The sequence below is a fragment of the Gossypium hirsutum genome, chromosome A12, assembly GCF_007990345.1.
Source record: "Gossypium hirsutum isolate 1008001.06 chromosome A12, Gossypium_hirsutum_v2.1, whole genome shotgun sequence".
In the NCBI taxonomy this organism is placed as follows: Eukaryota; Viridiplantae; Streptophyta; class Magnoliopsida; order Malvales; family Malvaceae; genus Gossypium; species Gossypium hirsutum.
In genome coordinates this window covers 107,671,239-107,732,186 of record NC_053435.1, presented here as the reverse complement: position 1 = coordinate 107,732,186, position 60,948 = coordinate 107,671,239, and the positions used below count along the sequence as shown (strand labels likewise).

Sequence of the window (60,948 nt, the reverse complement as noted above, 5' to 3'; positions counted from 1 at the left end):
GATGATTTATCCCTATCCTTAACCGTATAATAATATAGTTAATTAATTAAAATTAATATCTAATGCGAAATCCGAGATCACAATCCTTTATTCTCGAATCTCAAAAACACCTACTTTCAACATCCAATCAATTCCTCCCACGTCATGTTTTCTAAACGCGACTTACCCTATTCAACAAAAAAGCCTTACTCTACGTCAAACCACAGCAGATCATTTCCTGAAAGGTACTAACTTACTAGTTACCCAGAATAGCATCTTCCTCACGATCTATCAAACGAATTAGATTTTGCCACGTCAATCACAAGCTCGCATCGCCACTGCGAGATCTAACACCGACTCGTTGGTTGGACACGTGTCGGTAACTCAAACGACATATGAAGGTGACAAAGGGCAAAGTTACCGGTGCTACCGGTAATTCCGTCACGGTCGTTCCCGCTAGGTATATAAACAGCTTCCTTGAAATATTTCTCCTTCTCTATCTACCACTTTTTTTTTTTCAAATTAAGTGATAAAAATTAAAAAAAGTAAAGTTTCGCTTTTTTTTCCCCATTCCAGCTCGCGATTTGAGGTTAGTAGCTTCGTTTTGCTTAATTTTTTTTGGTTTAATCCGTTTGATTTAATTAAAGCTGTTTAATGATTTTATTAGTTCGATTCTGCTTCGATCGATCTCTAAAATAAGGAAAGTTTTGCTTTTTTTTTATTGCGAATTTTGTTTTATTTTGAAGTGATTTTTTGCTTGCTATTTATTGATCTTCTTGTTTAGCTTGCTATTAAGTCTTTAATTAAGGTCAATCTGGTTTTCTTTTTGGTCTCTCATTTTTCTAATTTGAGTTCGATAACACTATGGGATTTTGATGGTTTGTGATCAATTTGGGTAAACTTTTACTATCAGTTAAGTTCTATGTATTGAGTGATTTGATCGTTTATTTGTCCTTTTAAAGTGAAAGGATTTTAGGTTTCGAGTATTCTAGTTAGTGATTCTTGGTTTAGTGAGTTGGTTCCAAAATTAGGTTTTTTCTTAAAACATTTGCGGGGTTTAGTCTTCGAAATTTTTTGGGCCTTTTTTTTTTCAGTGTTTCTAGTCTTGATTGATTTATCTGAGTGGAATAGTGTTAGAAAAGTTGAAACTTTGTTCTCTTGAAGCACGTGCAATTCAAATTCTAATTTTTGTCATCTGTTTTTTTTTTCTTTCTATTATACATTGTTTTTAGATCTCTGCAACAAATTGTTGAGGGCGTATTTATTATTAGAAAGGCCTGGCTCTGGATAGCTATTTAGACACCGGCCACCAGGGGGCGGTGCCTCCAATGGCACCTTCTCGGGTGGCTGGGGGTTTAACCCAATCTTCCTCGAGTTCTGGAATTTTCTTCCAAGGAGATGGGCTGTCCCAGGCTGTAGTTAACTCTCGCTTGAGCTCACCTTATGAGAACTCATCTAATTCAATTCCTGGAACTTGGCGTCCTAATCTGGGTCCGGTTTCGGGGGATATCAACAGTGCGGTGTTGAACAGTGTGGCAAACTCAGGACCTAGTGTTGGGGCAAGTTCTTTGGTCACAGATGCAAATTCGGCATTGTCAGGAGGTCCCCACTTGCAGAGAAGTGCTAGCTTTAATACAGATTCATATATGCGATTACCAGCATCGCCCATGTCATTTTCTTCCAACAATATAAGCATGTCAGGTTCATCAGTTGTTGATGGATCTTCTGTAGGCCAGCAGGGCTCTCATCAAGACACAAGTGTCCAACAAATGCAGCAGAGTCAGCTGCTGCAGCAAGGGGCCTCTACTGCTACGTCTTTGCCTGCATCACAAACTGGGCAAGTTTCACTTCCCATGGGTCCACGAGTCCCAGGGTCCTTCATGCAAGATCCTAGTAATCTATCTCAGCTGCAGAAAAAACCCCGATTAGACATCAAGCAAGAAGACCTTCTGCAACAGCAGGTGTTGCAGCAGTTGCTGCAAAGACAGGATTCCATGCAGTTGCAAGGTCGAAACCCCCAGTTACAAGCTTTGCTCCAGCAACAGAGACTTAGGCAACAGCAACAGCAACAGCTTTTGCAGTCAATACCACCATTGCAGAGAGCACACTTGCAGCAGCAGCAACAACAGCAAATGCAGTTGAGGCAGCAATTGCAACAACAAGGAATGCAGCAAGCAGCTGCAATGAGGCGTCCCTTTGATGGTGGTGTATGTGCCCGCCGGCTAATGCAGTACCTATATCACCAACGGCAAAGGCCACCTGTGAGTTTATTTTTTTACTGCCTCTCGTAGAATTTTAATTGCTTTCATTTAACAGCTTCACTCCTCTTAAACCTGCATTTTTTTGGGGGAAAATATGTTCTGTGTTCTTATGCATGCTCAATTAACTTCCTGCCTTAATGAAGTTTTTACTTTTGTGTAAAAATCTACTATAAACTCTGATGCATACTTGGTTATCTTGTTGTTACTGACTTTACATCAACTATTTTCAACTTGATAATTTGAGGTTCAAAGTTTTGTTGAATCCTATTTTGTCTTCTTGATTTTGTAGGACAATACTTTTGCATACTGGAGGAAATTCGTTGCAGAGTATTATTCTCCTCGTGCAAAGAAGAGATGGTGTTTGTCACTGTATGATAATGTCGGGAGTCATGCACTTGGTGTTTTCCCTCAAGCTGCTATGGTTAGTCTTTGTGCTTCTTCCCTCTAGTTTGAAACACATGAAAATTGTCTTTCTATCTTGAAGTCTAAGCCTTTTGCTAAGTTGTTTGCACTGATTTGGTAAAATTGCATGCATTCTTCTGTATGAATAATATCATCCATCACTTGGCTTCGTAAATAATATGCTTGTCTTATAATAAGTAGTATTCTGACTTTCTTTATGTAAATTTCAGGATGCCTGGCATTGTGATATTTGTGGGTCTAAATCTGGAAGGGGGTTCGGTAAGAGATTTATGAGCATTTGCTTTGTTGTAAAGATCATTCTTTTAGTTGATTTTGGTAGGAAATACATTTTAGAAATATGGTATGAAAAAAAGATGGTCCCTATCTTGTGTTTTCTATAGAATGTTATCTGCAGTAAATTCATTACTTTATTTTCATTTTCATTTTTAACTCATTCACATTTCTGTGATTATAGAAGATCATTTTCTCTTTCTCTATGTATGGACATACTGGATAGATGAGAGAGATGGAATTTCTTTGAATTTTTAGGGTTATGGATTTTCTGATTCTTTTTTCCACCTTAAAACTTTTCTCAAATAAGCTCTCTCATTTTTTTTGTGTTCTCAATTAGACAATATATTGTATACCAATGACTTGAAGTTAATATGTATCGATTCATAACATCTCTGGATTTATGGACTCCATTGTTTATGCTTATTTTGTCTAATTAGTTAGAGGACGTGTGCCTATGCTTGCGGCTACTATATGTGTTTTTACTTTAGAAGTCACTCATAATCACTCTCGCTACTTGGCATCCTATCATTTGATTCTGACCTAAATAAATACTCTTATATTTACAGAAGCTACTTTTGAAGTACTTCCCAGACTTAATGAAATCAAATTTGGTAGTGGAGTAGTTGATGAGCTTCTGTTTTTGGACATGCCCCGTGAGATTAGATTCCCTTCTGGAATAATGATGTTGGAATATGGAAAAGCAGTTCAGGAGAGTGTATATGAGCAGCTTCGTGTTGTTCGTGAGGGGCAGCTTCGCATCATATTCACTCAGGATTTAAAGGTTAACTAATTTTTTTTTCACATTTTGCAGTTTTTATTGCTGTTATTTTAGGGAATAACCTATTGGCACTTTTCTTTTGCAGATATTATCTTGGGAGTTCTGCGCCCGTAGACATGAAGAACTCTTTCCTCGTCGTTTGGTTGCACCTCAGGTACTAAAACTTGCATCTTATTAGCTCTAACTTATTATTGATGATTCCTCTGCAAATACACAATTACTCCTTTGCTATTTCTCTTGCATTTGTAAGAAATCTAATTTTATTTCTATGTAACGATGCAAATTGTTTGGTTTACATTCCTTATGATGATTCTCTCCTTTTTTTTTTTTGTAGATATCAGACTCGTGTTAGTACTAGAGTTAATTATTGTTTTATATTAGTACACAGTTGTATTTGAGTTTTCAAAGAAAGAAGAGAAATTGTATGAGTAGGGCAACTGAAACTCAGTTACTATGGCTAACATCTTTACTTGAATAATCAGCAAGTGATGTCATTTTATTGCTGCCTTGTTTTCTTTATTTGGATTTGCCCAACACTGATGCCAAATTGAGTAGAAGAAGTAGAGATAGAATAGGCAGAAACAGTTAGGGAGGAACAAAGGAAATTGAGAGACGAAGAACTAGTGGAGGAAGCCTGAAAGATTTTATGGTAATTAAATCCTATGAAATGGAAATAGAGGAGTTAGAATTTTTTAGCAACGTGTTTGAGATCTGAAGGTAAAAGAGTAAATGAGGTGAAAAGTGAGAGGAGTATGGATAACAAGCCTTCTCTACCTTATTTGGGAATGGAGAGGAGAGTAGAGTAGTGAAAGCTAGAGGGTTTTACGTGCTATTATGTTGTATATAAACCGTCACGAAAATAAGTTTTCAAAGGATTGGGAGTACTCTAATACAAACCCTTCCGATTGAGGTAACTTCCAAAATGAGGTGGATTTAGTTCAAATAAGATAGGTTAGGGATAAAAGAATCCAAACAAGGTAGGTTAAACCCTTTACTCCATTCTGCTCTACTCTATTTTAGCCCCTTCACATCCAAATACGATGTTAATATTGCTCTGAATATGTTGATAATATTAGGATACTAACAAGAAAGCCCAAAATAATGTTATTGACTTGACGTTCACCTTTATCAGGACAAAGATTTACATTGTTTTTGCCGCTTTATTTTATTCCTCTAATCTCAAAAATTGCATTCGGTATGTGTACCAGGTTTATGTATTCTGCCTCTGTTCAGAAAACACTTCCTAAAATCTATATTGGCTTAACATATTTGATAATATGCTCATTTGTTTAAGTTCTTTAAGGACATCTGATGCAACTTGAACCTCATAAATTATGTAGGTAAACCAGTTACTTCAGGTTGCACAGAAATGCCAGAGCACAATATCTGAAGGTGGATCTGAGGGGGTTTCTCAGCAGGACTTGCAAACAAACAGCAATATGTGAGTTGATTTTTTACTAATATAAATTATTCTTTGTGATGAATAATGTCACATGGTCACTTACAGATTTCTTTCTGTTAGAGCCCTTGAGATTTCAAGAGATACTTTGCTCCAAAAACTGATTTTTTTTTTAAATTGTAGCCGTCCTTGAGTGCTATTTAGCCAGAGGCATCCAAAAAGTTATTTTGGACGGTCTTGAACCCCCCCTCCCTCTTTTTTTTTTGTTCTTTTTAACTCAGGTTTAAGTGAGTGCTTTTGCTATTACTTGGTCATTGCTCGTTAGAATTTTGCTGATTCAACATGATTACATGGCTACTTCTCTCAGGGTCCTGACGGCTGGACGGCAGCTTGTGAAGAGTTTGGAGTCACAGTCATTGAATGACTTGGGTTTTTCGAAAAGATATGTGAGATGTTTGCAGGTAAAGTTTTCGCCTTTTGCATTTATAATTCAGTAAATAAATATTCATTTTTGAGTTCCCTTACAGTTTGGCGTAATTTATTTATAGATCGCTGAGGTTGTAAGTAGCATGAAAGATCTAATAGATTTTTGTCGGGAACACAAGGTTGGGGCAATTGGTAAGTTGTGCATTTGCCTTACTGACCTCTTAACATTTTTTATAGTTTTATTTTGTACATCAATCCAACTTATTAAAATCATGGAATTGTACTTTATATGCGACTGTTTTAAACTCCAATTATAATGTGACATGTTTTCATTTTTTATTACTTTCAAGAATATAATAATTTCAAGCTTTCTTTTGTTGTTGATTGGGTGGTATTCAGTTAAGGCACATAATAATTTTGTTTGCTTAAAAACCATATTTGCAGATGGCTTGAAAAATTATCTTCGACATGCCAGTGCAGCCAAGCTCCAAATACAAAAAATGCAGGAAATGGAGCAGTTAGCAAACGTTCAGGGTCTGCCAACCGATAGGAATACGCTGAATAAGCTAGTGGCATTACATCCGGGAATGAACAACCCGTTAGGCAACAACCATCACATGGTCGGTAGAGGAACTTTAAGTGGTTCAGCACAAGCTGCTTTGGCACTTACTAACTACCAGAATCTGCTTAGTAGGCAGAACTCTATGAATTCAAACCCTAACTCACTTCATCAGGAAGCCTCTTCCTTCAATAGTTCTAACCAGAGTCCATCTTCAAACTTCCAAGGGCCTGCTGCCGTTTTACCGGGATCCATGCAGAGTCTGCCTGTTAGTGGCTTATCGAGTCCCCTGTTACCAACTCCACAGCAGCAGCAGCAGCAGCAGCAGCAACAGCTTAGTGGTAACTTAATGCAGAAGAACCATCCGCAGTCGCCTCAGGGTAACCAGGTTTTACAACAACAAATGATGCAACAGCTGTACCATGATATGTCTAATAACAATACCGCAGTTCAACAGCAACAGCAGTCTCTGAGTGGGCAGAATGGGAATGCTAGTGTGGGAAGAAATGGAATGGGCTACGGTAACAACACTGCTGCTCCAGCTGCAGCTACTTCTAATGCATCCGGAGGTGTAGCAGGGCCTGCTCCGAGTCGAAGCAACAGTTTTAAAGGTGCTTCGAACAGTGACTCCTCAGCAGCAGGTGGCAACACTGGATTCAACCAGAGAGCACCTGATTTGTCTCAGACTCTTCATTTGCAGGATGATATAGTTTCGGATATAGCGCAAGAGTTCCTCGACAATGGGTTTTTTAACAACGAACTCGACGATAATATTGGTTATGGCTGGAAAGCATGACTAACGTAATATGGCCCCAATTAATGGCTCTTCTGTTGGGTGAGTACTGGGCAAATCGATGTACAGAGCATTTGAAACAACGGCCCTTTTCTTCCCTATTGTTTTTTCTTTCCCTGCCTCTTCAATATGGCATTGTTGTGAAATCACTTTGTGCTTTAAGTAGGGATTTAGTGATCATTTTCTTTCTTTTCCCCCCTACTTTTTCAAGGTTTTCCAGTTTTCAAGTCTTGCAAGTGTAATCTATTGAACGAACTTGAGAACAGATTCTGTTTCTTATTAATCTGATGTTTTACATGTTTCACTGCCCACCTTTATGTTTCTTTGCAATCTCCGTTGTTAAATAGTTGTTAAATAGTTGTGATAGTATCATGGAGAACTTTATATATAATGATGCGCTAGATTATATTTTAGCTTTTTCTTTAAATAGGTAAATTAATCTCTTTTACGTTAAATAAAAGAATAAATTAATTTTTTTTCTTTATACTAATGAAAAATAGTATGACTGATAAAATAACTAGATAATAAATTTCATGCAACTATATAGTGATAAACTTTTAGTAGTAGAATGAATGAAAATTTTAATAGAAAATTTATGTTGCTTTTTGAGCTGAGATACAGAAATTAATTTAATACAATCTGATTGATTTTTAATACAGGAACTGGGCTGTAAGTAAATGATCATTAAATTTGCCCTCCATTTGATTCATGCATGGCTCATATTTTCCTCATCACAGCTCAACTACATCACTTTAGCAACAAAATGTATAAAAACTCTGATACAGGATTTCCAGTCAGTTTTTTCAGGTTCACTATCTTCTTATTTGCAGTAACAGAATCTGATGTCAGGGCAAGCAGAAATACAGAAACCAAACTGTAACTGTTATGAACAATTCTTAGGGTGAAGCAGGGGGTGGTTCATCATCTGCATCGTTAGCACGACCTGCCCTTGCCTGAAGTAATGTATTCAATAACATTTGTTCCCAACCTCTTGTGCCTCTCTGTAATAATCTTGCAGTGAATGTACGAAAACGAGAAGATGCACCATTTTCCCGTGTAAGTGGTCGTGAAGAAAGTGTACATTTCCCTGTTTCGGGCAAGTACTTCAAAGCACACCTCCCTGATGAATCAAGCATCTCTATATCAAACCTTGGAAAAAGCGGTCGTCCAACAGCTTGAACATGGGAGATACTGCACAAGGCTCGAATCAATTTTTATCATTCTAAATTTTGTTAAAGCCTAAATTAAAGCATGATTTACAATTTACATCTCAGTGATTGGGAAAAGTTAAAAGAGAGAGAGAGAGAGAGAGAACCATATATAATATAAACCATCCATTTCTTGTCTCTGAACTCTACCGAGTAACTCAACTTGCATATATCCTCCAATGCAAAGAACAGGCTCTGGTAGCTTGAATTTTTGTAAGCAATTTTCCTGGAAATACATTATTGGATCCGTTAAATGAAGCAGATAACTTTAAAACCAAAGCCTAATCCAGCTGGTCGACACGAAGCTTACCTGAACCATTGGAAATTCTGGTGAAGTATATGTCCAAATGAACTCGTCATCTGCCAATTTATTACTAGAAGTCAAACTATCCGTCATTTCGCTCTGCAATTTATGACCCATTCTAAATCTGACAGCCTTAGACGAGTATATTGGGAAGCCGTACTGAAAATAAGCTGATACACAAACATAATTCTGTCAATTCTAAGGCTTTCACTATAGGCAAGTTGGACACGCAAAAGACGAGCACGGCAATTTAGAGTTAAAACCTTGGAATGGCTGAACATGGATTTCTGTAACGATACACATCTTGGTCATCAACTTATAAAGTAAAGTCTCGGAGACGGCAGGATTGTTTTGCCCTTCACTCGACCAATACGATGCTCTGGTGTCTATTCTATCAAATGGCTCCAAAGTATTATTGATGCTTTCCTCTGGGTAATTATCTGTGCTCGATGCAATAATGGCATCCGATATACAATCTTTTCTTATGAAAGGGTTAAACGCTCGAGCCAACAAGGTATAGATTCTATGATTCTTCCTAAGACATTCCAACTCATCACAATCATCCTGTTTATGTCCAACGGTATCTATCAAGTTGTTCATCTCAATGGTATGAACAATACCGGAAATTTCAGGAAATAATTTCAGGCAAAGCTGTTTACCAAGACCATTTTCAATCACTGCAAGATGAATAAAACCGATCCTATCGAATTAATCAATGCTGATTCTTCGCTATATAATAGAACACAAAGCTAAATTCTACCAAAGACATTGGTTTGCTTACCAAATTGATGCCAAGAACTAGAAACCAAGCTAACCCTAATGAGATCAGAAGGGCTAACCAGATTCATGAGAATCTTCGTAGAAATATCAGGTCCAAGCAATTCTATAAAATCACCACAATAATCCATTTTTGGATCCTTTGTATAGCTTCAGCAATAACTGTAAAACATCAGAAACCCCAATTCACAATTGTCTATAAAAGCAACAAAAGATTAAAAAAGAGAACCTTTATTCTGGGTTTTCAATGAAGATCAATACAAAATTGTTACCCAAAGCTGAAATCATATTAAAACTAATCAAAAGGAAAATTAAACAGAACAAACAGGAAATACCCAAATCCTAAATTTCAGTAAAGGGTGAAGTTAAATGGAGAAGAATTGGTGGCAAGCGATAGATCCAAAGCCAAAAGCTAAAAAGGACAGAAAATTGAATTGAAGCCCTATTTTAATCAACCTTTCAAATAATTTTATTTTGGGACAAAAAAAGTTTCTATTTTTTATGTGGGATTTGTAAGTAATTGAACTTTATCTGTCTTTAAATATTTTAAAAAGCTAATCTTGGAAAGAAAGGAATTTTGAAATTAACCCAAAAATCAGACAAAGGACATTGTTTTAAGAAATAGATGAATCGGACAATTGAGAAAAGAATAATAAATATACAAATAAAACAAGGGTAAATTCTAAAAATGGTCACCCAACTATGCCAGCATTTCTGTTTTGGTCACCTAATTTTAAAAATTTTCAATTTAATCACTAACGTTTGAATTTGCTACTGTTTTGGTCACCCACCGTTAAATTGAGAATGAAAAGCCTTTTTGTGACTGGTAAAATAACACATTTAGCCATAACTACTTACATATTCTATCAATTTGATCTTAATTCTAAATAATTCAAGAATTTAAGCCTTCACATTTATAAATTCTATTAATTTAGTCCTCAAACACATTTTCATCATAAATAGAAATTATAAAAACAACAAAAATTTTAATAGGGTAAGGCCTCATTGTTTTTGGGTGAGGAATTGTTTTTTGTAATTCTTTTTCGAGTTGAGAAAATTGATAGTCTCCTTCCTGTTGAAGAGCATTGGGGATTTTTTTTCAATTGATTTGTTGTTATTATTATTATTATTATTATTACTGGAAATTCCTTTTCAAAATCAAAAGAGTGCACTTATAAGCTCTTTCGTGTTGTGCCTGATCAATATCATAACCAAAAAAGTGTATGAATAAAAGGAGAATGAAACAAAAATAAAAAATAATGAGCTCTATAGGCCATAACTGCACTGATGATAGAGCACTTCATTTGGGTCCTAATTTGAAATAAAAACTTGATCTGTCTCGATACCAATCCCAACTCCTTACACAACTGCAACTTTTGCTTCTCGTTTGGGTGTGGACATTCCTTGAACATCCTTCACATTTTTACTAACAAAAACAAAACCAATTCCTTAATAAAAAAACATAGAAGAAGAAAGAAAGGTCAACAATATTCTTATGATTCGAGCCTCTGAATATGGTGAGCAGTGTGGGATGGTAAGGATTTTTCTGTCGAGAAAGGTTAGAGCGACTTACTCCTCTACCACCACCTCAATCCACATATATGGACTTAATGTCTCTCCCTTCCAAAATTACCTTGAATGAATACCAAAAAAAAGGCCCTTTTATTCAACATCATCATCATCTGTCTTCTTGCTATAAAAAAAAAAAAAGAGCAATGAAAGAGTATTATCATTCTAATTTTTTTTAATGGAAAAATAAGCACAATGTTCTTTTTTGTACTTAATCAATCTTTTGGAACACCCATATTTTGTTCTTGATGTGCTTTGGTTGTTTCAAGTTCAGTTTCAATTTCAATTTGATGAAAAAAATATTTCCTCGACTTGCTTCAGCAGGAAGGAGATTACCAATTTCTCAGCTAAAAAAAATGAAAAAAAAATAAATTCCTCACCCAACAATGACACCTTACAAGCATTTTCCAATTAAACTTGTTCTCATTTTTATAATTTTGATTTATGATGAAGATGTGTTTAAGGAAAAAATTGATAGAACTTATTAAAGTGAAAGGTTAAATTTGTTGAATTATTTAGTATAAGGATCAAATTGATAAAACATATAAGTATTGAGAACTAAATGTGTTATTATACCATTTTAAAAAAGACTTTTCTTTATCTATTTAACTGTGGATGATCAAAATAGGAACAAATTCAATCTTTAGTGCCTAAATTAAAAATTTTTAAAATTAGATAACTAAAACAGAAACACAAACATAAATGGGTCACCATATAAATTTATATAGTTTACCCATAAAACAATGGAATTTGCTTCCTTTGCTTCCCCACCATAAATAATTATCAAATGAAAGAAACTTGGCACCAGCAAATATTTGACATTTTGAAGAGACAAGTGAGTTAGTCCATCTTTTGGATCATGAAATCATTGATGGGTTGTTTTAAAAAAACTTTAAAAAAGCATTACAAAAGATTGTTGTTTCTTTCATTGTAAAATTTTCATGGTTAAATTTTGTTGTTAATCCTTATACTTCTATAGAATTTGAGATTTAATCCTTAAACTTTAAATTTTAAAAATTTAACCTTCTTAATTATTATTGTTGCTGGCGGTTGATGTTAAAATTTGTCAACTTAACATGTTTATTTTTCGTTAATCATATGCCACGTCACATAAAGACAACCTAATTTAACATGCTAAATTGACAAATCTAAATTAAAAATACTTATGACTTTAATGAGTGGATTGAAAATTTTAAATAAAAAAAAGTAGGATGACTTAATTTTTAGTGTTTTAAAGTACATGGACTACATCTTAAATTTTATCAAAGTATAAGGACTAACGACGTATTTTAACCAATTTTTAACCTTTGATGAAAATCATCCAACACAAGTAAAAGGCTAAAATGTGCCATAAGTCCCTATACTCAATTTCAAATTTAGTCCTTATACTTTATTTCTAGGAATTTAATTTCGTACTTTTTTAGATTTCAAAATTCAGGTCAAATTGTTAACATTATAAATATTCTTTTATTCAGGTTCATTACAATGTAATTTTTTTAGTTACATTATTACTAAGTGAGTATTTTTTTTATTTCAAAATATTAAACCAACAAATTTAACCAAAAAATTTAACAGAGTTAATAATTGAACTTAAATTTTGAAATATGAAAAGTAGAGAAACTAACTTCTTAAGACTAAAAATATAGAATGAATTTTAAATTTATAAAGATTACATATACCTATCTCATATTTTAACCAAAGTAAAACTAGCTAACATGCAGCTCTGTAAATCAAAGAACAATTATGGGGTCGGGCCATTGGTGCTATAGATAAGAACGCCAACGTGGTTGAATTGTTCCTCACCACTCAATAATTGGGCCCAATTGGGTCCATTTCAAACCCAATTGTCTAAATTTATTCCAAGGAAAAGGTGAAATTATGATTTTGTCCCTCTACCATATTTAAATTGAGATTTAGTCCCTATATTTTAATTTCGCATAACATGATCTTTCTACTTTTATAATAAAATTAATTAGTTCAAATATTTAACACTAATAGTTATTTTAGTTAAAAATATTAACATGGAACACCCATTCCAACTTATCATGTTGACATGAATCTTTTTTTTTTCCTCCGAAAAAAGTAATGTCTCCAAAAATAAAAACGTATCAACATTTAAGCCGGAATAGTTAATTGTATTACCTAGTTTGACTAGTTAATTAAACTGTAAAATTAGTTAACCAAGTTATGCTAAATTAAACTATAATGACCAAATTCCAAATTTAACATATTAGAGCAAAAAAAAAATCATATAATCTAATCCTGTAATTCTTATGTTTATATTGTATTTATAAGATCAAAATATCTTTTAACACATTAATTAGGTTTATATAAATTTCAATATGTTTATGTTTATTCATATGGTTTGTTTAATTTGAAAAGATCCAATATTTAAGAATATAAGATCATATTTTTAATATAAATGAAAAAGATGGGTTAACCCACCAAACAAAACATAGTTAAATATTGTAAAATTAACTCATCTAAAATGAAATTTTTTGAAACATTAGAAACATGAAAAAAAAAATGCCCAAATTATATCCTTGTGGACAAAATATAAAGATGAGTAAAAAAAAAACCCATTTTGATTTAATTACTAATTAGTATAAAAACTTCTCTTTTATAATTTACTTAAATCTCATCTGCCTAAACTCACTAGGGTATATGAATATAGAATCTACACAAAGACCTCCTTTTGTATGTGTACAATCGATTTGCATCATCGAAAACTTGATTTTTGTTGTCGGATTCGAGTCGTCAATGACGAAATCACCCGCATGGTAATGAACCCAGTTTCCAGGTTCGTACAAATAACATTCAGACGAGATTTGGTGGCCGGTTGATGTTGAGAGTTGGAACCTTACAGGCTTCGTGTTCCAACCATGAACTTGATCTAAATTGCAAACTCGTCGGCCGAATCGTTTCGAGGGTTTGCCTAAGTGCAGCCTGAAGAACACACTGTATGATCCTGGTGGAAACTCGAACTCTAATTCCCCAACCACTTCGAACCACCAAATTTGTTGAAGATATGCCGCTGTCTCGAATCTATATATATACATATCAAATACATAATTAATATCTATGCGAACTATATATTTATTTATATGATACGTAAGGATTTAAACTAGTTGCCAATTAAAAATTGAAAGTGTAATTTTCATATACAATGGAGCTCGTAACTCTTGCTTCTAAAATTAGATAATGTTAGTTTTACAAGTTTCTAGGGATGTATAAAAATGTATATCCATAACTTTCATTAGGTAAGGCATCTACTTTGCAATATAATATAATATTTTTGGTTTTAGTCTCTTTTAGGGTCACAAGTGCAAGTTGCAAACATAAGTGTTTTCCCTCAAAAAGGAAAAGGTGATCAGAAAATCTAGAAGGTTTTTTCTTTGGGATAAAAGCCAACATTTAGTCTCAAAATTTGGTAAGTAAACCGTTTTTTTCATCAAACTTGATAGCTTTTCTCAAATTTGTCTTTAAATTTAGATTTCATTAATATATAATGATGTAATATTCAAAAATATGTCATCACTTAGAATTTTCTTTTAATAAATTATTATTTTTTAATTTCCAGTTGATGATACGACATAATCTTCAAATTCCACTTCATAAATCTAAGTTTAGGGAATAAATAAAAAAAATATAATATTTTAAAAGTAATGTAAACCAAAAAAAAGTTGAAAAAGATAAAATTAAGGAAACATTGCTTTTATTTCTTATTCTGTTTTAGAATCCCATCCAGAAAACTAGAAATGTTGTTATCTTTCTTCCCTTTTTATCACAATGGCATGGCAAAATATACAACACCCCTTGATGACGAACATATTCCTAAACAGAATTGCTTTAAAAAAATTTCTATACAATAGTTGGTTGTGGAAGGAGGTCAGTTTCGGATTAAGTGATTCACTAATATATATTATAAAAAGGTATGAGTTCGAATCCATCAAAATGAATTGTTCACATTTTTTTAGTGGTGAGACATTCCTCAAACTCTCCTTAAACTTTGTGAGTTCAAAAAAGAGATCAGAACTGAAATGAGAGTGAGTAGAATATTTTTATTTTGTTGGAGGGTCGAAAAACACACCTACCCTCAACAGATATAAAAAACAAAAGAAGGAAAAAGATAGAAATGATTATGGTATTATTACCTGGATTCTTCTGTGGGAATGTGATTCCAATATCTCCGATCATCAATCCCTGTTATTTTCATTGCTTTGGCCGATACTGACAAGCAAAGCTTACCGCTGTTTTTATCCAACCACACTTCCTAAGAATCGGAAACAAACACACACCAAAAAAAAAAAAAAAACAATACTCATTTTACATTTTTTTTATCGGTGATGGCATGAACAAGAAAGAGAATAAAAAAAGAAAGAAAAAGGACTACCTTGTTGCCACCATCGAAACGATTAGGGGTACAAAGTCTAGCAAAAGTCTCTTTTTTGCTCAAAGAATCTGGGTTTCGACCAAGAACTTTCTCAACCAGGTACCTGTAATTTGATGGCAGCTTGGTTTCCCATACGAAATCAGCCAACGAAGCTCCACGAAATGCTTTGTTAAGTCTCGCTAATTTGCATATCTCTGGAGGATCTAAGTATATGAATATAGATGATATGCAACTTTCAGGAACATCGTTAAGACCTGTTTTTAATTGAAAATTTGTAGTACCCTTTTGAGCATCAAGATCAGAAGAAACACCAGCCCCCATAAAAAAAAAAGGAAAAAGCTTTGAAGAAGATCAAACGGGAGATTTTTTTTTTTTTGGTATGGAGAAAGGGTTTTTAATTGTAGAGAAGAAGATGGTAAATGAAGCAGAGCTGAGGAGAGATGAAAGAAGAGGTCACCATCTTCTTCAGGGTTAAGGGAGAGAGAAAGAGAAGAAGAAGAAGAAGAAGAAGGGTTAATGGAGTCTTTGAGGAAAGAAAAAGGATAAAGTTGATTAATATTCTCCACTTGACAACGACGAAAAAGGGCACGTTTATATGAGTGTGCATGGAATATATACATTTATATATGTAGGATTATTATTCTCAGTGGAATTATATTTTTTTACCCACTCTAAGTTGATAGTTATATTTGTATTGGAGACGGGGGAAGGCAGAAAATTTCTTTAGAGGGTGAAAATTAAATTTTAATTTTTATAATAATAAAAATTTAATTTTATGATCAGAATAGTTTATATTTTTATAATTTTTAAAAAATTAAATTAAAATTTTATTATTTTTGAGAGGATAAAATGTAATTTTAACTTTTTTATTTTAAAATTTTAAAAAATTTAAAAATCCTAAATAAAAAAATTGCATAGGGGCCGGAAGCCAACCCGCTATTGGTTGGAGTAAAATAATAAAATAATTAAAAAAACATTTGGTGTGATTTTAAATATGTTTGTAAAGTTTTTTATTACTTTATTAATAATGGGTAGAATCATATATATATATTTGTATTTTGATAAAATTTGAGATTTATTCTTTGTATTTATTTATTTTTATTTAAAAATATCAGTTCAAATGTTAAAGTCATAATTTTTTTTAAAGAATTTATCAATTTAGAATTTTAATTTAGCTGTATAGATTAAAATTTTGAAATTAAAAAAATAAACAAATTTAATTTTTAACATTTAAAATACAAACACCAAGTCTCAAATTCTTTACTAATACAGGGATTAACAGTAGATCTTAACCTATATATGTTGTCTAGTGGAAATGGATTGGAAGAATATGTACATATACGTTATCCATACGCCAATTTTTGTGGCTTCAGGAGGAGAGAAAACTGGCTGATGCATTTAAATTCCAACCAATAATTAAATCGGTTCAAAGCTTAGAAATTATTTTTGGCTTATACTTGCATTTATAATTGTGTCCATTACATTTCGAAAAATAAAATTGATTCTCAATTTTTAAAAAAAAAATAATTGAATTATTATTTTTTATTAGAAATATTGACTAAAGCCTTAAATTATTAAACATGATAACTAGGGGCGAAGCTAAGAATTTTGTTTAGATGACCAAGATAAGATTATTAAATTTGGAGGGACCAAAGCTAAAAATTTTGTATTAAAATACTTAAATTAAATTATTAGTTTTCTAAAGTACTAAAGTTATAATTTTTCTATTTAATCAAAGGCTAAAAAGGATTAAATTGAATCTTGTAATTTTAGAGAGAGACTATAAATGCAATTCTCTCGTTAAGCTAAGGGGAGCCCAGACCCTTACCTGCCCTTTTTAGATACACTCCTGATGGTAGTCCATATGACAATCAATATATACTTCATGTTTTTCTTTTATTTTTTATGAATCATTTGTAATATGTTTTTGAATTATTTGTTGACATGACATATAAAAGAAATATAATGTCATGTCAGCATAAAGTATACATGGAATGCTATACAAATTTCCATGCCTACATTATTAAAAAAATTAATGTTTTAATCACTATCTCCGTTAAAAAAGTGATTTGACTCTTTTTGAAAAATTGAATAATAAATTTTAACTTAAGAAAAGAATAAGGACCAAATTGACAAAATGTAAATATTAAAAACTCCTATATATATAATTCAACAAATTCTATATTTAAATTACTAAAACACAAATCATAGAGTAAACTATATTATCGATTGATAAGGTGAATATATTTAATTCAGAACTTTATCAATATGACAAGTACATAGGGGACTGAATTGAAATGTTAAAAATATGAAATATTATATGTATGATTAATAAGTGAAATAAGAGGGATTGGCTGGCCATGGGGATGGCCGGTGAGTATTTTTCGGCAGGTAGGCAACCTTTCGGCATACCTTCCTAATTATTAATAGCAAAAGAAGGAGGCCCTACAAGATTTAATTTAGATATCATTGTGAAGGATGCAATTGAATTAACTAATAAAAAGACACAATCATAAAACAAAACCTTTCTTCCATCGAAATTAAAAGCATTAATTATTTGGCTCGACTTATGCACATGAATTCGCTGTTTAAATAACCCATGTGTTCACTTATTTTTTTAATGATGATACTTCCTTAAAAAAATGATAATAAATTGCTAATGGCATTATCTTGCTAAGGTTAAATTCTTAGGGTTTGGGTTTAAATATGATTATACTTAAGTATCATGAAAGGTTAGATTGTATTTTGTCCCTTCTATTATAAAAAATAGATAAATTAGTTTTTAAATGTTAGATTAAGAGTAAATTGATCTTTCTGTTAAAAATTTCATCCATTTCTACTGTTAAAAATTAGTCCCCATTCATTAGCATGAGGCATACATGATACGCCACTATCATTGTTTGATTATTTCGTCAAATTGGGATCCTATTTGATACTTTTTCATCTGCGACTTTTCAATAGAATAATCATCACCATTTAAATGCGTAGTATCCATCTATCAATTGTCAAAATCATGCTTGTAAATGGTGATTAAAGTTGTACCGGATAAAAATTAACAAAAAAAAAAGTAATAGAAGGGTGTCAAATCTCGTTCCATCGACCACGCCAGATTTTAACAATACAAATGAACGATATTTTATTTTAATATAAAAGATCAGTTTGCTCTTTGAATTAATTTACATGAATTAATTTGCCCATTTTTATATAGAAAAAATAAAATACAATTTAACTTCTAATATAAACACTTTTATTACATATTTTTTAAGAATGTGAGTGATGGTAAATTGGTAATTCCCTGTCCTTCTCATCAAAGCATATTTTAATCAATGGTGCAAAGTTGAAAGTCGAAAAACATTGATTCTATAAATAAACAAATAAACAAATTTCACATGGGTTGACAATTTGTCTAAGCTACAACTGCGTGTTAATCATTCTGTGTGTGTGTGTGAAAGGAATAGAAAAAAAGCTCATTTCCGCCATGGATGAATCAACGTAATTAGGTATCACGTTCTCATTTTCAGTCACCAAAAAGCAATAATGCAAAGCAGAATGTTTTTCTTTTGGACCAATCTGTTTCTATTATTGTTGGCCACTGCTTAAAATTAAATATTTAATTATTATTTTTTAAAATAGCAACAAATTTTATGTTCAAAATTAATCCTTTAGCATTCTCATATCACAATATTCTTTATTTAAAAAAACCCACCAAATTAGATTAAAGAAGGAAGAAAAGGACATGGGATGGTCCCTAACCAAGGCCTTCCCTACTCCTTGTTAATTTACAGTATTATCCACATAAACCACATTCTTCTAACACTAATATCTGACCTGGCTGACTCAGCAATGCTATCCAAGTCATTTTTAAAAAAAAATTAAATTCGGATTATATTGAATTTCGATTATATTCGAGATTATAAAAAATATATTGATTGATATATTTGATAACTTCGAATAAAGTTAGAATTTTTTTTTGAGGGGGAGATTGAGATTAAATTATTTATTTTTATGAGAGTTAAAATATAATTTTAAAATTTTAAAAATTTATATTTTTATAATTTTTTAAAAATTAAATTAAAATTTTATCATTTTTAAACATCAAAGTATAATTTTAGGGAAAAATGAAAAGAAACATTTCTTTTGTTGGAGAGAATCAAATTCATGCATTGTTGCTGTAGTTAGTCACTTCAATGTAAGATATTGAATCCTCCTTTTCTCTACCATTTCATTGTAGTGGATTCTTTTAGCCCCATGAACAAATTAATAAACATGCATGCATTTTGCATTTTGCATTTTGTCTCAACAAATTATTTGATTCACTTGCAGTTTATCATATTTTTTAATTAATATTTAAAAAAATAGACGAGACATAACAATTTTTAATTTCACTTCTAAAATTAATATATATATATTATATTTGGTACACTATTGGTGAAAATTTTAGATTTCACAAATAGAACTATGGATTGACAAGTGTCTCATAGGGTATAGTAAGTATTTAAAAAAAAAAAATACATGACAATTTTTTTAGACTATTTGTGGAATAAAAAAGGTACATTATCAATGTACCAAATACTAACTTTCTATATATAAACACATATTAGCAGTGTTGTTTGAACTAAATTGAATTAGTTGGTCAAATCGAGAATAAGTTGGGAAGCCGGTTTGAAAAGTGACTTTGAACTGGTTAGATTGGGAGACTATACGAACTGATTGAACCGACTAAAATATTAATTGAATTGGTTGTTGAATCGGAATTTTTATTTTTATTTTTAAATTTTTAATGATTTTTAATCAAATCGGAAAACCAATAGCTTGATTGATTCAACTACAACTATTTTAAAAAACATTGCAAATTAGATTATAACAATCGAATTGAATTGAATTTCCCCCGTTGATTCGAGAGCTTCAACTACAAGCATTAAATAACAATACTATAATAATTTTTTTTACGCTAACCTAATAACGAAAGTTTTGGAAGGAGATTAGAGCTGGTTACCATGAGACAAAAGATCTTCTTTTTAAATAGATTCAATTCGAAACTATTATATGTCTAAGGTCCAATATTGAAATAATTTCAAAGGTTTTAGGATCCAATTGTAAAATTATAAACAATGCAGTGAAAAACAACTTCCATAAAGGCAATAATGGCTTTGTAGAAAGAATTTAGGGCAGTTAGATTGTTAGTAATATTGTTAGAGGTAGTTAAAAGTAAATCTAATTAAACATGGTTGGGTTTGGGCTCGATCTAACCCGAAAAATGGGTTTAAAATTTTATCTAAACTCAGTCTAAATAAAAAATGTTAAATTCGAGCTCACTCGGCCTGCCCGTATTAATTTTTTATAGTATTTTTATATATAAAAATAAATTTAAAAAATATACTAAATCAAATACATTAAAAATATTAAAATAAATATTTCTCAACAAAACTGAAAATATATTAAAAAAATATTTATACTTAAATAATGTTAAGATAGTTGTAACTTAACAAGCAAATACTTCTAAAATAGTAACAGAATTAACAATAAAATAAGAATTATACAATATCTAAATAAAAATAACAAAATAATAGTAATATAATAGCAAAATATGCTCATGAAGTTGACAGGTCAAAGGATGACATTGTATCTTCTCAAAGAAAATATGTTCTTCAATTGATAGGGGATATTGGTTTAAGGAGGCCAAGGTGGTAGTTACCCCTTTGGAACACAATCAAATATTAACTTCTGTGAAATATGATGAGATGGTACAAGGTAATAAAGAGGATGAGAACATGACAGACATTTCTTTGTATCAATGGCTAATTGGGGGCTTTTATACTTCACACATACTCAGCCTGACATTATTTTCTCAATGCAACATCTTAGCCAGTTTATGCAAAGACCTAAAAGATCACATTATGGGGCTGCACTTTGAATAGTTAGATATGTTAAAACAAATCCAGGAAGAGGGTTGTTTTCTAACTGATCAACTGCATGCGATTGATGACTCATGTTGCGAGGCTGTCAGGACTTAATGATGATCATTCACTGACAATAGGAGATCACTTTGTGGGTGTTAATGGCGCTTATTACCTCTAACAATTCAAATTCCTCCGCTATGCTAGGTTGCCTGGCTTTTGTGGTGTCCTGCTCGGTTTCACCATCGAGTCTGATACCGACTGCGACTTGTATGTCTATCTTTTATGTCTTGAATAGTCATGGTTGGTTACCACTTTTTGACAATGACCGGTTGTAACGTATGCAACGTTCCGTGATGGTGAGTACTCAAACCGGTGGCAATGTGGCGTTGAAAGGAGAAGGTAATGAAATTTATGATTGCTTGATTATATTCATCAACACGTTACATGCGTTTATGTCCGAATTTCGGTTTATTTCATGCATCTGTTACAAGCTAGCTAGACATAGCATCATTGTTTCATAGTATGTTCTTCATAAATGTCTGGTCTTTTTTTATCCAGGTTTGCTCTAACCATTCAACAGCAACTTCATATGAACTTTTTGTTCAAGATTTGAACATGGAAACCGTCCGGAAACACCAGTCCCGGCTGTCTAACAGCCTTTCCTTCTTTTATCACTGTCCACCTAAATCACTTGTAATTTGTACTATATTATTACATGTTGAACCATTAATTTTAGAATGTTATGTTTTAAGTTACTCGTATTACCTGTAATTTGAGATCAAATGGTGAAGGAAAATAGAGATTTGCAGCTTCACAAATTCGGCACCAGCACAAAGTCTCACACCACTACCAAACCCCATAAAGAATTTAGAGCCTGCATTCAATTCTCTCCCCTGCTTGTTTGTTTTCATGCTAATTAGTTTCTAAATCCAATAATATTAGAACCAAATTGTGTTCAAATTAGCTTTGAATAATCAACTAAATCACCTTCCATCGCCATGGATTGAATGTAAGTGGATCCTCGTATTTCGTGGGGTTCAAATGAACTGCTGGTGTACACGTCAAAATGATCCAACCTGCAGGGATTTTATAATCTGTACCACCCACAATTCATACAAAATGAGCATAGATACATTAAACATAGATGAATTTGGTTTATTGGACTTAAACCCGCCTTTTATTTCTATATCTTTGACCACTTTCCTGAAAATTGCAGCAACAATATTTCCAAGCCTGATGGTTTCATTGATAACCTGATGAAAAGCCATTGATTTATATATTAAACCTCTTCGTGAAGAAACAGTAGTGAAATCTATATATTATAGTGTTAAACAAACTCACCATATGTGTGAAAGTCATTGATTTATATTCTTTCCAAGTGATTCCGGAATCCTTTGTTTATCTTTCCCTTAAAATTGTTTCATGTTCTTGCTGGTCGAAGAGACATGCATGTCAATTATTCAAAGAAAGTAAACAAATATAAGAATAGCAATCAAGACTTACTGTCAGTTCAACTAGGGCCAGAGGGTTGCTTTGAAGATACTGAAGAGCTCATACAACAGCAGAAGATGCAGATTCAAAAGCAGCAAAAGGAAGTGCAAACAACAAATCTAATGCTGTCTGTTCTGATAGGATGGTTCCAGCTTTGTTCATCTCTTCCAATACCACATCCAGAAAATCTGTCTTGTTTCTTTGTCTGTTCATTGTTTTGTTACGACCCTGCAAACATTTCTGTTGAAGTTAGTTCCCATGCAACACATGCAGCAACAAAGGTGGGCATGCAGCTCATGCAGATTCATGCACGTAAGAATTCATGCACATAAGTTGTCCGTATAAAATACGTGCAACTGAAGATGTTAATGCTACTGTTTTGTCTTAGTTTCATTTTGATACTTTTTTTAACAATGTTTTTATAATTTGGTTCATTTTGAATTATGTTTGGATGACAAGTTGATGTAACTTGATGGTCAAAGAGCTGGTTACCAGCTTTGTTCTAGTGTGCAAGCAAAATCATCTAGTCCCTATGTAACTAGTGGAGTTAGGTAGTATTTAGGTGATGCATTTGTTGATTTTTTGACTAGCCAATGTCTGGTATATGTAATGGCTTTGAGTCAAAGTTTCTTTTGAATGAAATCATCAGATTTTCTTTCCATATGCTCCATCTTTCTTTGCCTTCAAAGTTCTGTTCTCCATTCCTCGTAGAAGCTAAAAGCTTGAACTCCAAGTATTTTTCCTTCATTCTTTATCCGGGTATAATACACTGCGGTTAAAGTCCAGATTAAAGTTCTTACTTCATCTGGTTAAAGTGTGCCTAATCCCCAACAATTTCCATCCAAGAAAGCTGAATAGCTTCCTCACAGTAAAATCATATATCATCTGTAAGATTAGAGAAAACCTGTCATGAATCATGATTTTTAGCTAAATTTAATCAAATAATGTGTGTTGGAACTTGGGACCAAAGTTATAATACAGTTGATATAGCCTGTTTCAATTCCACTGAAGGTTGTTGACAAGACCATAACTGTAGATGTTTGCTTGTTAATTCCTCTATTTCGGAAACATGTTTTGATTTCAAGGATTCGGAGACAAACAGGTTCAAAATCAAATTCCTGAGATACTTGTGGAGAAATCCATGGCCGGATAAAACATTATCCTTGCCAATGATATCATCAAATTTTTCCATGTACCAGTTTTGCACCAGTTTCCCTTCTTGTTGGAAAATGAAATGGTTGACATCAGGATCAGTGGAAACAACAATCTGTCGACCAACCAAACTCGTTTTAAAACAATGAACCATACCTGAAAATATAGAACTTAAAACGATTAAGATGATGATAAACGAACCTCACATGGCATTATACATCATCAATTCTTGCATTATAACACGACCTGTTGATTCTCTTTTTGATGAATGGTGAAACATCGGTGGTGGTGTAAGGAGTAAAGTTTTAAATGTCCAGAAGATAGAACAAATAATGATGTAAAAGAAGTTTTTGCAAATTTAATAACAACTTGAAAACCTGACCTATGCTGGTTATTGTTTAGAGTTTTATAGATTCCTAATGAAGTCATTAAGATTCTGTTTTTGTTCCAATTAGTTCTTTGTTTTGTTCAACAAATATAAAATTAAGATTCCAACCCCCAAGTTCTTAAGATTCAAACACTAACTTCTTGAGCAAGTTACAAAATTGTTTGTAAATTATGACAAATCACTAATTTGTATTTATTTTAATCCATTTAATTCATTCAACAAATTTAAAATCAAAATTCTAAATTAAACCCCATATTTTTTAAAACAAAGTTATAACTTGTTGTAACTTGTTGCCATTAGTAAGGTGAAGATAAAATCATTATAATTTAGTTTTAATTCAATTAGTTTAATCTATTACCGATTCAAGTCACTATTGATACAATCGAATCAATCAATCAAACTTCAAAATTTGACATGGTCTCCTTGAAATAGTTGCATGAATCAATGAAGCTAAACTGATTTTTTAAGATACTTTTATTTCCAAGTACTAATTATAACTTTGATCTCCATTGCATTTGCTTTGTCACATATGATGTCACACATTCCAAAAGAAAAATAAAACTGCAGCCATATATATATATATATTCTACCAGCTTGCTTGCATGCATGCATATATGTCAGGTGGCACAATAGAGAGGTGGAAGATTGCATTGAGAAGGAAGTTGAGAAGCAATCCTGAGAGTGCTGCAGAGGCAATCATGTTGCACAGCTTGGAGTGCACCACAACACAGGGAATTAGGCTGGGTCTCGGTGGCACCAGGCACCATAAAGGGTGCGCACACATTCAGGTTGATGAGTTGGTTTGTGCAGCTCAGCTGTGCCTTACTCGTTCGGGTCTGCACTGAGGCTACAACCAGAAGCAGAAGCAAAACTGCAGCTTGTGAACTGTGACACACCAGGGATTTCACAACCGCCATGGCTGGTTTTTTTTTATCTAAATTTTGGTTAATTTTCTTGCTCAGTTTTGTCTCTTAATTGTTTGTTCATTTGGGATTTTTATACTGTTTTATAGATGGATTTGGAGGCTGACGGTCATCCATTGCATGAGTTACCTAAATAACTTTTAGCACATCACAGTTTTGTTGTATTCAGGATAGGTGAAGGCTTACATTTCTCGTTGCTTTGTGATTACATCACAGTAATCCATTGTACTGGTTAAACTACCAACGGTTTTGAATCGGGATAAAAAATGGTTGAACTGGATTTTATATTCTTTTAATATTTTTTTAATTTTTAATTTTTATAATTTTTAATAAGTTATTTAATTAAAATTGAATTAACAATTAAATTAATTAAACCGAAAATTAATAGTCTAGTCAATTCGACCATTGATTCGATTCTAAAAACCATGCTAAACAAAGCTTCGGTTGCTTCCGACACATAAATCAATTAGTCAATCAACAACTTAAAAATAACAATAATAATGAATAACATTTTTCAGTGCAGGATATGCAGATTATATATTGTAGTTGTGAGAATAAAATTAATGTTAAGATTATATGCTTCGATACAAGTGCAACAATAGCAATGAGCTAGTAGTTAATAAAATGATTATTTGATAGATTAATAATAGAATTTTTTAATTTCATAATTGGGTTTAAAAAATTATGTATCTTTAATTAATAATTATGAAATAAATAATAAATAAATTGAACACCTGATGGGTTTTTGGATTTTTAATTCTACGAGTTGAAAAACTCCATCACTTGTATATTAATTATTAATCCAAGCTAATATATTATAAGTTTTGGCAACAAGGCCACAAGAAAAAACTATAATATAAATAATAAATTATAAAATCAGACTTAATTTTTTAATGAGATTTTGACTCAATGGTAAAATTAAAACTCTAAAAATGTCAAGATCTCATATTTAAATCTTATTTTATGTAAATGTGTGAATTTTTTCTCACATTTATTGTAGTTGGTTGAGTTTTTTTTTTAAATACATTTCTTACTACAATTGGTATCCCTCAAAATCTTAAATTGGAAGATAAATATAATGTCTATTTAAGCGTACTCAAACATACGTCTTCTATTTATTACAACAGAAACAATACCAATTGAGCCTCAATTGGCTTTAAATTGAGTTATTTTTTAAAGTATTACAAGTATAGTATAATCAAAGTACAATACAAATATATATCAAATAATCACAAGTATCAAACTATTACAACATAAACAGATTACTCTAGTAATTACAAAGTAGAATTAAACTATTACAACATAAACAAATTAATAATTGGTACAGTCCAAACTAAACTTGACAAATTTAATTAGCTAAATTAAAAACCACACATAATGATTGCATATGATAAGACCTGAAGACTTATACATATAATTATACATGGTTGGTCTCAAATCTAAATATTTAATACCTAAAACATCTGCCTTTACCAACCATACCAAGGTCGCATTGGCTAAATTGAGTTGTTAAATGAGTTTTGGTGTTTTCATAATATAAAATCATTGTGACAACAAATTTCTACCAATAACAATGATTAAGTTCATTGCTACTGCACAAAAACCATAGTTTAAACCTTTATCATTATGTGCATATATAGTTCTCTGTATTTTTTTTTTAATGCATTTGGTTGGGCCATTAGATTATATTTCTAGTTTCTGTTGAAGTTCTGATAAATAAAGGAAAATTTTGAGAAGTGGGTTTTAAATATTTGTTCTTCAATTGTCTGCGAATTTCAAAATTTCTAGCTGGGTATGGGGATTTCTTTATGAACTTTTTCTAAGCAATCAAACAAAGGGAGATGCCTTTTGTCTTCTCTGCTTTGCTTTCGTCTTTAATGTCAATATTTCAGCCTTTTCTTTTTAGCTCAAAAACTGACTTTGGGTTGTTGAAATTGCTGCTACAGTTATGAGGATGAGCCACCAGAGCCTGAGATTGAAGTAAGGATTTATATATATATGAGAAAGAAATTACATATAATTGATAAAAGAGTTATTGTCTAAAAAATTATCTTTATGGTGTTCAGGAAGGAGCTGAGGAGGAGTTGGAAAACAATAACAATGATGTTGATCCTTTGGAACCTATTGAAACCGAGGAAAAAGAAGACCAGGATGCTAAAGACAAAACGACTCGCAAAACATCGAAGTATATGACCAAATACTAGCGTGCTAGGATCTTGGGCAGCCGCGCCCTGCAAATCAGGTTTACTTAATAAACTTTAGATTTTTGGGGGTATAGTGGCTCTTGTTATATTATATTTTTGAACATCTTTTTCCCATCAACAGTATGAATGCTCCAGTTATGGTTGAGTTGGAGGGTGAGACTGACCCACTCGAGGTAAAGATTAAATATGCTAATAACTATATTGTTGGGTTTTTTTATCACAAAAACAAGAGCAAAAGATCTAAAACTTTGTGTTGAAAGATGAAAATAGAAGCAAAGACAGATGTTGAAGGAGAAAACAAAAAACTTGACTTCTCTCTTACATTTTTGTTAAAGAAAAATGTACATATATAATAATATTACATTGAAAGAACAACAAATTTAACTTGTTTAAGTAAACAAACTCTAAAAACATTATAATGATAACCTAGGACCCGCCTAAAATGGGTAAGTACTTGACCAACTTTATCCAGTCAAAAAGTTTCTGTCAAATCATATATAGGTCGCTTGTTACAAAAGACATATTGCATCCGGACAACATACGATACATTTGTATGCTACTGTATTTCATCCGGGTAACATACATACTGCTGTTTGTTGCCATCTTTTAACATTCCTCCTTGGCTACTAGACAACAGAGTCCAATTTCCTTCTTCAAATACTCAAACCTTTTTTTTCAAAGTTTACTCGTAAACAGTCCTTGTACCATTACAACAAACTTCACTACATCGAAAAACAGGCCTACCTTCTCAATAATGGCTGCTACTCCATTTAATTTCACCTGCAATGGGGTCTCATTATCTCCCACTTTACTAAGTGTTGCCATTAATTTACCCCATTGTTTTCTCATCCCAACAGAAGTAACCATCATTTTATATGATCCATTTTGAAGCTTAGTGCCAGATAGCATAAAAGGATTGTCAGCATTCACCATGACCGGCTCACTCTTCCCTGTTAAACTTGACTCATCGATTAGTACAAAAAACCCCGAGACGAAAAGACCATCGACAGGGACTTGGTCACCAATATTGATATGTACAATATCGCCAGGAAGCAAATCATATATAGACATTTTCTGCCTACATGCATTTCTTGTTACCTGAATGGTGATTTTTTTTCTCTCATTGTCCAAATTCTTGAACTGTAATGATTGGCGATAATCACTAGTCGCTGTGACAATCACGACCAACAAGATACTTGCGACAATCCCAAGTCCATCATGAGTTCTCTTTGGCCATCCTTCCATTGTTATCCCAACTATCAATGACACCAAAGCACACACACCAAGGATCATGACAGTCATATCTTGAAGAGCTTCCCAAGCAAATACCAAGAACCCATTAGCTTCAACCACAACAAACTTATTGATTTCATACACATCTTTTCTTTTATTCAACAGGCTGGAATTGGAACTTTGCCCATCGGTGGTCGATGTGGAGAGCTTTTCAGCTATACCATCCACTCCATTATGAATCTTTTGTTTCTTTACATCCTGACCTTCCATAATGGATCCTAACTCCTTGTGCCATAAACTAACTGTGTCAGTAGCACTAGTATAGGCTTTCTTTTCCAACTGGTTCATGTTCAACACAAAACATCTTTTGGTCATAGCCATTATGACTAATTCTTGACCGAGTGGATCTTCAATAATGTAAGAGTTATTCTTAAAAATAAGTGAATAACCCTTTTCAATTAACTGGCCAACACTAAGCAGGTTTTGGTTTATGTTAGGCACAAAAAGTACATCTGAGATTACTTTGTTACCTGAACAAGTGTTGATCACCACATTTCCCTTGCCTCTGGCTTCAATCAAGTTCCCATTACCAATCCTGATATTTGAGGCAAAGCTTCTATCTAGGTCATTGAACAACTTTTCATCAGTCGCCATATGGTGTGTGTAGCCACTATCCACTAGCCAGTCCTTTTTGACTTTGTTTGAGGCTGCAAAGCATGAGGCAGTGAAGATATGCTCCTCCTGAGCTTGAAAGTCCTCAGCAGCCTAAGCTTGCATTTGCTGCTGAGCTTGTGCCTTCTCTTTGCTCTTACACACCTTTTCAATATGACCAAACTATTTGCAGCTTTTGCACTGGACATCTGGCCTATACCAACATACTTCACCCGGATGACTTACCCTTCTGCAGTGTGGGCAGGGTGGATATCTTTTTTTACCATCTGATTTAGGCTTGCTTAACCAAGATTCCTTTCCTTTGTATGCAGATGAGCTCGAGGCTAGTCTGCTTTTGGCTAGGAAGGCACCTTCTTGATGCTCTTCCTGCCTGTTGGCCCTCCTTTGCTCAAGTGCATACAAGGAGTTTACCAACTCAGACAATCAGATGGTTGATTAGTTCCTCTAGTCCTCAAGTGAGGAGATTTTTTACTCAAATTTTTCAGGGAGGGTTGTAATGACTTTTTCAACAACTCTACTCTCTCTAAAATCATCACCAAAGAGCCTAATGTTGTTGACTGTGGCCATTATCCTATCAGAGTACTGCTTGATGGTCTCTGAAACTGTGGCCATTATCCTATAAGAGTACTGCTTGATGGTCTCTGACTCCCTTATCTTCAAGTTTTCAAAATCTCTTTTGAGGTTGATCAACTGCTGCTGTCTTGCCTTGTCTGACCCCATGAACTCCTCCTTTAGCTTCTCCCATGCTTGCTTTGGTGAGTCACAAGTCATTATCCAAGTGAAAATCACATCAGATACTCTATTTTGCAAGTAAGCCATTGCTTTATGCTTCTTGGCGCACTCTTCACTGTGTTGCCTCATCTAAGCAATGGTTGGATTAGCCCTTAATGGAGGTGGTTCAGCATCATTCTTGATCACATTCCACAAATCATGTGCTTGAAGGTATGTATTCATCTTAATTACCCAAATGTGGTAGTTTTCTCCAGCAAACACAGGTGGTGGTGATGGTGGTGGTGTAAAGCTCATCCTTGCAGCAAACAAACAGAACAACAAAAAAACAACTTTTGTTTCTTTTCTCTCAAGCACAAGTCACTCACAAACAAAACACAACCAAGGTCCTCAAAGACTTAGGCTCTTAATACCGTTTGTTGGGTTTTTTTATCACAAAAACAAAAACAAAAGATCTAAAACTTTGTGTTGAAAGATGAAAACAGAAACAAAGACAGATGTTGTAGGAGAAAACAAAAAAATTGACTTCTCTCTTACATTTTTGTTAAAGAAAAATGTACATATATAATAATATTACATTGAAAGAGTAATAAATTTAACTTGTGCAAGTAAACAAACTTTAAAAACATTATAATGATAACCTAAGACCTGTCTAAAACTGGTAAGTACTTGACCAACTTTATCCAATCAAAAAGTTTCTGTCAAATCATATATAGGTCGCTTGTTACAAAAGACGTACTTCATTCGGACAACATACGGTACATTTGTATGCTACTGTATTTCATTTTTGGTAACATACATATTGCTGTTTGTTGCCATCTTTTAACATATATTTCTCATATTTTCTGCTCTTTTTGTTATATTGTTCCTTCTGGAAAATTGGTAAGGCTGTGCGTGAGCTTGATACTAAAGCGCTAGCGGTTTGAACACTTATATGAGATTGCCACACTCTATCACTATTGGTAATACATGTTATATGTATTGGTTTTATCTTGCTAAGGTTTATACAGGATCAACTTTAGTTTTATTCGGGTGTTTTCCCTTATCGTTCCTTGTTTGGCCTTTACTTGATTGTCACACAAGCTTTTATTTCTCTCCTTTACTTCATTTGCCAGCTTTCTTTCCAATTTCTTGTTCTTCACCTAGATGTTTTATATTCATAAATGTATATCCATGTTGTAGTGTTATATGCAAAGGTTGTGACATTCATATATCCTTGTCATGTTCTTGTTATTTCTTCTTTGTCTTGTTTTGGCTGATCTTGCATCAGCTATGCAATTTAATAGTTGTAAGCAAGGTTTTTTCTTTTGGTTATGTTCCTATATACCAAGCTGTATGATTCGTGAGAACGTTCCCTATATATCCTACAAACCAATATTACATTGCTTTTACTTCACTATAACTCTCTTTCTTTTGGCATTTATGATAGATTGCCATGAAAGAGTTTCGAGAGCGGAAAATACCCTTCACCATTCGGCGCTACTTGCCTGATGGAAGACGAGATTGATCAGCAGGCTTTGACTGATACCATTGCTTTCTACTTTAGGGTTTAGCATGACGGACTAACCTTTGGTATAACATTTCAGTTATGAAGATTGGGGAGTTGATGAACTGATTGTGGAAGGCTTCTGGAAGAGACAAGTCGGCGGTGATTGATTCTTTGTCATTTGTCAATGGAGGAACATGTATGTTTTGGTCTTACTTCTTGGATTAGGTGTGCCATAGTGTTGTATCTTAGATTTGGTCCTTAAATGTAAAGAAAAATGAAATGAATGCGTTTCAAACTACATATATTATCAGACTGGTTGAGATGCTTGTTCTGCCTTTGGCCTAATACATCTATTTTTGATGTTAAATGTTAATTTTTAATTGATGTATAAGTGTTACATTAATTAATAATTAATCTAAAATAATAAATAGAAATTCATATGAATAGAAAATCTTTTCCAATATTACTATGACTTTTTCTTTTTAAGTGTGGTAAGACACGAATCTTGATACTTAAGGACCTAGGGTTTCTGTTTTAACTAGACTTGTTTATAGGTCGAGTTATCTGCTCAAGTTTGAAAGCTCATTCAAAAAATAGGAAAGTTTAGACAAAATATGAGGCCTAAAAAAAATAGGCTTTAGTAAAATTTAAAATCTGTTTTTATATGGGTTAGGTTTTGGGCAAGATTTTTTTGGCTCAAGCTTGGTCTAACCTGAATATATTATGTTATAAAAAATTATATTAATTATATATGTTAAATAATAATTATATATTTATGTTTGTATTAAATCACTAACCCATTAACAATTAAATTTATTACTTAAAACCTAAAAAAAAACTTAATAACTCAACCCAAAATATAAAATTCTAAAATAAAATATTTATTATATTTATTTGTGTTTTTTAAATATAATAAAACATTTATTATATTTATGGTAGTGTTTTTTAATATAAATATTTTTAATGTATTTTTAATGTGCTAGAAAACTTTTATTTTAATATTTTTAGTGCATTTAGTGTATTATATTTAAAAACTATTTTTAAATAAAATTTAATCTAAAAAAAATTAAATATGGGTAAGTTGAGTCGAATGCAAGTTTACTTTTCTTAAATTGGGATGAGCTTGGGAAACAGAGTAGGCCTGTTTTTCGGACCAATCTAGATATGGGTTTGAAAAATAAGTTTAGATATCTAGTATGGTTCAATCTGAACTTAGCGTTACCCATGGGCACACTAGTCTTAACCAACAAACCAAGTTTTTGCTAGCCAATATTACTATGAGTTTATCTAATTTAATCATTTTCCTAATTAGTATTAAGATAAACTATAAAAATAATCACTTATGTATGGTATGAAATACGTTTTGGTCATAGAACTTTAATTTATCATGATAAAGATTATTAATGTTATTGATTTGTAGCATTTTAATCGTTATTTCAAATGAAAAATCTAACTCAAACTAATCCCTAAACTTTTTAAACTAATCCCTAAACTTTTTAAGCATTTTTTTATTTTCTTTTTTTTTATTTCTTTATTTCCTTTTTTTTAATGTTTACAGAATGGTATGTATCTTTGAGTCAACAGTGCAGAATAATACAATCTTTGGTAGTTTAGGTTGGTTTAAAGATCTAAAATTAGTAAACGTTGTTGTTCCAATAGGGTCGGAAGCGTGTAAATTATTGTACTAAAAAAATCACACAAAGTTCAATTCCCAGGGAAGAGAGGTGGATCACATGGATCTCTTAAATACCAAGTCTTTCCTTAGACAGAATATCCCTTCTATAGTAATTTAATAGCACAATTAAATACTACTATTATACCCTCAAATATTGAAAGAAAAATAGGACAAGAAAGAATACAAGAGATTTAACGAGGTTCGGTAAATTATACCTACGTCCTCGGGCACTAACACCAGATGATAACTTTACTATCTCCAAAGTATTACAAACAAATAGAATTCCTTAAGAATTCTCAAATGGGAGAAGAGAGAAAACTAAGAGAGAAAGATTGGTTGGGATGGTTGAAATGAGAAATGGTTAGGCCTATTTATAGTTGAAGTTCAGGGACTAACTTGCAAATGGCCTAAAAAATTAGGGACCAAAATTGCAATTATCCCTTTCAACTTTAAACAACTTGCCAACTATTTTTTTTCTTTCGGTGCCAATTGCACCTCCCACCATTTTTGACTTTTCAACCCCTTTTTAATTTAACTTATCAACAAACGTGATTCTAATAAGCTAGCTTGGATAGTCAAGGAGAAACCAGTCCAGTGAAAAGGAATATTCACCCAATATTTCATCTCACCATGGGTAAAATCCAATTCAAAGAGAGCCTAAATTTGCAGAAGAATGAACTGTAGCCGCCGGTGACAATCGAGATTCAAAAGACGGTAAATATGAAATCTACTTTCAAAACCATCCAATGAGACAATAATGAATGCCGTCAGCCCCCATTTCAGACTAAGATTATGTTATAACAATTGTATTTAAAACTTGGTCACAATGCAATGCTATTTATACAGTTGTACCTCTTCTTTACCTCCATTGAAACCCAAAATGTTGTATCCCCTGCTTTGCTTGATAGTCTTGTTTTTAAGCATTGTGCTATGGATATACCACTGGAAGAACCCAAGGTGCAATGGCAAGCTCTCACCAGGTTCCATGGGTTTACCGGTTGTGGGTGAGTCATTTCAGCTATTTACTCTTCAGTATCTCCGATGTTTCACCATTCATCAAAAAGAGAACCAACAGGTTGTGTATATAATGCATGAATTGGTAATGTAATTTATGTAATGATACGTGAGGTTCGTTTATCATTGTCTTAATCGTTTTAAATTATATATTTTCAGGTACGGTTCGTTGTTTAAATCTAGTTTGGTTGATCGACAGATTGTTGTTTCCACTGATACTGATGTTAACCGTTTCATTTTCCAACAAAAAGGGAAACTGGTTCAAAGTTGGTATATGGACAGCTTTGATGATATTGTCAGCAAGGAAAATATTTTATCCAGTCATGGTTTTCTCCACAAGTGCCTTAGAAACTTGATTTTGAACCTGTTTGGCTCTGAATCCTTAAAAGAAAAACATGTTTCTGAAATGGAGGAATTAACAAGCAAACATGTAGGGTTATGGTCTTGTCAACAACCTTCAGTGGAATTGAAACGGGCTATATCAACTCTATTATAACTTTGGTTCCAAGTTCCAACACACTTTATTTGATTAAATTTAGCTAAAAATCATGATTCATGACAGGTTTTCTCTTTTCTTACAGATGATATATGATTTTACTGTGAGGAAGCTATTTGGTTGTAATAATGAGAAGCTAAGAGGATGCAATTCAGCTTTCTTGGATGGTTTAATTTCTTTTCCTCTAAACATTCCGGGAACTGCTTACTGGAAATGTTTACAGAGTTGTAACAAAGTAATGAGGGTAATCAAAATCATGTCGGAGGAGAGGCGTGGGACGTTAACAAAGAAACAAGACAAAGATTTTCTGGATGTGGTATTGGAAGAGATGAACAAAGCTGGAACCATCCTATCAGAACAGACAGCATTAGATTTGTTGTTTGCACTTCCTTTTGCCGCTTTTGAATCTGCATCTTCTGCTGTTGTATTAGCTCTTCAGTATCTTCAAAGCAACCCTTTGGCCCTAGCTGAACAGACAGTAAATCTTAATTGCTCTTAATTGCTATTCTTATACTAGTTGACTTGCTTTGAATAATTGAATTTTAAGGGAAAGAGAAACAAAGGGTTCCGGGATCACTTGGAAAGAATATAAATCAATGACTTTGACACATATGGTGAGTTTGTTTAACACTATATATATATTTCCCTACTGTTTCTTCACACAGAGGTTTAATATATAAATCAATGGCTTTTCATCAGGTTATCAATGAAACCATGTTAAAGTTAGTTCCCATGCAACATATGCAGCAACAAAGGAGGACATGCAGCTCATGCAGATTCATGCACGTAAGAATGCATGCACATAAATTGTCCGAGTAAAGTACGTGCAATTGAAGATGTTAATGCTACTGTTTTGTCTCAGTTTCATTTTGTTACTTTTTTTAACAATGTTTTTTGTAATTTAGTTCATTTTGAATGACAAATTGATGTAACTTGATGGTTAAAGAGCTGGTTACCAGCTTTGTTTAAGTGTGCAAGTAATATCACCTAGTTCCAATGTAATAAGTGGAGTTAGGTAGTGTTTAGGTTGATTTTTTTGACCAGCCAATGACTGGTATATGTAATGGCTTTGAGCTAAAGTTTCTTTTGAATGAAATCATCAGATTTTACTTCCATATGCTCTACTTTTCTTTGTCTTCTAAATTATGTTCTCTATTCCTGAAAGAAGCTCAAAGCTTGAATCTCAAGCATTTTTCCTTCATTCTTTATCCGGGTATAATACATTGCTGTTAAAGTCTAGGTTGAAGTTCTTACTTCATCCGGTTAAAGAGTGTCAAGTCTCTAACAATTGGTATCAAGAGCTCATTTCTTAGTGGACCTGTTCAAGCATACTTTCAAAACGATGGCTTTATCAGGGTTCTCACCAGCTGCACCACCAGTCTTTAATGGTGCAGGGTTCTACATATGGCAGGTCAAGATGAGGACTTACCTGCAAGCCTTTGATCTGTGGGAAGTTGTCAACACAGATGCTGAGCCAGCTCCACTCAGAGCCAACGCCACATTCGCTCAAATTAGACAGCACACAGATGAGAGGACTAAAAGACACAAGGCCATGTCATGCATTCAGAATTGTGTTTCTGATGTCATCTTTACCAGGATCGTGGCTTGTGAGACTCCCAAGCAGGCCTGGGACAAGCTTAAGGAGGAGTTCCAAGGCACTGAAAGAACAAGGCAGCAGCAGTTACTAAGCTTGAGAAGAGACTTTGAAAATCTCAAGATGAAGGAAGAAGAGATAGTGAAGCAATACTCTGACAGGATAATGGCTGTGGTCAACAGCATAAGATTGCTAGGAGAACAGTTCAGTGAGGCAAGGATTATGGAGAAGGTGCTCTCAACATTGCCTGAAAGATATGAGGTAAAAATCTCATCCCTAGAGGATTCGAGAGACCTGGCAACTATTTCCTTAACTAAGCTTATTAATGCCCTCTATGCTCAGGAACAAAGGAGAGCCAGTGGAATGGAGGAGCACCAGGAGGGTGCTTTCCAAGCTAAGGCCAATGCAGCCTCGAGCACCTCAGCCTATAAAGGCAAGAAGAATTGGAAAAATAGGCCTAAGCCTGATGCTGCAAGAGGAGGAGATCGACTCTGCAGATTTTGCAAAAGACCTGGTCATCCAGAGGCCAGATGCTGGTTTAGTCCAGATGCTGTATGTCAACACTGCAAAAAGAAGGGCCATGTTGAAAGGGTCTACAAAGAAAAAGGCAGACCTGGCCAAAACCAACTACAACACAAGAATGAAGAAGCTCGAGTGGCTGAAGACAGTAGTGACCATGAAGAGCAAGTCTTTGCTGTTTCTTGCTCAACTGGCCAGAAGAAAAGTACAAAAGGCTGGTTGTTGGACAATGGCTACACTAACCACATGTCACCTGATGCAACCATCTTTAAGACCTTGGATAGAAGCTGCAAGACCAAAGTGAAAGTTGGGAATGGATAGTTCATAAAAGTTGAAGGAAAAGGGGATGTGCTGATATACACTCCTACAGGCAATAAAGTCATTCCAAATATGCTGCTAGTGCCTGAGATTAACAGAAACCTTCTCAGCATTGCTCAATTGCTTGAGAAAGGTTATTCTGTTGTGTTCAAAGGTGAAGAATGCCAGATAATTGATCCAAATGGATCAAGCTTCATGACAGTCACCATGAGTGACAAATGCTTTGAAGTCAACTGGTCAGGTGACTCACACTCAGCCCATGTTGCTTCAACAGAAGACACCAAGCTTTGGCATCAAAGACTTGGTCATGCCAACTTCAAATCTATGGCTCGGATGGTCAGCAAGGAAATGGTTGAAAACTTCACCAAAACAATTCAGATTAAAGATGTTTGTGAGGTCTGTCAGATGGGAAAACAAGACAGGCTTCCATTTCCTACAAACACCACCTGGAGAGCATCAAACAAATTGGAATTGGTGCATACTGATGTTTATGGCCCCATGAGGACTGAATCACGAAGTGGCAATAGGTACTTTATTCTCTTCATTGATGACTGTACCAGATATTGCTGGATTTATTTCTTGAAGCATAAGTCTGAGGTTATTCAAGTGTTTATGAAGTTTAAAGCTGCAGTGGAAACAGAAACAGGCTGCAAGATAAAGACCATTAGGTCTGATAATGGAACAGAGTATACTTCATCCGGGTTTAATACCTTCTGTGATGATGCTGGCATCAAACACCAGCTAACGAATGATTACACACCCCAACAAAATGGGGTTAGTGAAAGGAAGAATAGGAGCTTGATGGATATGGCCAGATGCTTATTGTTTAAGAAAAATTTACCCAAGACCATGTGGGCTGAAGCTGTCAATATTGTTGTCTACATTTAGAATAGGCTTCCAACCAAAGCACTTGCTCACAAGACATCTTTTGAGCCTTGGTTTGAGTTCAAGCCATCATTGGCTCATATAAAAGTCTTTGGTGGCCTATGTTATAGCCAAGTACCAGCTGTAAAGAGGGATAAGTTGTCCAAAAGAACTATTCCTGGTATTTTAGCCAGGTATAGTACAGTCAAAAAGGGTTATAGGATTCTGGATCCTTTAACCAACAAAGTCCAAGTAAGCAGAGATGTGGTGTTTGATGAGAAGGCTTATTGCAATTGGGAAAGAAATGAACCTGAAGTCATTTCTGAAGAACTTATGACAGATCAGTTTGAATCTGATCAAAATGATCCAGAAATGGATGTTGATGATGAACCAGTTAGGGGTACAAGGACTTTGGCTGATGTTTATGAGAGGGCTCATGTTGCACAAGAAGAACCATGCAGTTTTGAAGAAGCTGAAGCTGATGAAGGGTGGAAACAGGCTATGGCTGATGAAATTGTCATGATCGAGAAGAACCAGACATGGGAATTGGTTCCTAGACCAGTCAAGAGGAAGGTTATTGGAGTAAAGTAGGTCTATCGAGCCAAACAAAATGCTGATAAGAGCTTGAACAAACTGAAGGCCAGGCTTGTAGTCAAAGGATTCAGCCAGAAATATGGCCTGGACTACCTGGAAACATTTGCACCAGTGGCCAGGTTAGATACCATCAGGTTACTAGTTGCCTTGGCATCTAAGATGCAGTGGAAAATCCACCAGCTTGATGTGAAGTCTGCATTCCTAAATGGCTTCCTTGAAGAAGAGGTCTACATTGATCAGCCTCAAGGCTTTGTTGTGTCTGGTAAATAACAAATGGTGTACAGGCTTAAGAGGCATTATATGGCCTGAAACAGGCTCCTAGAGCCTGGTATGCTTGAATTGACAGGTACTTGGTTAGTTTGGGATTTCAAATAAGCCTCAGTGAGCCAACATTGTATGTTAAGAAGAAAGGAGTTGAAACATGGCTCATTGTGTCTCTCTATGTTGATGATCTTTTGGTCACAGAAGGAGACCAAGCAATGTTGGCTGATTTTAAAGCCAAAATGGAGCAGGAGTTTGAAATGTTTGATTTAGGAAGGATGATTTATTTCCTTGGCATGGAAGTGACTCAAGCTCAAGGAGGAATCTTTCTAAGTCAGAGAACATTTGCCTTGAAGGTTTTGTCCAAGTTCTCAATAGAGAATTGTAAGCCAACAAGCACTCCGATTGTTGTTGGAATGAAGCTATCAAACCAAGGAGATTATGAACCAGTCGATGAGTCTACCTACAGGAGCCTAGTTGGTTGTTTGCTATATTTAACTGCTACTAGGCCAGGCATTATGTTTGCTGTCAGTTTGCTTTCAAGATTCATGGATTGTTGCAATGAGAAGCACTTTCAAGCTGCCAAACGAGTGCTTAGATATGTTAAGGGTACTTTAAGCCATGGGATGCTATTTAACATGGCTGAAAGTTTGAAGCTTGTTGGATACATAGATAGTGACTGGGTTGGTTCAAGTGATGATATGAAAAACACCTCTGGATATGCTTTTACCCTTGGCTCAACCATGTTTTGTTGGAGCTCAAGGAAACAATCAATAGTGGCTCAATCAACAGCAGAAGCTGAATATGTTGCAGCTGCCAATGCTATAAATCAAGCCATTTGGCTAAGAAAAATTCTAGCTGATCTTAACCTACATCAAAGGGAAGCAACAGAGATCTTTTGTGATAACAAGTCTGCTGTTGCAATTGCAAAGAATCCTGTCTTCCATGGTAGAACGAAGCACTCCAGCATCAAATTACATGTGATAAGGGAGATGGAACAAGCTCGAGAGGTGGAGCTGATTCATTGCAATTCAGAAGAACAGGTTGCTGATATCTTCACAAAGGCCTTTGGTGTGTCAAGATTTATAAAACTGAGAAAGCAGCTAGGTGTTATAAGCATGGAAACTAAGGAGGAGTGTTGAAGTTAGTTCCCATGCAACATATGCAGCAACAAAGATGGACATGCAGCTCATGCAGATTCATGCACGTAAGAATGCATGCACATAAATTGTCCGAGTAAAGTACGTGCAATTGAAGATGTTAATGCTACTGTTTTGTCTCAGTTTCATTTTGTTACTTTTTTTAACAATGTTTTTTGTAATTTAGTTCATTTTGAATGACAAATTGATGTAACTTGATGATCAAAGAGCTGGTTACTAGCTTTGTTTAAGTGTGCAAGTAATATCACCTAGTTCCAATGTAATAAGTGGAGTTAGGTAGTGTTTAGGTTGATTTTTTTGACCAGCCAATGACTGGTATATGTAATGGCTTTGAGCCAAAGTTTCTTTTGAATGAAATCATCAGATTTTACTTCCATATGTTCCACTTTTTTTTGTCTTCTAAATTCTGTTCTCTATTCCTGAAAGAAGCTCAAAGCTTGAATCTCAAGCATTTTTCCTTCATTCTTTATCCGGGTATAATACATTGTTGTTAAAGTCCAGGTTGAAGTTCTTACTTCATCCAGTTAAAGAATGTCAAATCTCCAACAAACCATCAGGCTTGGAAATATTGTTACTGCAATTTTCAGGAAAGTGGTCAAAGATATAGAAATAAAGGGCAGGTTTAAGTCCAATAAACCAAATTCACTATGTTTAATGTATATATGCTCATTTTGTATGAATTGTGGGTGGTACAGATTATAAAATCCCTGCAGGTTGGATCATTTTGGCTTGTACACCAGCAGTTCATTTGAACCCCACGAAATACGAGGATCCACTTACATTCAATCCATGGTGATGGAAGGTGATTTAGTTGATTATTCCAAAGCTAATTTGAACACAATTTGGTTCTAATATTATTGGATTTAGAAACTAATTAGCATGAAAACAAACAAGCAGGGGAGAGAATTGAATGCAGGTTCTAAATTCTTTATGGGGTTTGGTAGTGGTGTGAGACTTTGTGCTGGTGCCGAATTTGTGAAGCTGCAAATCTCTATTTTCCTTCACCATTTTTGCACAAATTACAGGTAATACGAGTAAGTTAAAACATAAAATTCTATAATTAATGGTTCAACATGTAATAATATAGTACAAATTACAAGTGATTTAGGTGGACAGTGATGAAAGAAGGAAAGGCTGTTCGACAGCCGGGACTGGTGTTTTCGGACGGTTTCCATGTTCAAATCTTGAACAAAAAATTCATATGAAGTTGCTGTTGAATGGTTAGAGCAAACCTGGATAAAAAAAACCAGACATTGATCAAGAACGTACTATGAAACAATGATGCTATGTCTAGCCTGCAACAGATGCATGAAATAAACCGAAATTCGGACATAAACGCATGTAACGTGTTTGAATATAATCAAGCAATCATAAATTTCATTACCTTCTCCTTTCAACGCCACATTGCCACCACTTTGTGTACTCATCGTCACGGAACGCTGCATACATTACAATTGGTCATTGTCAACAACTGGTAACCAACAGCGACTATTCAAGACATAAAAGATATACATACAAGTCGCAGTCGGTATCAGGGTCGATGGTGAAACCGAGCGGGACACCACAAAAGCCAGGCAATGTAGCGATAGCGGTGGAATTAGAATTGTTAGCAGTAACAAGCCCCATTAAGCATCCACAAAGTGATCTCCTATTGTCAGTGGAATGAGTCATCGTGTAGAGGTTCGTGACAGCCTCGCAACATGGTGTACCAGGGTAAGGATCTGGTGAACCGTTGCTGATAAAGGTGGCACAGAACGAGATTAGTTCTGTTACGGTGGTGCACTCGACTGCTGAACCACCTATTGAGGTAGCCCATGAAAGCAACATCAGTACTCTTATCATTGTTCTATGAGCCCCCATTCATATCTGTTTTTGGACCTGTTCCCTGCCAGTCTTTCCAGGTGAGTGAGTATATATCCTTGATTTAAATTTGGGTTGGTGTGCAATGACAAACTTGTGAGGTTACATGAAGGTTGAATGAGTATCTTACTTTTTTTTTTAAGTCATAAAAGATATAATCGAGTTAAGTCCGGTTCAATCAATACAATAAAAGTTCAAACTTAAACTACTGTTTGAAACTATGGGATGAGAATAGGGATTGTATGTATATATGTATTCTTGCTTGCATCAACATTACCAACTCCAACCAGTATGTATCAAACCATTAAGTAGATTTGTGACAAAAGATGTATTTAAATATATAGAGTGATCGCTCCATTTAGATTGCCATTGTCTCTTTGCAACCAAACTTTTTTTGGCATAAAAATAATATGGGGGAATGAGATATTTTGCGCACACATATATATTGGTAAAAAGACTTTTCTGGTCTTTTTTTCATTTCCGAAAGTAAATTAGTTTGTTCAAATTAATTTAATTTATGTCAATTTTGAAAGTGAGCAATTAAGTTAATATCTTTCATCAATTAAACATAATTTTAATTGGTATAATAACAAATTTAGCCTTTAATGTTTACATATTTTGTTAATTTGATCTTGATTCTAAAAAACTTAACAAGTTTAATCTCAACATTGACACATTTACAAAAATATTGTAAGCTAAATTTATTTCATGAGAAAATTGATAGAATTTGTAAATTATTAAAGCTAAATTTGTTATTATATCAATCAAATTATGTAAAATTAATGAAAAATATAAAGTTCGTAATTAACAGAGATTAAATTGCTTCGATTTTTTTGAGAGAAACTAAATTACTGAATCAAAATTGGTTGGGATTATATTTATACACAAATAATAAATGTAGTGTTTTGATTTTTAAAGTAACCAAAAGACAAAAAAATAACACAGCACTCAAAATCACTCGCTCACATTCCCCTATAAGCTCTTTAACACTGAAATGATAAATTGCATTTACACAAAAGAGATCAAAAACAGAAAATAGCCAATGCTAGTTGTTTTGATTGCAATCCCATCTAGAGGTTGGGACACAGCTGAGGTAGTCACACCATGTGCAATATTCGTTACCGTCTTCTTCCCGAAACAACACTACCAATGCTACGGCGAGTCTGCAAATTTTAGCAACTATGTCAACAACCCAAACCAATTCAACTCGTCCCTATGTATGAATGGTGGGTTACTTACCCTACAACCAACAGCACAATGGAAGCTACCCACAAGACATATTGGTGAGGCTTGTACTTCGATTTCAAACCAGTCCTGACCGGGATGTTCCCGTGTTCCAACCACCCTAATTGAGGCCGAGGTAGTAGAATAAACCCAAGTAAAAATCCGGTTAAAAACCCGCCGATATGCGTGAAATTATCGACGTGTGGCAAAATCCCTATTGCTAGGTTAATCACAATGATGACCACAAGGGTTAGCAAAGCTGAAGCCTGTGGGATATAATAAGACCATTAATAACACTAGCAGTCTAGCATGCGATTCAATGATCACTGAAAGCAGAACAGTTAAATAATGTTAGACCTTGTTTGTGTATATGGTCCAGTTTGTTATAAGTTCGGAAAGCATTGCGCCTAGAAGCCCGAAAAGAGCACCGGGGGCACCGACGGAGATGTTGTTACGGATAAATAGAGATGATAACACGCTTCCGCCGAATCCCGATACAAGATAGAGGATTCCAATCCGTACTGTGAAGTTGTAACAACAAAATATCACATGATCTGCCATCGAAACTTAGTTCAATGTGTTAGAATATGATACGTACAGAAACCGAACTGCTGTTCAAGGCGTATTCCGATAAAGATGAGGCTTAGCATGTTGGCTAGAAGATGAAAAACACCGGCATGTAACCAAATACATGTTATAAGCCTCCATCCTTGATGGTTAATTACAACTTTGGTCCATTCAAGAGCTCCTAATTTTTTCAATCTATAAAAACAATGAAATTAAATATTCAAGCGATAAAAGTAACACGAAAGCCCTTATATTAAAAGTCGGATTATATTTTACCTCATTTACTCAAAAAATAGATAAATTAATATATTAGATGAAAAGAATTTTATCAATTTTTATTGTTAAAAACTAGTTCTGGAAGTTAGAACGAGGTAAATACAATCCGACTCCTAAAATTAGCACTTCCATTATATTTTTACCAATATTTAAGCTAATGAAATTGCTAGGATAGCCATCAATATCAGGAAAGAACATGATCAAACTAACAAATTCCATGAACATTAATTTCAAGTTTCAACTTCAAGCAATTAAAAGTTAAAATAAATCAGCAAAATCAACATAACCCAGAGTCCAAGCACATCTAGAAAACATTTTCCAACAATTAAATCCTACAAAAATCAAAGCAAAAAGAAAGGGAATAAGTGAATTTACGTGGAAGAAGAGGGACCGAACAGGGGATTCTCTCTCAAAGGCTCCAAAGAAAAACGACCAAGAAACCTGGCAACGCACTTGCCTACAAGCTTGTGCCTAGGACAATTATTGACATACATAACAACTACAAAGAAAGCAACGTTAGCCACCACGAAGACAGGCACCAACCATGATGTCCATTGAGGTTCTGTATCGTCTATCATGTAAGTAGATGATGATATGTAACTGCCGCCGCTGCTATCATTAATGCTATTGCTGTATCTCTTTGCCCCTCCTCCTCTGTTTTCTATATCACCCCCTGCCATTTTTACTCTGTTTCCCCAAACCAAAAAGGAGTCCTTTTTTTTTTTCGGATTTGGCTTCTTCTATGTATCCTGAAAGCCTGAAACTTTAACTTGATTATTTTTTTTTCTTTTGAAAAGATTTGATTTTAAATGATGGAGTTGGTGAGAGGGGGTTTAATTAGAGAGTTATGGAGGAAGATAGTGAAGGGAGTGGGACACTGTTTTTTGTTTTTTTCTTTTTTGTGTCTTTGCTTTGTTTTTCAGGTTCTTCTAACTTCACAGTGGGAAATCTTGATCTTTTTACGAGAAGATAATATATTTTAATGCATTTAAATCTCCATCTTTTAACAACTAACGACTCAATTGGTATAAGTGTTTAAGTATTGAAATTTAATAGGTGAGTTATGTTCGTATTTTCCATGAAAGGTAACTAAGCACCTACTTAAACATTATGTCTAATTAATGTTTTGTACCAACTACTGCAACATAACTATCTAATATCCCATTCATCTTTTGTTTGTTAATCATCCTAATTAAATTGAAAATAAAATTGATTTTATATATAATCCAACCACTGCAACATAACTATCCAATATCCCATTCATCTATAAAGTAAATTTCTCTTTTGGAAATCGAGAAAATGGTAATTCACAGAATATATTCTATTAAAAAGTAAAAAAAAAAAGAAAGGAATAATTTTTCAGTTCATTTCAAACCTTCAAACCTTCAAACCCTCGTAACCCTCCACTGTAATTTATTTATATATATTATGATATCATTTTTTGAAGAATATGATGCTCTTAGTTGTTTGGCATTAGATATTTCTCCGACTTATATAATTTCAACTCAATTTTTACACATCAAAATTCGATCAAGAAAATTCACCAGCTCAACTGTATGAGTTTCTTCAACCAACTTATGATCGACAATCTATAAGTACAACTTTCCGTTATACATATTTTCCTAACTATTGCTTGCGACAGTAGCCATCGACATGGAAGTAGTTGAGAAGAAAATATCAAGAAAGAACCAGCATGGCCTACATGTTAGAACCATAGTCTAAATCTCGAATGGAGGAGAGAAACTGAGAGCCTACTTTACTGCCACTTCTATTCCCAACAGTATACGCAAAGCATACATTGAAAACGAAACCCCAGTTAAAAAATATTCAGGCGGTTAAATTTAATATACATATTTGGTAGGAATTCATTATATCATAAAAATTAATCCTTTCACAAAAATGAACACTCAATCAATATATATAGCTTCTGACCTTTGACTCTGCAGCAGATCCCAACATTTTAAAGAAAAATATAAAGAGAAAATGTAAGTGTTCAACTAGGCTTCTTATATCTTTCACTTCCTCATATTACAGTAATTTTGCTATTCCATCCATGTCTTTTGAGGTGGTGCATCGTTTCTTTTCATGCTACCTTTGCAGGCCATCAACGCAAAACGAAGAACATGATGCTGCGCATTGCTAGTGTACGCAACCGTCAACATATCATCATCAATGAGTCTACTGATCAAAGGCGGTGATTCACCATACGTGTCACTCTTAAAACAGTGGGAACCATTTGAAACTGTTAACCCCTGCACCATTCAGAAAAACAAAGCTGCCCTTATAACATGGCTGTAGCAACTCACTAGTAAGGTACCTTCATAGTCAAGTTACACATATATATATATATGATGGACCAGCTACATCTTTCCAGTGTATGCATCTGTCTTGAATGTTAGATCAACTGTTTTGTTGAATTTAGAGTTATTCTAGGCTGGTCTGTACTGTGCAGATAACGTATATTTGCTTAAGTGCTTTTCTAATTATTTTTGGCTAAACTACATTCAAGGTCACTAAACTATTAGTAAATTTACGTTCTGATCACTTAACTTCAAAAACTTATAAAATGGTCATTGAACTATTTGAAAGTTTTCATTTACATTGCTAAACTATTTGAAAGTTTTTATTTAAGTCACTAGGTTGTTAAGTTTTTTTTAATAAAAAAATTTTGGCTACTAAGCTCCAAGTAGAACATACCTTAGATCTAAGTTAATCTGACAATTAGTGTCGAAGATCGAAGAAGAAAGTTATTTGGATTTTAATTTGTAGATTCATGACGTTCAAAGTTATTTCACAAAAAAAGTTTGAACTATAAAAGAAAAGGATAAAGAGAACTTTCAATTCGTATAAGTGGTGTAAATAGAGAAGGTCATATAATAAAAATTTTAACAACCTAGTAACTTAAATGAAAACTTTCAAATAATATAATGACTATTTGTAATTTTTTAAAGTTGAGTAACCAAAACTTAAATTTACTAATAATTCCGTGATCTTGAATGTAATTTATCCTAAATTTTTAATGCTTTTGCAAAACCATTCCCAATAATAATTTAAAGGAAAAAAACTTAAATTTTTTAAAAGATTATGCTAAACTTGCCGTGGCAGTATTTAAACCGAGTTAAATATTATCCAATCCATCAACTTATTAAAGAAAAACAGTGAGAATCAAGTGTGCCTGATCAAATGTGACATTGCCTTATAATGTAGGAGACATTTTTTGTTGTTGTTGTGTTATGGGAGAGACAGGTATTAGTCAACCCACCTAGCTTGCCCTAAAGCTCGTATTATTATTTAAAAAATATTTTTATTTAAACCTAATCATGAAAATATATCAATATTAATATAACTTTATTTCTATATGTTTTATGATTTATAAATAGTAAAATGAGTCAAAATCAAGATTGAAAAATATAAACACAGGTCCAATTCTAAGCGGGTCAAGCCTATTCAGCCATTGGATCACTAATTTTTTCAATAAAAAAATCAAAATGCAAACATGGTACTCTTACATGAGTCTAACAAGGGTTGCTCCCAAATGTATCATTTCCCCACTTGTGACCACTGCAAACAACAAATACTAATTTCAATACGGCTGGATTTGGAATTTTACAACTTTTTAATTCGGACTATCTTTCTTTTTTTTTTAACATAAAAAGGTTAATTTTTTTTGAATATTTTTATCAAACAAATTAATTTAGCGTTTTTAAAATAAAATAAATGATCTAACTGTAAAAAAATTTAAAAAATTACACTATTTAAAATTAAAATTTTCAATATGCAAAAAAGAATAACTAACACTATACTAAAATTTTCATAAAAATCATTATAATTCCAATATACAAAAAAAAGTGAAAAATATTTTGTCAATATAACGTATAACTTTATGACTTAAGGGAGCGAATTATATGAAATACAATTTGGCTAAGGGAGACTAATATTATACAATGTGGACATCAAATCTAAGATACATTATAATTTATATATAAAATTCAAAAATCTCACCACTGGATTCATCTCTGAATTTCAATATACCCCCTTCATCTTTATTCAACTTTTGATTTGGTTTAGAATAAACGATAAACTAACATTTAGTCTTTGAATTTTATAATTTTTCTCAATTAATTTCCTGATTTGTTATTTACATTAGTTTCAAAATTTGATACAAATTTTGAATTTAATCCTTAGATTTCATTAAAGTGTAATGACTTGATATCCAAATTTTTTCAATATTAAAATATCACATCATTATATATCTTCAACCGAATTAAAATTCAAGGATGAATTTAAAATAAAAATCAATTTTCGACTAATATGGACAAAAGATTTTAGAAACCAATGTAGCAAAATGTTGGTTTATCCTAAGGAAATCAGAAATATTAAATTGATAAATCTTTGGGGTCAACAGTTGAATCCCACAGACTCTAAGCCAGAAATCCAGGTAATAGAAGAAGCTTCATAGGGTCTGTTTTTCTTTTAAGTACAGCAAATGTTTCTTGGCAGCTTGTGATTTTTTTGGTTAAAAGAAACATTTGGACGGCCAAAGCTTTTTTTGCTTTACAATTGTGTCACGCAAGGTATATATCTCCATACTTCATACATTCCACTGCTCAAGGTCACTAATTTTTGGTTACCAAACCTTTGTCTTTATATATTTTTCCATATGAAAATGATTCTAAACTAATTCTATCAATCAATTTTATACTTCATAAAAAAAGAAAGATATATTCCTTCGAAAACTAAAAGAGGTTAGAACGGATAACAAAACCAACACTATTGCAACCGGACAAGGCTCGGCGAAGATCAATTGGGTTGGTCTGTCCAAAGCTTGAAATGAGAGGAATCAACCTTGCTATCAATGATGTTTGAATTGGATTGAGTCGGCCGATCAAACTAATTTAAAGAATTGTTTTGAGCCGATTAAATCTAGAATCGATACAGACTAATCGAATCAGTGATTGAATTTTTTTTTAAACTTTTAAATGATTTCTTAGCCAAACTAATTGGATTGACAAAATAAATCAGTGACTTGAATAATTCGGCCAACGATCCAATTCTAAAAACATTGCTTATTGTGTCAAGGAAACGAGGAACCGAAAAAGATAGGAAAAAGAATTACAATGAGATTTGGGAAGAGAGTGACCGAGGACAAGTAAGGGTCTTGACCCTTCCCTTGAAAAATAGCAAATCTCTCATTTGGTTCATTCAAAATTTGTGAAATCGTAAATTAGTATAATGATAAAATTACACTTTATTCTATAAAATTTATAATTTATTTTTAATTTTTAAAAATAATTTTTTGACTTTACCCAAGTTACACACAGAAAACAAAAAAACTGTAATTATGTAATGATATTAAAATATATATATATTTTAATATACCCAACACATTCTTTTATCCTTAAATTCTATATATATATATATATATATAAAAAGAGATTAATATTAATTTGGCAATGTTATTATAATGATGTTGAACCTTTAAATTATTGGTTAAAATACTGTTTTTCTATTATCTTTAATAATGGAGTTAAAAGTTATTGGATGCTTGTAGTTTGATCAAAATCATTGATGAAGCACATGTTATCATGATTTAATATTATTTTAGGAGTGAAACAATATTAATAATTCCCACTAAGTTTTGATTTTAACATGTAGGGACATTGCTTGAATAAATTGCATGATTCATCTTAAAACTTAATCTTTCTTCATAAATTAATTAAATTATTTTAATTTACAACCCTACCAACTGCTCATTTTGTCTCTCTTTAGTATTTGCTGATTTGTCTTTTATATATTAAATAATGATTAAAATATGCCTAAAGTTCTTATATTAAAATTTATTTAAGTAAATATGTTGATATAATATTTTAAAATTAAAAAAATCATTCAATAAATATGTAATATTAAAATGAATTTAAATTTAAATTTTAAAAATTTTAACGATAATAACAATTAAATTTTTTATTTTTAAATTAAAAAATAGAAGAATTAGATTTATTAAAATGAAATAGATGAATTGAATTTTAAATATATTTTAACTTTTTATCATATTCAGAATTATAAGAATATATCAATGGCCCACGTTGCCCACCAAACATACCTAATCCGTTAGATAAAATTGTATGAGACTAATCTTACTGGTCTGTTCACAGTTTCTCAAGTGAAACCATTCATCCATTTCCACCTGCTCGTCTGATCATCATCTAACGGTTTGAGCTTCAAAGATCGAACTCAGTTTGATTTTAAATCGTAATATTTATTATGTAATTTATATTACATAAAAAATAAACAGAAAAATACATTAACTTGTAGTTAGAATTTTGATAAAAAAAAAAGTTAAATAATTATTTCGACTTGAATTTGGTGACAATTTTTATAATGAAGTCTGATTCTTTTTATCCAATTTAATCTTTAAATTTAGTAATTATTCTCGGATTTAAATTAAGCATTTGTTCTTACGTTGGTTTTGAAATTTGTTTTTTGTCTAAATTGATCCCTGAACTTGACAATTGTTCCCATATTGAGGCCTAAGCTTTAAAATTTGCAAGGAAATATTAGGGACTAACTTAAACAAAAAAAAATTTAAGCCCCAACGTACGAATATTTACAAGTTCAAATTCCAAAAAGTGATTTAACTGAAGGAAAAAATAATAGCAAAAGGAATGCATATATTCATATTTGGTATTATCTATATCCGTTTTAAAATTTATACTCGAGATTCATGATTGCTTCTCTTAACAATATTATATCTAAAATTCCAACATGCATCTTACTTATAAAATTGAAACTTTTAAGCAAATTGTAATATTGACATTAATTAATAATGTATTTTATAGTTACTCCTAAAAGCAAGTAAACAAAAAGAGAGGAGTACTAAATTTAATTTCTGCATTAGTCAAAGTAGTCGGTCACATATATTGATTATTATCATTATTGAGTAGAGAAAATTGTGTACTGATAAACTAAATATTATAATATAATTAAATTTTAATAATAAGATATGGTTATTATTTATGGAGTTGAAAATTTGCCAACAATGATACTACATACTAACCAGCAAATTTATAATTGAATAACTAAAATTTTCTAACCGAAATTGATGTCACTAAAATTTTTAATACTTTTACAAGACACGCTTTTATTTTAAAAATTCACCAAAATTATCCACTTGGACTAAAAAATATTTATATAAAAAATTTGAAGTATAGAAATTAATTATTAAAATGAAATCAGCAATACCCAGTTTTTCCTTTTTTTCTTTTCACTCTGCAATTTAAAGTATTAAAGTGAAAAAAATCTAGATAATTTTTATTTTTAGATTTAATTTATTTTTTCAATCGAGAAAAGTTAATACCTAACACACAAATTGATTAATATTAATATCTTATTTTTCATTATAATTTTTTCTCAAAAAAAGAAATTAAATTTAAAAGTAAAGATTATATAAATTATTTTCACCTTAAAATTTTAATTACACTAGAAGAAAAGAAAGATTGAGTGATGCTATTTTTATTTTAATACGGTAAAATAACTATAAAATTTATAACTATTTATTTTGATCTAAATGACTAAAAGTATGATTTTCATTTTAAAAGTTGTATAGTTACCACCATTATATATATTTATTTTGAAAATATATTTTTTGTTTTTACAATTTAATTACATTTGAAGTGTGATGTTGGATTAGGATAACAATTCTGGAGTGAAGTGTGAAACTGCCATCTGTCATTCAATTATTGTTAAAAGAAAAAGAAAAAACAAAACAAAATTGGCAACCGAACGAGACGAATAAACCAAACCAAAACAAACCTTAGGTTAGACCGAACTAGAAAGAGAATTTGGGGATTAATTTCACTTCATATCCTTGAACTATAACCTATATTTTAAATTTCTTTTGAACTTTAAAATTTTTTAATTAAATCCTCAAATTAATAGTCTTATATCAATCAACACTTTCTACAGCTTAACCATTAACTTGGGCGTAAAGTACCAACTCAAATATATTTAAAATACATAGATTAAATTACAAATACGTATGTATATATTACACGGATATTTTGATATGATAGATTAAAAGAGAGAAAACAATGCTCTTAAAATTTTATTAATACTATTTGGATTTTTTTTTGAACAAGTTCATTCTAGTTGTTCATGTAATAGATACATTCATGTTCTAAATACTCCTCAAGTCAGACTCAAGCTAACATTTAATATTTAAATTGACGACTAAGATGATAAAAGAAACTGACCTATACACTTATTTGTAAACCACAATAAGTAGTGTGGTGGTAGCTCACCTTGTTACTTAACCATAGGTTCGATCCTCGTTTACGAGAATGAAACATATTTCATGGTAATTCGTTTACCTCTTCAGAGATCTCCTATAACGAGGGGAGTCACTATTGCCAGTGTTGGATGCCCTGGTTTCAACCAAAAAAGAGCTACACACGTTTTAAAGTGTAAGGATCAATTTAAAATATATACAATAGTTGTAGAGTTTTGTTGCAATCAACCCAATAAATAAAAGAAAGGTTAAAAAAAAGTTAGACCGTAGGTTGCAAACAATAATTTTCCTGTTTCTTCTCCATTTTGCTCCCCCCAAAAAAAAACTATAAGAAATAAACAAACAAAAAGAAAAGAAAATCCCCTCTGCAACCATTTTTATTTACATAATTAATTTTTTTATTTGAATTATGTTCTACGACAGTTGACCTAATTTGAATCCCCATACTGAAGAAGAAGAAGAAGAAAGAACACCAAAAAGAAAAAAAAAACTTCAGTAAATCGTAAAAACAGATACTTTAGAGAAGAGGGAGAGGCAAAGAGGTGCATCAAAATGGGGAATTCATTTGGGTGCTCAGCTTCAGGGGAGAGATTAGTGTCGGCGGCGAGAGATGGGGATTTAGAAGAAGCTAAGATGCTTTTGAATTGCAATCCATGTCTCGCTAAATATTCCACTTTCGGTGGCCTTAATTCTCCTCTTCATTTCGCTGCTGCTAAAGGCCACAATGAGGTTTCTTTGTTTTTCCCCTTTGGATCATACAATGTTCTGTCAGTGTTTGCTGTTTTAATGATATTTTGATTTCCTGTTTTATTTATTTTCTGGGTTTCTTTTTTCTTAGATTGTTGCTTTATTGCTCGAGAATGGAGCTGATGTTAACTCCAGGAATTACTGTGGACAGGTAACTGATATTACATTTTTCTTATCTGGGTTTCTTATTTTATTCTTAAATTTCACGTTGTGTTGGGAAAATTTGGTATTTGATTACATGGATTTGGGATTTTGGAGTTATTTGATGACATATTTTGAAAGAAAATTCCTCTGGTCGGCTAATATTTCTAAAAGAATGGACTATTTTGGGTTTTTGAGAGTTCATTGAAACATGATTTTAGATTCCAAATCTGATTCTGTAGAAACCCAAAGCTGGCTTCAAAGTATCCATTACTTGAAATTTTACTCCTTGTTAAACAACAAACGGACCCTATATCTGCCTTATAACTAACTTTTATGTCTTTCTTTATGTTTGAATCGAAAGACGGCATTGATGCAAGCATGTAGATACGGGCGCTGGGAAGTTGTACAAACCCTTCTGCTTTTCAGATGCAATGTGAGAGCATCATTTGGTTTTTAATGAAATTTCCTTTTCCTAATTTTGTTAAAGACTTATAAAGGAAGCTTTTTCAAATGTTTGTTAATTTAGTTAATGGCAATTGTTATATTATTACTTCTGTTTTAGGTTACGAGAGCAGATTATCTAAGTGGGAGAACGGCTCTACATTTTGCTGCCGTAAATGGACATGTAAGATGCATAAGACTAGTTGTTGCTGATTTTGTTCCTAGTGCTTCTTTTGAAGCTATAAACACCCAAATAGAATGTGAAAGAGGGGATTCTGGTGTGAAGAACAAAAGTGATCAGAGGTGTGTGTTCTGTTACTTCACTTAATCAGCATGTGCATCTTTGATTTAAATGAGAATTTGGTCCTGGATTCATTGCATGTTGTATTGTGAAAAAGGTTAATCAAAAAGGATATTTTCATTCTCATCATTTAAAGCCAAAAGTGATGGATGTTGTTGCTTTTGTGCTAATCATGTTACTTTTCACGATGCAGTGCATTGTCAAGGTTTGTGGATAAGGCAGCCGATGGTGGGATTACTGCTCTTCATATGGCTGCATTAAATGGATATTTTGATTGTGTACAACTTTTATTAGACCTTCAAGCCAATGTCTCTGCGGTCACATTTCATTTTGGAACATCAGTGGATTTGATAGGTATCATTTTCGTTTTCTTATTATCTTCGTGGATGATTGCCTTTTGAGTTGATCTTCCGGGTGATATGGTTTTTGTTTTTATGCACAGGAGCTGGAAGCACTCCTTTGCATTATGCTGCTTGTGGGGGAAACTTGAAATGCTGCCAGGCAAGGCTTATAAACAACATTTTTGGATCCATACATAATATATCTTGAATAGTGTAATAACGTTCTTCTTTTGTCTGCAGATCCTTCTAGCAAGAGGAGCCAGTAGAACGACTTTAAATTGCAACGGGTAAACTGCCCTACTGATCTTGTTTTTTGCTCTTGTTTGTTTTGATCTTCTAGTATGGTTTTGATTTCGGTTCTGAACAGATCATGGCTAACAGAGCGTTTTCTGTATTTTCTCAGGTGGCTGCCGCTTGATGTTGCCAGGATGTGGGGTCGTCATTGGCTTGAGCCCTTGTTGGCACCTAATTCCGACTCAACTATACCAAGATTTCCTTCTTCCAACTACTTGTCCTTGCCTCTTTTGAGTGTACTTAACATAGCAAGGTAATAATATAACTACCATGGTCACAATTGACACGGCCTAAATTACATTAAACTACTATCGGTATGCTTGAAGTTTCACAAGTTTTTGCTATCATTCCTTCTTTTACTATTTTTCCCTTGATGCATTGTTGGCGTTAATGACTTACCTACGGAAGATGGACTATGGAAAAGTTTAGAAAATAAGACTTGAAATTTGTTTGCAGTTTTCTAAATTTAAAATGGTTGGAGTACTTACTAGCTAAAGCTATAGTATTTCATGTCTTATTTGCCATAATATTGCAGGCAATTATGTTCAAAGGCAATACGAGTCTTAATCCAGCAAATCTGTAACCTTAGTGCTAAAAATCTTAGTTGACTTTCAGTTTAGTACGTAAATAGTTGGATGCTTATGGTTTATCAATTGGTGTGCATAGCGTTCATTTTGACTATTGTTTGCAGAGAATGTGGGTTGCAGTCCTCAACAACCTCCTCGGATGATGTCGACACTTGTGCCGTCTGCCTTGAGAGAGCATGTAGTGTTGCTGCTGAAGGTATGTCTTCAACTTACTGTTTTCGTGATTTGGGTTTTGTATTCCAGTTAGCAACTGTAAGGTTTTACCCTTCGAGTCATGGAAAAAGCCTCTTTTGAAAAGGCAAGGGCTGGGCTGCATACTATAAACGACCCTCACTCAACACTCGCAGATCTGGGAGCCTTGTGCACCAGGGAATACCCCTTTTATTTGTTGCGTTTGTGTTCTAGTGGGAAAATGCAAGCAGCAAAGATAGCATCTAAAAGTAGCCGGGAATTCTTTTCGTTATTAACATCACTAATACATTTTCTATCATACGACTAAACTGCTGTACTTATTTGTTTTTTACACATCGAATTCAGGATGCAGGCATGAGTTATGCGTAAGGTGTGCACTCTATCTATGCTCAACAAGCCACATTCCGTCCAACATGGTCGCCCCAACAGGTTCTATTCCATGCCCTCTCTGTAGACACGGCATCCTCTCCTTTGTCAAGTTGCCGAGTTCGCCAATAAAAGAAATCAAGCTACAGCTCTCCTTCGGCCTATGTACACCATGCATGCTTCATCCCCGTGATGCAGATTGCCCATCACCAACTTCAGAGATCAGAAAGAACCGTGTTTCATCGGTCTCTTCAGACATTTTCTGCCCAGTTACCTGTAGCCCATTTCCTTTTGTCGCCATCCCTTTATGCACCTGCAACGACAGTCCTTGCCCCTCTTTCGAACATCGAGAGACAACAGTAGAAACACAAGAAGAATCCCCCAGACGTTCACAAGCAACATCTCTAGAACAGGATAAAATTGAAGGACCGAGACTAGAGAGAACAACCTGTTCAAGCATGTTTTGGGGCAGAAGGAGCTGTAGTAGAGAGCATCAATGTAATTCAGAAATAAATGCTTGATTTGGTTTTTCTTCCATTGTTTGATCTTTATGTTCTACAAAAAAAAAAAGGTATTGTGTTCCATTTATATCACAATGGGGGTTTTTGGGTTGTTTTATGTAATTATTACAAGTTGAAATTTATTTACTGTTAAATCTTATAAAAAGTAGTATTACGGAATCATATATAAACCCATTAAAGTTCTTAAGACATCATGATTAAACATGTTCAAAAATCTTAAATGTAAAGCAACATTTCATTGCCCATTGTGCAAGCAACATAACATAGTTATAGTTTCTTCCTTACAAGACAAGCTACCATGAGATGTGAAAGGATTATATTACCTCATATGATAGAAAAAATGCAGGTCGATATATCGTGAATCGATGAGAGATCCTTTAAACTAAAATGGTTTACACGGAGCAATGCTAGCAAACCGTTTGTTCGGAAAATAGCAGTTTATGGCTCTCCAAAGAGTAAACAGATAAGAAACTGAAAATGTTCAGCTATTCTCTAATCATGCTAAGATGGCATACATCTGAAAATCTCTTAACTACATCTATAAATGAAATAACATTCTCAAAGAGTTTTCTTGCAGCATGTATTCAATCACGACGTATACAAAAAAAAAAAACGTATGTAATCATCTGTTACAAGCAAAAAATCTAAGCCAAAGGCCAACAACTACAGAAAACCGAGTTATCAGAAAACATACAGGATACCGCGTCGGTAAAACACCAGACTTGCCGAAGTAATAACCGCCCAGACAAAGACGATCCACCAAGCCATAAACACAGCAACTTCTTTAACTAGGTTGTAGGTATCAAACGAATTAGTATCAATCTGAGATAAGCCGAGAAAGAGAAGTAGCGATATCGATGGAGCAAAGAATTGCACAACTGCAAGGCATAAGTAGTGATTATGCAGGAAAACCTTAGCACGGCTAAAATCCAAATCTGGGACCTTACTGCATGCAATCTTTGATACCAAGACAAAACTGCTTCATTCAAAAACATCTGCAGGTTCGAACGTAAGGCGACGATTTGTAAAACTCCGGAAAGCAATAAGCAGAGAAGCCTAAATCTGGTAAGTTCGGATTTCGAAAACCTCACAAAACTAAGGATTTCAACAAATGGATTGATCCAAAGTAAAGCAGTAAACACAGTCAATATATAATTGGCATATAGAATCAATCTAGAGAACCATCCACAAGAAATTATGGATAAATTACATCTAAGTTGATCAGTACCGAGCCAAAAGGATCTTGCATTTTTCCCAGCAGGCACATATAAAAAACCAGCAATGAATCCCATCAATATAGAAACAAAAATCCTCCAAGACCCTTCAATTGAATCGAAATGGAAATCAAAAACCAATGGTCCAATCCCAGAACAAATTATAATCCCTAAAATAAACCCTAAAACACCAAAAAGTGCACTGAATTGCTTTTCAGATCTCTTGGAACCAGATTTCTCAAACGATATCTTTGCAAGTGATGAAAAAGCTTTGATTAAACCAATAAACCCAAAGATAATTGGTATCAAATCACCATTTGCTAAAACCCCAGAATCTTGTTTGTAACCTAAATACTTGTAAAGCAACAAACAAGAAATACCCACAAAGGAAAAAACGAAAGAATTGTGATAATCATTGTAAAAAAGCCTTGTTTGAAGATGACCCTCATCAAGTTTTAGCCTAAAGATCTGTGCATTGTTTTCATCGAATTCGAATTTATCTTTAGATTTGTTCTTCTTTTTGAGCTCAGCATTGGTTCTTGAAGATAAAGATTGGTAACCATCAAGTCCAGAACCTGAATCTGAAGGTCTACGGATAGCGGCTCTAACACCAGAAGAAGAAGAAGCAGGGCCGCCGTGGTGGCCGGCAACGTTATCAGGGTGGATGTAAGTATGGAGACCTTGAAGAAAGAAAACAGGGATTTTGAGGAAAGTGAGGACTAAAGTGAGGGATAAAGAGAACAAGGTTTGGAGTATGAGATTGGAGTAAAGTTGAAAGAAGGGTAACATTGTTGGGTTTTTTCCAAAGGATTTTGGGGTGTGTTGTTAAGTTGAGATCAGAGAACAGAGATCGATGTTTGTGTTAAGGGAAAGTGAAGCTTGTGACTTTGGATCGTCCTGTTTCTTTGTGTGTTGTCGGACTCGACTTTCAATGGAGGGCTAAAAACTTGTAAGTCAAATGCTCTAATTCTGAAATCAAATCCAAACAGTTTGAAGTCTGAAGTTACAACCATTAAAAATCGTTTTCTGTCTTCTCATAAATGTATAAATGTATAAAAACTTCATTGTATTTTTTTCTCTTCTATTTAAAAAAATAATAAATTAGTCCATATATATTATATTTAAAAAATTGCCATTTTCATTAAAAAAATTTCTATTTTTATAGTTAAAGTTTAAGTTTCTCAAGATCTTTTAAAGGATAAATCTTAAAATTATACACAAACTTTGATTTAACGTACAATTATATACATGATTTTTAATTTGGAGCAATTAAACACGTAAAACTCTAATTGTTGTTCAAATGTATACTTAAAACTTTTATTTTAATTTAATCATACATATTTAAAGAAATAAATACATTATTTTATTTTTTATATTAGATAAATATAATTATTTATGTATGTAATATATAAACATAAAATGTTGTTATATCAATAATTGTGTTAATAATTTACACTAAATGAACCAAATCAAAATTTCATGTATAAAATTGCATAAAATCAAAGTTCATGTATACAATGACATATTAAACCATAGTTCATGTATAATTTTGGGATTTATCCCTTTTTTTCATACAATTGCTTAAAAAACTACCCATAACATGTCTCCAACTCTTCCATAAGAGGATAAATGCATTTTAATGTGCTCGAACTCACGAGCTCTTGCATTAACAACAATGCTAATGCCAACCGAATTAATATTCAATTGGCAAGTTTGTTAAGATTTAATTATATGTGTTTAAGGATCAAATTGATAGAATTTGTAAATGTGAAGGGTTAAATTTATTGAATTATTAGAATTGAGATCAAATTGATAGAATGTGTAAGTATTGAGGATTAAAATATTTTATATACCAGTTAGAAAAATGTCACATTAACTATTTAATAGAGAGTGATCAAAATAAAAATAATCTAAAATATGAGTGATCAAAATAGAAATTACCTAAAATGTTATGACTAAATTAAAAATTTTCACAATTAGTTGACTAAACCAAAAATATACTAATAATTGGGTGACTAATTCTAGAATTTACCCGAATAATCTAGTTACTCGTTAATATTGCCCAAATGCCCATTAAAGACCCAATAGGAATTCCAAATTTCCAGACAAATTGGGTTTTGGGTTATACGGTTGATCCAAAGGAAAATAAGAACAGAAAAAAACAATAAATGTTTGTTATGCTTAAATCTGCTCATGGACTGGATCACCAGGTTCGAAGATTCGTTCAAAAAATGAAAAGGTTTAGATAAAATACGATACTTGAAAAATAAATTTAGGTAAAATTTAAGGCCCGTTTTATATATGGGTCAAATTTTAGGTAAATTTTTTTTACCTGAGCTAGCCCAACCCGAATATTATATTAATTATATATATTAAATAATAATTATATATATTTATATTAAATCACTAAATCAATAACAATTAAACCCATTACTCAATACCTAAATTTTTTTTCCCAAAATATAAAATATAAAATTTATATTTAATACAAAAAGATATTTATTATATTTATTTTTGTTTTTTAATATAATAAAATATTTATTATATTTACAGTAATATTTTTTAATATAAATACTTTTTAATGTATTTTTTATGTGCTAGAAAACTTTTATTTTACTATTGAATCTATTATATTTTTTAAAAGATTTAATTTTAAATAAAAATTAATTTAAAAAAATTAAATACGGGAGGATTGGGCGAGGTTCGAGCTGACTTAAAAAAAGCAAACCTTAGCCTGAGCTTAAAAAGTGGTCTAAATACTTTACATAAGCTCGATCTGGCCAGCTAATTTTACTATTTCAATTTAATGATTACAAACTTATTTTTAAAATTTTTAATATGTTTAAGGATTTTTAAATTTCTATTTGTTTGATTAATGGGGGTTCAATTAACATCACTTGAACACCTTACATTAAAATGAAATTTTGATTGAAATAAAATTATGGGTTCTATTACTAAACACCCCCTAATTTCTTCGCCTGTAAAAAAATATAATTGTTATAAATTAATAAAATATCAATATATATATCGTGTTAATGAATTTATATTAAAAAATCTTGTAAAATAATATCAATACTTTTATAAATTTAAATATACTTATATTAAAAGTTGAAATCTTACTTATGATAATATCACCCTTCGTTAAGATATACAATGTTATGCACCTCCTAAGATTTGGGTTGAAAAAAATTTTGAGGTTGTTGTGTTAACACCCTAATTTAGGGGTAGAGTTAGGAGGTTGGTAAGGGTCTCGGTTCTCTTTAAAATAAAAAAATTTTCATTTACTTCTTTTTATAATTTAAAAAATTTTAAATTAATAATGATAAAATTATATTTTAGCCTTTCAAAATGATAAAAATTTGATTTAATCATTTAAAAATTCTAAAGATATAAAGTATTAAAATAGTAAAATTATATTTTTATTATCGTAAAAATATATAATTTAATTTTGATCCTCTAACAAAAATTTCTAACTTCGTGTCTGCACTAACAATTAAAATTCAAATCTTGATATTATCATTTTCCCGATAAATTGTATTTAGAAATATATAAATTTGTATAGTTTGGTACAATGTGAAAAGGACTATTGTCACCCTCTTCCCATGTGCTTTGTTGCGTCTTACATATTAATCACCCCATATGTACTCTCCTCGTTACACGGATATCTTCGTGGAATGGACAATGACATACTTATTACCTATTGGATTCCCCTTAATTTCTTCTTCTTCTTTTTTTTTAATTTGATAATTAAAAATTACAAATAACAAAATA

The 60,948-nt window shown here is 32.8% G+C and overlaps 7 protein-coding genes and 3 pseudogenes across 9 annotated transcripts; 4 read left to right on the top strand and 6 right to left on the bottom strand.

Moving 5' to 3' along the window:
• Window positions 1–452: 452 nt before the first annotated feature.
• On the top strand, window positions 453–7,200 carry LOC107936842 (probable transcriptional regulator SLK2). Of its 2 annotated transcripts, none has more exons than XM_041083762.1 (10): window positions 453–568; window positions 1,212–2,240; window positions 2,530–2,661; window positions 2,873–2,921; window positions 3,503–3,717; window positions 3,800–3,868; window positions 5,055–5,155; window positions 5,481–5,574; window positions 5,662–5,731; window positions 5,984–7,200. In XM_041083762.1, exons 2-10 carry the CDS (start codon window positions 1,308–1,310, stop codon window positions 6,892–6,894), a joined length of 2,574 nt encoding a protein of 857 aa, XP_040939696.1. In that variant the 5' UTR covers window positions 453–568; window positions 1,212–1,307; the 3' UTR covers window positions 6,895–7,200. The 2 variants fall into 2 exon arrangements, with proteins under 2 accessions (XP_040939696.1, XP_040939697.1); XM_041083763.1 differs by having other exon boundaries at window positions 474–568; window positions 1,496–2,240.
• A 369-nt stretch (window positions 7,201–7,569) lies between these two features.
• Window positions 7,570–9,787, bottom strand: LOC107936843 (F-box protein At4g00755). Its single transcript, XM_016869609.2, has 6 exons — window positions 9,516–9,787; window positions 9,185–9,342; window positions 8,667–9,080; window positions 8,410–8,573; window positions 8,207–8,325; window positions 7,570–8,082 (listed from the first exon to the last, which is right to left on the bottom strand). Exons 2-6 carry the CDS (start codon window positions 9,309–9,311, stop codon window positions 7,788–7,790), a joined length of 1,119 nt encoding a protein of 372 aa, XP_016725098.1. The 5' UTR covers window positions 9,312–9,342; window positions 9,516–9,787; the 3' UTR covers window positions 7,570–7,787.
• Window positions 9,788–13,312: 3,525 nt separating this feature from the next.
• LOC107936819 (F-box protein PP2-A11) lies at window positions 13,313–15,735 on the bottom strand. The gene is made up of 3 exons (XM_016869591.2): window positions 15,143–15,735; window positions 14,904–15,022; window positions 13,313–13,794 (listed from the first exon to the last, which is right to left on the bottom strand). The coding sequence occupies exons 1-3, from the start codon at window positions 15,461–15,463 to the stop codon at window positions 13,377–13,379; spliced, it is 858 nt and encodes a 285-aa protein (XP_016725080.1). The 5' UTR covers window positions 15,464–15,735; the 3' UTR covers window positions 13,313–13,376.
• A 5,847-nt stretch (window positions 15,736–21,582) lies between these two features.
• LOC107936825 (cytochrome P450 87A3-like) lies at window positions 21,583–23,984 on the bottom strand (annotated as a pseudogene).
• A 703-nt stretch (window positions 23,985–24,687) lies between these two features.
• LOC107936836 (DNA-directed RNA polymerases II, IV and V subunit 6A-like) lies at window positions 24,688–31,690 on the top strand (annotated as a pseudogene).
• A 4,160-nt stretch (window positions 31,691–35,850) lies between these two features.
• LOC121211483 (uncharacterized) lies at window positions 35,851–36,942 on the top strand. The gene has a single exon (XM_041084248.1). It carries the CDS (start codon window positions 35,851–35,853, stop codon window positions 36,940–36,942), a length of 1,092 nt encoding a protein of 363 aa, XP_040940182.1.
• A 3,838-nt stretch (window positions 36,943–40,780) lies between these two features.
• On the bottom strand, window positions 40,781–41,717 carry LOC107936835 (putative non-specific lipid-transfer protein 14). Its single transcript, XM_041083761.1, has 3 exons — window positions 41,335–41,717; window positions 41,203–41,257; window positions 40,781–41,050 (listed from the first exon to the last, which is right to left on the bottom strand). Exons 1-2 carry the CDS (start codon window positions 41,676–41,678, stop codon window positions 41,248–41,250), a joined length of 354 nt encoding a protein of 117 aa, XP_040939695.1. The 5' UTR covers window positions 41,679–41,717; the 3' UTR covers window positions 40,781–41,050; window positions 41,203–41,247.
• An 813-nt stretch (window positions 41,718–42,530) lies between these two features.
• On the bottom strand, window positions 42,531–44,728 carry LOC107936816 (RHOMBOID-like protein 2). 2 transcript variants are annotated; one of them, XM_041083758.1, is made up of 5 exons: window positions 44,121–44,728; window positions 43,501–43,664; window positions 43,260–43,423; window positions 42,918–43,168; window positions 42,531–42,841 (listed from the first exon to the last, which is right to left on the bottom strand). In XM_041083758.1, exons 1-5 carry the CDS (start codon window positions 44,423–44,425, stop codon window positions 42,724–42,726), a joined length of 1,002 nt encoding a protein of 333 aa, XP_040939692.1. In that variant the 5' UTR covers window positions 44,426–44,728; the 3' UTR covers window positions 42,531–42,723. The 2 variants fall into 2 exon arrangements, with proteins under 2 accessions (XP_040939692.1, XP_040939693.1); XM_041083759.1 differs by lacking the exon at window positions 42,531–42,841 and having other exon boundaries at window positions 42,918–43,023.
• A 7,574-nt stretch (window positions 44,729–52,302) lies between these two features.
• Window positions 52,303–56,125, top strand: LOC107936844 (E3 ubiquitin-protein ligase XBAT33). The gene is made up of 10 exons (XM_016869612.2): window positions 52,303–52,758; window positions 52,868–52,927; window positions 53,282–53,353; window positions 53,483–53,664; window positions 53,856–54,016; window positions 54,105–54,163; window positions 54,244–54,290; window positions 54,407–54,550; window positions 54,989–55,080; window positions 55,422–56,125. Exons 1-10 carry the CDS (start codon window positions 52,582–52,584, stop codon window positions 55,961–55,963), a joined length of 1,536 nt encoding a protein of 511 aa, XP_016725101.2. The 5' UTR covers window positions 52,303–52,581; the 3' UTR covers window positions 55,964–56,125.
• A 137-nt stretch (window positions 56,126–56,262) lies between these two features.
• On the bottom strand, window positions 56,263–58,201 carry LOC107936845 (uncharacterized; annotated as a pseudogene).
• Between the last annotated feature and the right edge of the window lie 2,747 nt (window positions 58,202–60,948).

Bases quoted from the DNA above. Each gene is read 5' to 3' on its own strand.
- LOC107936842 (XM_041083762.1), top strand. From the start codon at position 1,308: ATGGCACCTTCTCGGGTGGCTGGGGGTTTAACCCAATCTTCCTCGAGT. The intron at 2,662-2,872 runs GTTAGTCTTTGT...TGTAAATTTCAG, and splicing joins TTTTCCCTCAAGCTGCTATG to GATGCCTGGCATTGTGATAT. The intron at 2,922-3,502 runs GTAAGAGATTTA...TTATATTTACAG, and splicing joins TAAATCTGGAAGGGGGTTCG to AAGCTACTTTTGAAGTACTT.
- LOC107936843 (XM_016869609.2), bottom strand. From the start codon at position 9,311: ATGGATTATTGTGGTGATTTTATAGAATTGCTTGGACCTGATATTTCT. The intron at 9,081-9,184 runs GTAAGCAAACCA...TTCATCTTGCAG, and splicing joins TAGTTCTTGGCATCAATTTG to TGATTGAAAATGGTCTTGGT. The intron at 8,326-8,409 runs GTAAGCTTCGTG...ATGTATTTCCAG, and splicing joins CAGAATTTCCAATGGTTCAG to GAAAATTGCTTACAAAAATT.
- LOC107936819 (XM_016869591.2), bottom strand. From the start codon at position 15,463: ATGGGGGCTGGTGTTTCTTCTGATCTTGATGCTCAAAAGGGTACTACA. The intron at 15,023-15,142 runs GTAGTCCTTTTT...TCCGATTCTTAG, and splicing joins GTTTCGATGGTGGCAACAAG to GAAGTGTGGTTGGATAAAAA. The intron at 13,795-14,903 runs GTAATAATACCA...GTATATATATAG, and splicing joins ATTCCCACAGAAGAATCCAG to ATTCGAGACAGCGGCATATC.
- LOC121211483 (XM_041084248.1), top strand. From the start codon at position 35,851: ATGGCTTTATCAGGGTTCTCACCAGCTGCACCACCAGTCTTTAATGGT.
- LOC107936835 (XM_041083761.1), bottom strand. From the start codon at position 41,678: ATGGGGGCTCATAGAACAATGATAAGAGTACTGATGTTGCTTTCATGG.
- LOC107936816 (XM_041083758.1), bottom strand. From the start codon at position 44,425: ATGGCAGGGGGTGATATAGAAAACAGAGGAGGAGGGGCAAAGAGATAC. The intron at 43,665-44,120 runs GTAAATTCACTT...TTGTTTTTATAG, and splicing joins TTCGGTCCCTCTTCTTCCAC to ATTGAAAAAATTAGGAGCTC. The intron at 43,424-43,500 runs GTACGTATCATA...ACAACTTCACAG, and splicing joins TGAACAGCAGTTCGGTTTCT to TACGGATTGGAATCCTCTAT.
- LOC107936844 (XM_016869612.2), top strand. From the start codon at position 52,582: ATGGGGAATTCATTTGGGTGCTCAGCTTCAGGGGAGAGATTAGTGTCG. The intron at 52,928-53,281 runs GTAACTGATATT...TTGAATCGAAAG, and splicing joins CCAGGAATTACTGTGGACAG to ACGGCATTGATGCAAGCATG. The intron at 54,551-54,988 runs GTAATAATATAA...TATTGTTTGCAG, and splicing joins AGTGTACTTAACATAGCAAG to AGAATGTGGGTTGCAGTCCT.